Below are 61,916 nucleotides of genomic sequence, written 5' to 3'. Positions count from 1 at the left end.
TCCGCGACCTCAATTTACGTCCAAGAATGCTTGCTCCTGCCACGGAAAGGCCTGATTGTAATATAAAAGCCTGACTACATCAGGAACAGGACCCTCTAGAAGCTAAGGGAGAAGTCTTTTTCTGAAATCTTGTGTTGCATTTGCATTATGGAAATCGGCTAAATATTCTGCCATTACATTTCAAATCAACACTTTGCTAAGCTCTTTGTACTTCAACACATCTGATAACCTTGGCTTGACACCAGCTCTCAGCAACAAGTCACATGACTCAATAACAAACAGACCAGAGAAGCAAAATGTAGAACTAAACATTGTATTTCTCTTACTATAATGTTGTCTGACACTTATCGAGCGATTACATTGCAGACTGTTATTGTTAAAACATGTTGTCCCCATGAATACATATAAACATGGGGACACTGGGTCCAGGTTGGAAAGTAGAGAAGTTAAAAAGACAGGTGGTGGGATCCTGTTGTCATAAAGCCATAAATCAGCTCCTAATGTTGGGGGGAATATACTGGCCGCTATTAGCAGATAGTGAAACTATGACAGCCCTGTCACCATGGGTTCTTTATCCAGAGTAAACAAGCACACTTTGTAGTAACAATCACAAGACAATTGTACAAACTACATCCTGTGTTATGACTGACTGCAACTGCAAACACTTCCATGCTGAATGTATGTGTTTAACATTTCTGAAGGTATTGACATCACCATACTGGCAACTCCCCAGAATCTTCATTTCTGTATAAGTATTTATTTTGAATGTGCTTAAACAAGTTTCCTGCCCGACACCTATTAATAGTTTCTGCCTTAATTCTGCCCTATCACATCCAATCAAATTCAATGCTAAATCTGTGTTTGATCACTCGGAACCAATACACAACAGTCATCATTCATTGTATTCTGACTGCCCAAGATGTACGTACTCATCTCCAAATGACATTCAAGCCCATTAACCACCTGATTTGCACTAAACCTCAAGGCTTCACTTTGCATTCTGGAAGTTGTTAAGTCTATGCAGTGGAGCATCTGCCGACTCAAAGCAAGACCAGAGCAAGTCTGATGCACCTTTTACTCTTTTGTCTCCATTGGGTCTGCGTGTCAAGTCTGCACCAGAGTACTCAGACATGTCAACACAGAAATGTTTTTGAAACATATAATGTATTTTAAAAAAGACACTTTTTAATATAATACATTTTAGACGTGAGTGGGCTCCACCAACCACCTGAGGCCTCTGCATGTGACTTTGAGGAGCTCAGGAGAGCAGTCTGAGGGCTGCTACAGCACCAACCAACTACAAACACTGCTCAGTGCTGCTGGGGACTTATTTCTAAATGCAGTCAGCATTATAGCCTCTTTAGATAGTTGCTTTTAATTTAAACTCTGCTTTTATCGACCTTGTTTCCAGCAGCAGTTTCAGTGAAGAATTCTAATAAACCTACAAACAGCAGAGTCATTGAGAGCTGGTGACTAAAGAGGAGAATAAAGCAGATCCAGAGACAGATATGTTCTACAGGAGCTGGTGGAGACCAAAGCAGAGCTCAACGGATAGTGCGTATTGGAGTGTATCAAGTATATGATCAAGAGTATATGTCAGACATGTTTAGAGCTTACCAAAAAAAACAATGAATGCAGCTCCAAACACAGAGGTATTATTCATTCAGGTATGATGACTGACCTTAAACAATACAGAAGGTTGATTGGATATTTAAAAAATGAATTTGTTGAGATCACAGCTTTCAGATGCTACATTAAGTATTCAGCGTGGACGGATTTATACATGTTTTTTCCCTTCATGAATCTATTGATGCCTGCCAGGATGTGAGGTGCAGTCAGGCTCTGACACCATGACACCATGGGGGGCCTGTTGTGCAGGAGAAGAGCTGTCAGTGTGTCAGCCCCCCCCCCCCCCCAACTGCAGCACAGAACACAGTCATGAGAAACCCAAAGTTCACTTGTTGTAGCATAAACAGTTTCACCACTCAACGCCTCAGGAGAAGAAACAAAGCTCTGATTGAATGATGGTAAGTAGCTCTCATTTCTCATTTCTTTTGCATAAATGTAAACCTATAAAGTTTTTGGCGCAATTCATGAAAAATAATAACTGGATTTTTTTGGGAAGTTTTGTATTGCTTTAAATATTTTTGGAAGAAACTTAACATTAGACCTACAGCCTGCCCTGGGCGCCACTTGGTTAGAAAAAGTGGTGGGGACACTTTCACCACTACTGCATTAAGAGCCCGCAAACAAGACATTTATACATACATATGCTTACAATGCTTTTTTTGAGAAATAGTGCAGTAACTATGCTACGCTGCAGCAAAGCTATTCTCTATTCAATGATCACTAATATTAAATGTGTCTCAGGTCCAAACTGCACATTTTGGGTTACCAGAAGTACAGCCAGAATGTGAGAACAGTCCTCCAGACTCTACATGTTCTCTTGTCCAAATAAACCTCAAAGTGTACAATTCTCTGTGCAAACTATCTTCAGATCATTTTAACAAATGATCCTAATGCAAAGTGGTGGGGACGAAACTGGCCACTTCCAAAAGTGGAGGGGACATGTCCTCAGCGTCCCCAGTATAAATGACGCTTATGGCTGACACATTGTTCTGCGGCAGTAGGCTAAACGGAACAATGTCATCAGTCAGGTCAGCATGGATGAGGGGCTTTGAAGGCTTTTGTCTCTCCAACAGGGGGCGCTGCCGACACCTTTCTGTAACTGACTGAGGCTCTCCCTCAGGGCCGGTTTTTGGCCTAGGCGACATAGGTGGTCGCCTATGGGCGCCAGATCCAGGGGGCGCTGCGCTGGCAGTGCTGGGAGGGGAAAAAAAACATTTTTGACCGTTTGCGCTCATCCTAATTTTTGGCCTTGATGTAACAATATTCATAATTAAGTAAATGTAACAGCCTTTTCCCCCTGTTTACACGTTTCATTTGCCCTGTACGATGGGCGCTGTAAGTGATGAAAGTGGGGGGTGTTGGCTTATCAGGCGCCCGCAGCTCACAGCCAAAGTGGGCGTGGGAGCGAGCGAGAGAGATAAATACAATTTATGTAAACAAATATTTCCAGGGCACTCTTTTATAATTATTGGGATAAACAGGTTTGAAATAATTTCAATGTATACTATAGGACAGTACACCAGACATATCGTTTAAAACTTGATAAAAAAATATGCATAAATAAATGTTAACTAGGTAAAATAAGATATGAATGAACAACAAAAATAAAATAAGTTACATTTATTTGTTATTGGCTATGGTAGGTTATTGGTTATGTTCACATATTTGGTTATTAAAATGTAAACCGATATTTTTCATATGGGTGTTTAGAGTTGTACCCCCTAGATCTAGTCTCTAGTAATTGTCTGCTCAAAGTGCACCAGATTGAAGCATTTTACTTTAAAATGTTCAAACATTTTAAAGCATACCCCCGGACCCCCCCTAGAGGATGTGACATCCACACTCCAATTAAAACATGTTCATACAATACTGAATACATTTGAAGCCTTTTTGATGTATATTACCTACGTCCAGGGTTCGAGTTATGTGGGAGCCAATGGGAGCTGAGCTCCCATAAGGAGGGGTCTGAGCTCCCACGGACGCAGTGAAATCATACATCTGTGGGGGTCGCTAATACATTACCAACAACCATTATTTTAATCACAAATAATGCATGTGTCAATGTAAGTATTATTTACGTTAACGAGGTAAATAGGCAAAACATGTTTTCCAAAAGAACAACTTATCTCTTGAATGACAATATGCCTGCACTGCACATCCAAGGTGCGCAATACATTATTGCGCAATCTATGCCTGTGAGCGTGCTGCGCGAGCCGAGATGATGTGTGTGTGCGTAGTTGAACCTTTTCATATTTAAGTTTGTAGCAAGTAAAGGGCTGCTGGCAGGCCCGGACTGGCCATCGGGAGGACCCGTAGGTTTCCCCATTGTCTGGCGAACATTTTTTTTTTAATGTAGGCTATTGTGAACGCAACGTTGCGCAAATGTGGGTTTGCCTCACACAGGGGGACAGTCTGTCTACATGATGTGGCCTATGTTTCATATGGGTGTTTCCATAGATCTAGTCTCTTTATTTCCCCCTCAAAATGCACCAGATTAATGCATTTAACTCAAAAATTAAAAAAATATCTTACCGGGGGGCATGCCCCCGGACCCCCCTTGAGGATTTGAGGTCCACCCCCAAAATATGTTCACATGTATAGGTTCCCAAATACATGTGCACATTTTTTAAAATAGTAACCCCTGTCCATAGGTTTATTATTGGTGTGTGTTTGAGTTTGAGTGTTTCAAAGACCCCCATAGAGCTCAGTTTATAACTCGAACCCTGCCTATGTCAATACGTTTCTGTTTGTAGTGTATTGGTCTTTTGTAGAGATTTTTCATTTATTTTGTATCTATTCTATTGTGTATTCCTTGGATACTTTTATCTTTTCTACTGTACGATTTTCTGGCAGGGGGGGCGCCAGCTAAAATCTTGCCTAGGGCAGCAAATTGGTTAACCGGCCCTGCTCTCCCTCTTGCTGTGTGTGTGTGTGTGTGTGTGTGTGTGTGTGTGTGTGTGTGTGTGTGTGTGTGTGTGTGTGTGTGTGTCGTTGTGTGTTTTGGGCTCGAGACAGCTCCAGCCAGTCAGACGCCAGCAGAGTTGAGCCCCCCCCCCCCCCCCCCCCCCCCCCCCTTCTGTTCTGTGCTCCTCTAACGGCGGCTACACACGCTGCTGTGTTGCAGACAGGCAGGACATTACGGAGAGGACCAGAGACAGCTAGTGGACACATTCACTGTGATTATACCCGGAGACCGAGACCCCGGAGGCCGGTGGACCCGCGGAAGGACCGGGCTGAGTGACACAGGTCCCGGTGTTCACGTTGTACACACCGAGGCGCGATATTGGATCTTTCTTCAGGAAGGACCCTCAGCCTCGCACAGGGATGTTTATGTCCTGGGGCGGCATGTAGGGGATGTTATCATCTTGGAAAAGTAGAGGTTAGACAACTTTCTCTGTTTCTGGCCTCAGTTTGATAGAGTTGATAAACTCGCCATATCACTCTGTCGGCAGGGAGCCTATGCTGTCACTCATGACAGCTCATGACTTTTGAGATCAATTCTGGAACGAATCCAATTGGATTCCCCCCCAGTTGCATTGAAAACGTGTGTACAAAGCAGTGCCTGTGAGAGGAGCTTCAGAGCTGTTCAACATACCATATGTTATGAGTGTGACTGTAATTGGAATGATCATTTAGCTCCAGAGCTGCCAGCCACTGCTCTGTGTGTGATCCGAGCTATGCAGACTGACTGGAGCCACTCTCAGACAGCTCCTCTGCACACCCAGCTCTAAGGTGCTCTCACAGAGAGGAACTTTTACAGCTGAGGAAAGCTCCCTGCAAGCCTCGATCCAGAGGGACGACTGGTGCGGAGTAGCAGATGTTACACAGCTTTGTGTATTATGTGTGTATGTGCGGATTATTCAGATGCTGCTATGCAGACAGAGTGGAGCCACAGAAAATCTGCTTGTGAAGTTTGAGTAACTCTCCGGCTGTGCAGCCCCTGTCAGAGCACTCAGTTGAAGAAATGTGTTGCACTGTTGGCAGCTGAAGTTTTCTTTATGAGGGTTTTGTTGTTGCAGGATTGAAGTATTATTTAAAACAAAAACTCGTACAGGTTATGCATATTATGAATTGGTAACTTTCACATAGACTGAGACTAACAGTTGTGCCTGAAACACATGGGAAAATTCCCATCTGACTTTTTTTTACAGTAAAGAAGCAATGTTGTTCACTCCACTGTTGGTTACACTAATTGTCGGGAAATGAAGAACCCTCATTCGCTGAATAATACCTGGAATAGATCCATTAACAAAGACGAAGTACTAATGTCGGTGCCTGGCAGTAACAAGAAGTTCAAAAGAAAGTCTCAGGAGCCTAAAAAGCTTTATAGTGGCCCCGAGTCGGACAGGATGAAAACCCAAGCAGGGTCGGATGTGGACTCAGTGGATGACACCCTGCCTGAGGCATGTCACTTCAGCAGGTTGGCACCATTAAGGAGACAGCTGATCCTATCACAAGAAGGGATGGCTGGTTCTACAGCCCTTCTGTCAGGACTACCAGAGAGTGAAATGTCTCCAGCCCAGGGGGGTGCCATAGATATGAGAATTGGAACTAATGTGCCTGCCATCACTTCCAAACTGTCGCAGTTACCTGCCTCTCCATTCTCTCACTCTGAGATCTCCCAATGGCCCACATCCATATCCCAGCCTCTGTCCAACAGACTCAAACTGGGCCTTCGTCCCGCTTTCCTTCAGTCGACATCGACCTGCAGCAGCCCACCCCCCAGCCACCAGCCCGTCTCTCTGGAGCCCTGCCTGTCAGCTCAGGCTCTGTCTATGGAGACCCAGCTCCACTCACCTATGGTAAATATTTGGGATTCAGGAGAAATTCAAATATGCTCTGAAAAATATAGCCTTGGAGGAATAGCTATTATTAATTCTTAAATTATTAATAAATCAATAATCTGTCAGTCAATGAGCAATAATATTGAAAATGGATACTTCATTAAATCTTAATTTATTAAAGGAGCTCTATCCTTTTAGGGGTTTTCCCTTTCCTGTGTGTGTAATAATATAGGTTGTGCATGTAAATGGTCTGCTAAGGCTAAAATCCCTGTGTCTCCTCCAGAGGGAGTTTCTCTAACAATCCCCGCCTTCCTGAAACGCCTCTATTGGACTCCTTTGTTTACTTCCATACCATAGTGACATCACTTTGTAATAATCACGCTTCTATTGGCTAGCCCTCCAACACATTGTATGTAGGGATGGGTATCGTTTGAAATTTATCGATTCCGATTTCGATTCCGGTTCTGCTTATCGATTCCGGTTCTTATCGATTCCCCGTTTCGATTCCAAAATTGTAAAATAAAGAGGTCAAACGTTTAGATAACAAAAATATATTTATTCTTAAAAGCTTTAACTGAAATTGTTACTAAAAAATATACATGCAATACAAATGTATTGCACAATAGCTGTGCTTTATTTTAACTGAGCTATGCCTGTGGCAAGCTATTAACAGGCATTACACTTTGCCTTTTCTTTTTCTTTTTTAGTGTAGTGGAGCCTCACTTCAGAGTGTTTACCGCGACCTATCTTTGGTGTTATGAAGTGACTGAGCTCGTGAAATGTCTACGGGAGGGCGGGGGAGCATCGCTGCGGGGCAACTGTGGACCTCTGTCGCCTGTCAGCGCAATTTATATGATGCCGTTTAAAAAAATGAAGGGCGGTGCCGGCCGTCAGCGTACCGAGTCGGCCGTCAACGGCCCGCTGACGACCGGCCGTTCTGTGATTCTCCAGGTCCGCCCTGTATTCCACCGGGTCACCGCAGCACCGCGGTGCAGACGGACCCGCTGGAATACAGGGTCTACCGCGTTTAGGAACCGTTAAGCAGAACCGAAATTGTGTATTTTGTATGGGTACCCGGTACCCGGCATTTTCTTATCGGTTCTCATCTGGAACCGAGTTTCGGTTCCCAACCCTAATTGTATGTGATAAGCTAAGGCAGGGCTATTCAATTAGTTTGGAATGGGGCTGGTTGATGAAAATTATCCAAAGCAAGGGGCCGGGAAAAAGATGGCTTGAAATATGAGCAATCATATTAAGAGCTTCAGATACAGTAAATACTACAACAGCATAGTGGAGTGCATATATTGTCTTTAATTTTATCAAACAACATAGCCCCAAGGCCTTTAGAGATCTAAATGGCAAGTTCAGAACTCAGTAAGCCTACATGTGAAGCTAATTTAACCATCAACATCATTTCATTTGATTTAATTTAGGTGAAATGATCTAATCATTCACGCAGAGATGCAATAAATGAGAGGAGTTGTCACTACAGTAGCTAGTAGGTGGGTTTGAAACCCGAGCCCGCCGAAGTTTTCAGGCAATGTCTTCCCCTCTATGTCTCAATTTAACACCCTCTCTAATAAATAAAAGAATAAAGGCACTCTGGCCCAAAAAAATCTTTAAAAAAAGAAAGAAAATGTATTTGATGATTACTTTTTAACGTTATACTCAAAGGGCCAGTAAATATCACCCCGGGGCCGGATTTGGCCCGCGGGCCGCCAATTGTATAGCCCTGGTCTAAGGGGCTGGACATCTCTAGGCGGTTGACCAATCACAACAGATTCCAACTGTTAACCAATCAGAGCAGACTGGGCTCTGGTTTCAGACAGAGGGTGAAAAGAGGTGCTGCAGCACAGGCAGTATGAGAAAAATAAAGAGCTTTTTGAACATTAAAGCATGGAAACATGTCCCATTAGAGACACCACATACTGATATGACCTGAAAATGAGCTGACATTGAGTTGTTCAAGTTTCATCTAAGGACAAAAGCGGCCAATGTAAACATTGGCTGCTTTTGCATTAGAGGTAGAAGGGGGTTGTCTGTTAACATTATGATTGGTCTATCTGCTAAATATATTAGTGAGTGTCTACAATGAAAATAACAGCTTTTTTTCTCCTTGACCTTAACTGCCGTTGGTACAGTTAAGTGTGTGTTTAGTGGTGCTAAAGATAGCAATGACTGTGTTGGCTACATTTTGAATGAATGTAACGTTATTGGGCCTTTAGCTTTTCAGTGGTGGCGTGGAAATGTTGTTAATATGAGTGTTATGTTTTAAAAAGCATGTAGTTAAATAGTTCCCATCCTCAAAAAGATTGGAGTAAGAGAAGCAGTGTTCTCGGTCGTAAAATGCAATTTATACACCTCGCGTTATGTTCTTTATTCAATTACTGGTAAACTGCATATGAAAATGTAAAATAGTGGTCTCAGTACAACCTTAGAGAAGAGAAAATCTAGCACCCAATAAGATAGAAAAGGTATAGACTTGCATATCAATATTTACTTGAGAATCTGTAGGTCTAAAAATCCTGGTTCGAGGGAACTCTTATGAACTTCAGTATCAACCTTATTCATTGTTGCTGTTCACATTATAAAACTTTCCACTGATGGATTTTAAAGAAGATATTGGAATTACAATTTTTCTGTCACCAGAATTAGTAGAGCTTTATTAGTTGAGCTATTATTGAGCATAAAGAGATATGGACATTGTCTGCGCCATTTGGTCAGCAAATTACTTTCAAATATTGCAGGGAAAAAATAGGACCTAATAACTGAGCTTAGAAATGGTGGAGATCACTGTTTGTGACATGTGTGTCATCAAGTTAACCCTATGAGGGAATTGTGGGTGAACATCTCTGTTCTAAAGGTCATTTCAATTATATTGTGCTGTTATTTCGTCATTTGATTCAGAAAAACAAATATCCTTGTGCTTTCAGGATTCTCCCAGGAAACATATTGGGGGTCACCATGAGGTCAAAGCCGTCCAGCAGACCAGGAGGCTTCTAGCCAACGCCCGAGAGAGGACGCGCGTCCACACCATCAGTGCTGCGTTCGAGGCCCTGAGGAAGCAGGTCAGACTCTCAGACCACACTAAAACACACAAACAACAATTTATGTAAAAGCTTAAACAAAACGCTCAAACATTGCACAGAACCAAATACAAGACGGTTTGGCTTTCGGCAACAACACATATTTTAAAGGTGGCTTCAATAAGCAGATGCTCGCTCTACTCTGCAGGAAATAAGTCAAGAAAATATGTCACTGTCAAGAAAATATGTCACTATCCGAGTCTGTAACTGAAATGAAGCACAGTTTTCCTGAACACATGTTCACTGTACTGTATCATTCACTGGATAATATTCCTACAACAGGCCAACATCAGGCTCGCCCAGCAGTATGGACCAGAGATAAAGAGAGACTCCATTCAGATTAGATTTAAACAGTAATGTATGTGTGAAAAGAGCAAACATATTTTGCCACCATGCTATAACAGAAACACTCCCTACGCGCATTAAGCCCTCGTGACGGAATTTAAACTGTAATTATTTTTTTACTGCGGTCAGAATAATGTTATATTATAGGTCTATATATATATATATATACTATATATTAGGCTAGGCTACTGCCTGACTCACTGTCACTCACTGCTGCTTTGTCCTTCTGATCCCAGTCTCCCCATATTATAAGAGAGGGACACACCTTGAGAGGCAGAAGTGTGTTCTGTGTCTCGCTCACAAATGAATCCGGTCTCTGAGAAGATGAGCTCTGAAGATGTGGATGTGGAGGGCAAATATTTCCATGCAGAGTTTGCATGTCATCCCTGGGGTATTCCTTTGCTTGTTCCAAATGATTCCACCAACATCAGCCGTTAGCTGTTAGCACTCAAGCTCACAGCTCCTCATATCTGTTCAGAAACTAGACAAAAGTTAAACAAGCAAAAACCACAGACTGTCTGTGTCATGGCGAATACAGTCGCTGGTTTATTTATGTCTGTAGGCCGTTGTTGTGAGTGTGGACGGTCGGAGCATATACTGTGTTAGCTTAGCCGATCTCCATTCAGAAAACACGCATTTTAAACGGTTTTTTGCCTGCCGTCTGTCTGCAGACTTGTCAAAGCATTAATTCATGGTTTTTACTAACCGGTGTCAGTATGTTGTTACTTCGGCATCATTTTGAAACGTGTATTACAATTAAATCACGGTCAAATATGTTCATTTTGTTGTAGTTGTAGCCTCCTTGCCAGCGATTCTCTCTCTAGTTTAGCATACTCAGCCCGGTTGTTGGCCCGGAAAGAAACTGGATTTTGGAGTACCAGAAAACTGTGAAACAGTACCCGTTAGCTGGAACTACCCCTAGTGGAAACGCAACAAAAAACGGGCCGGGTTTGGCACGGCACGCTTAAACCGTGCTCCGCGCCGCAGTGGAAATGCGCCATTACATGCTACTTTGTTTTTATAGATGAAAGCAATGTTTGTAAATCACATCATCTGTGGAAATAAAAGTAATGTCAGAGCTCAAAAACGGGCAGTTAAATTGAATGATACATATTAGAAAACGTCCCCAACTGGAATCAAATATAGCAATCAGCTGTAATATTAACAATTTCAGAAATATCATCATACTTGTTAAAATTTAATTTATACAGATGAACCTAAATTGACAATGAAGCAGGGTTTCTGCGTACTCGTCCCTTCACTATGGTATAATGTAAGGTGTTGAGACATAATAAAATAAAAAAACGTTGGGACTATGATGGTTGCAAGAAAGGACAAATGTGGTGACATTTCACTTTTCTTGGACCTCTGCATTGACTGGTTTAATAATTTGTCTACGTCCTGAACAGCCTGGCTTTACAGTAAATCTCTAACTTACCTATTCAAAGTGTGAATAAAGAACTTCTGGCTCAGGCCTCTAGTTGTTCCAAGGGTTGAATTAACTGAAAAACCTTCTCGCTGTGCTGGGCATTTGATTTTTTGTGTGCTGTTTAAAGTATATCCCATTGTTTCTGTTACGGTGTGCAGGAAGCAGGACCCAAATGCAGATTTAAGTGACAAAAATAAATCCTTTATTTCAAGGCTACTATATACAGAGACAGAACAGAACACTCACCGCAGACCAAGTCATTACACAAGACAACCCGACAAAGAGAGACAGAAAACCCAGAACTTAAATACACCCAGGACTAATCACATAAACACGAGACAGGTGAGGAGGGAGGAGAAAACACAGAGGCACCAGGTGAACACAATCGGGTAATCAGGGAGGGAAACAGACAGAAAGCAAACAGGCAGGAAACGGGGGTGAACACTTTACAAAATAAAACAGGAAACCCAAAGATAGAAAAAGACAAGAAAAACACCAACTCAGACAGATCCTAACAGTTTCAGTTGCTTTTGTTTATGAATATGTTCTGTATGTGAGCTATATGTTTATATTTGCCAATCTCCTTAATTTCCTACTCTCTCCAGGTGCCATGTTACTCTTATGGGCAGAAGCTATCCAAGCTGGCAATTTTACGTATAGCCTGCAACTACATCCTGTCTCTGGCTCAGTTGGCAGAGCTGGACTACAGTTCAGACTGCGACAGTGTCAGCTTCTCTCAGTGTGTGGAGCAGTGCACCAGGACCCTGCAAGCCGAGGGGAGGAGCAAGAAGAGGAAGGTGAGGCTGCCTTCTCTATATAACATTCATTCTCTGCTTCTCAATCGTGGCTGGGGCGACTGCTACAGGAAGAAACCTATAAAGCACATGTTTTTTTCTGCTTTATATTTGATAAGATTATCGTAAGAAGCCTCCCTATGTTCTCTTTTAATTTGCTGAAACTTCTATCAATAAAAGTTATTTAATATAGTCAATAATATGGATATTTGGAGCATAATAACTGAACGCTGCTTCTCCATGTTTGGTTCTGACTCTGGGGACCGAAAACAGACCAGTCCCAGAAGACCTGAGAGTTCTGGATGGTTCATAATTTAGCAGGAGGTCAGAAATGTATTTTTGGCCTAAACCATTCAATGCTTTATAAACCAGCAGCAGTATTTGGAAATCAGTTATTTGACAGACAGGAAGCCAGTGTAAAGACTTCAGAACTGGACTGATCCACTTTCTTAGTGTTAGTGAGGAACCAGTGTAAAGACTTCAGATCTGGACTGATCCACTTTCTTAGTGTTAGTGAGGAACCAGTGTAAAGACTTCAGAACTGGACTGATCCACTTTCTTAGTGTTAGTGAGGAACCAGTTGTAAAGACTTCAGAACTGGACTGATCCACTTCTTAGTGTTAGTGAGGAACCAGTGTAAAGACTTCAGAACTGGACTGATCCACTTTCTTAGTGTTAGTGAGGAGCCAGTGTAAAGACTTCAGAACAGGACTGATCCACTTTTGCCTTAGTTGGGTTGGGGAGTAGAGGAACCAGTGTAAAGACTTCAGAACAGGACTGATCCACTTTCTTAGTGTCAGTGAGGAACCAGTGTAAAGACTTCAGAACTGGACTGATCCACTTTCTTAGTGTTAGTGAGAACCAGTGTAAAGACTTCAGAACTGGACTGATCCACTTTCTTAGTGTCAGTGAGGAACCAGTGTAAAGACTTCAGAACTGGACTGATCCACTTTCTTAGTGTTAGAGAGGAACCAGTGTAAAGACTTCAGAACAGGACTGATCCACTTTCTTAGTGTCAGTGAGGAACCAGTGTAAAGACTTCAGAACTGGACTGATCCACTTTCTTAGTGTTAGTGAGGAACCAGTGTAAAGACTTCAGAACTGGACTGATCCACTTTCTTAGTGTCAGTGAGGAACCAGTGTAAAGACTTCAGAACTGGACTGATCCACTTTCTTAGTGTTAGTGAGGAACCAGTGTAAAGACTTCAGAACAGGACTGATCCACTTTCTTAGTGTTAGTGAGGAACCAGTGTAAAGACTTCAGAACTGGACTGATCCACTTTCTTAGAGTTAGTGAGGAACCAGTGTAAAGACGTCAGAACTGGACTGATCCACTTTCTTAGTGTTAGTGAGGAACCAGTGTAAAGACTTCAGAACAGGACTGATCCACTTTCTTAGTGATAGTGAGGAACCAGTGTAAAGACTTCAGAACTGGACTGATCCACTTTCTTAGTGTTAGTGAGGAACCAGTGTACAGACTTCAGAACTGTACTGATCCACTTTCTTAGTGATAGTGAGGAACCAGTGTAAAGACTTCAGAACAGGACTGATCCACTTTCTTAGTGTTAGTGAGGAACCAGTGTAAAGACTTCAGAACTGGACTGATCCACTTTCTTAGTGTTAGTGAGGAACCAGTGTAAAGACTTCAGAACAGGACTGATCCACTTTCTTAGTGTTAGTGAGGAACCAGTGTAAAGACTTCAGAACTGGACTGATCCACTTTCTTAGAGTTAGTGAGGAACCAGTGTAAAGACGTCAGAACTGGACTGATCCACTTTCTTAGTGTTAGTGAGGAACCAGTGTAAAGACTTCAGAACAGGACTGATCCACTTTCTTAGTGATAGTGAGGAACCAGTGTAAAGACTTCAGAACTGGACTGATCCACTTTCTTAGTGTTAGTGAGGAACCAGTGTACAGACTTCAGAACTGGACTGATCCACTTTCTTAGTGATAGTGAGGAACCAGTGTAAAGACTTCAGAACAGGACTGATCCACTTTCTTAGTGTTAGTGAGGAACCAGTGTAAAGACTTCAGAACTGGACTGATCTACTTTTTTAGTGTTAGTGAAGACTCAAGCAGCGGCGTTCTGAATCAGCTGCAGCTTTCTAATAGATTTTTTAGTGAGACCTGTGAAGACACCATTACAGTAGTCCAGTCTACTGAAGATAAAAGCATGGACAACTTTTTCCAATTCCTGCTTTGACATTAGTCTTTTAATCCTAGATATATTCTTTAGGTGATAGTAGGCTGACTTAGTAATTGTCTTAATGTGACTGTTGAAATTAATTTCGGAAACTATGACTGCACCTAGATTTCTGCCGTTTTCTGTTGTTTTGAACATTGCAGACTGAAGCTCAGCGCTAACTTTTATCCGGTCCTCCGTTGCTCCAAAAACAATTACCTCAGTTCTATCTTTGTTTAATTGAAGAAAAAGTTCTGACACATCCAGTCATTGATTTGTTCAATGCATTTACTCAGTGTTTGAATTGTAACATCCAGTCTCCTGGTGAAATGGTTATGTAAATGTATCATCCGCATAGCTATGGTAACTTCTTTTGTTGTTCTTCATTATCTGAGCCAGTGGTAGCATGTAGATGTTAAAGGGAAGAGGCCCCAGGATGGAGCCTTGAGGAACCCCACATGTCATATCTGTCATAACTCAGATGTGTAGAAACAACATTTTTTCTGTCCTTTAAGTAGGATTCAAACCAATTTAGAACTATCAGAAAGTCCCACCCAGTTTTTTCAATGATTTTAGAAATCGAAGGTTTGATATGGGCCTGTAATTGTTCATTACTGAAGCATCTAGATTATACTTTTTTAAGAGCGGTTTAATGACTGCAGTTTTTAGGACTTGTTTGCTATATGAAGTAGATCTGAGGCCATGCAATGAAAAACCTTTTTTGAAAAAGCCTGTTGGTATAATATCAAGGCAGCATGAGGAGGATTTCAGATGTTGTATAATGTCCTCCAGGTCTTTGTTGTTGATCAGATGGCATGGTTTCATGGTGTTTGAATTGATTTTAAGTGGACACAGGGACAACACATTTCCTGCTTGTCATTCAGTGCAGGCCGTGGTGGATAGACGTTCAGAGGCTACTGACACTGGGGGGTTTGTTGTTGTATGCACATTAATTAGTGAGTCATCATTAGTGAGCCATCATAGTGAAAGTAATAGCAAGCCTTATTTATGCTTTTATTTGAGAATCCTTAAAAACTCTTAAGGACCCCCCCCCCCCCCTGTGCCTTATTATCCATTGATAATCAATTTCAAGTTTGTTTTGAACACACTTTCTCTGAGCCATGCTATATATCAAATGTACTTTATAATTGCTATGGGTTGTAATCGATGAAAGGAAATGTTTTATACTTGGAGTTGTTGATAAAATGAAAGTTAAGCCTAATTCTAGGTCTAACATTCTGCAGCTTGCCCTTTTTATTTTATGTTTGTGGACTAATGCACTCTTGTTGCTCTTTTAGATTCAAAGTAGCTGAGAGCTTTTCTCTTCCTTCTGGGCAGTTTCTCTCTGCTTTGTGTGTGTATGTGTGTGGAAGCACATTTATGCATGTATGAGTTCTAAAAGTTCCAGACACCAGATGTTTAGAGTGGAGGGGAAGTAGAGCTGGCGCCATGAAGGGCAGAGGGCAGGGAGAAGGCACGCGAACAGAAACCACACAAACACACACAAACACACACACACACACACACACCCACACACACACACACACACACACACACACACACACACACACACACACACACACACACACACACACACACACACACACACACACACACACACACACACACACACACACACACACACACACACACACACACACACACACACACACACACACACACACACACCACACACCCACACACACACACACACACACACACACACACACACACACACACACACACACACACTTGGCACATTCCCCAGCAGTCTCTCCAACACATTCCCCCACTCTGCTTCTCCAGGCCATCTGCTCCAACATACTTTAAAACAAGGAGGGGAAAAAACAGTCATCATCGGCCTGTCAGACACCGGCAGCTGGTGGAAAGACCGGGGGGGGGTGGGTGCGGGTGGAATGCGTGTAATAGTGTGAAGTGGGTGTGCTGGGGGGTCAAATACTTGTTTTTCTTTTCGCAGAGCCAAAGAGTCTATGTCAGCAGGAAAAAAAAACGTTTTACTTAATTGTGATTTTTATATTTTTCCACCCCTCCCTGAGGTATAACAAATGAGTGTTTGCTTTTTATATTAAATCATTGTTTTGAATGCAGAGTCTATTATTCGGCATACCTATTGGTATTATTATTGTTATGTGTGTGACTGGTGAAGCCACACAATTACTAATTGTAATCAATATTAATAGAACTATTAATATTCACAAAACCGTATATAGGCTAGAAAAACACTGGCTCTAAAGTTTAGTATGGGTGCAATGGCTATCAGAAAAAAATCATAATATCAAAATAATAATTATGATGTTTAATATAATTATTAATTATAGTAAGAATTGGTTGAAGGGTGTGGTAATTCCTAACTATAAAAGGTTGGCAGAACTCACGCTTTTGCAACATTAAACATTAAACATTAAACCAGCATATCAATTCGAAAAGCATTTAATAAAAATAACAAAGAACTTTCAGTCTTCATCCATGTATGTGTTGTTGCGTTCAAAAGGCAAATTCACAATGTGTGATCACAACGTGTATGGTAATGGTTCCAGGTTAAATGATGGTTAGTTTGTATTCGAGTCTGCGTTTTCACAAAATGAACATAAACTGGAATTAACCACATGTTAACAATACGCTCACTACAACAGATCACACAATCAAGCTCAGTAAATACAGCCAAACAGCACATGTACAATGCAGCTGCTACTTTGCTGATTAGCTGAAGAAAGGCGAGTGTGCTGTACTAATGGTTGCAGCGCGTTGTCGATTGTACGGACCTGTCTTTGGTGTTCAGGTCTATACGCTGTGCGCAGGACAGAGGAACCAGTTGCGTCGTTGTTTTCCTAGAATGCAGTGAGCTTGTTGCTAACTCGTTGCTGTTCTTTGGAAGTTAGCCATTTGTGGCTGACTCGTTGTGGTGGTTAGCAGTGCAAGTTACTGGATGGCTCTCAAGCAAGTTCTCGTGTCTGTGAGGTTAAAAGATGGGACCAGTGGGGCTATGGCCCATACGCCAAGGAGGCAAGGAGCAGGGTGAAGAGCTAAGACCGAGAGAAAAGAAGGCCGCTGCTGTTTTTAAATTAAGTTTTCACACCTATGTTTTACATGGTGAGGTCATAGGTCACAGCTATACTGACCAATGTCTGCTGGTTTGGGATTTTCACAATAAAAGAAGAACATGTGAATTAAGAATCTATGGCTCAATTGCCAAAATAAGTAGTCCCACATCCCCGCGATATGATAAAAAGATCTAGTTCAATACCGAAGACCTTAAGGGCAAATCCAAAAACAAACATTTCACAGGTCCTTAAAACAACTTGAAAGTTGTACAGTCCAAAAAAGAAACCACAGGGCTGTCAAGTTGAAACTTTATTAAAGAAAGTTCACTTTTCCATTCAATTCAACAACTATGCAATTAATTAACCAACTGGGCATTTGTTGATACTTCCTATCTTTGATATGCAAGAACAGTCTTAGAGTTACAAAAAAATGATAAATAATAATGGCATAGTATAACATTCCTAAACAGTTTTGTCATTTATTTATTCTGGTAATAAAGCTCGTTTTGCAGTTTATTCATTGAGCAGGCACGTGCAGAGGATGTCAGAGGGGAAGGGTCTCAAATGCATAAAAGGGCACACCGGTGATTTTATTAATTTAATAAATTATTATAAATATAAATTATATGTATTTAAAACAAATCCTGTTGTTATCTAGCCCCCACTCTAACCCACCTCTCTGACGGACAGAAGCTCTTTCTCAAGCCTCATATTCCTCTCACCACCTTCTCCATAAAGGCATCAGTGCTTCAGTGATGATTGGCATTAAGAAAATGCTGATATTGTATGTATGTGTTCATACATACATACAATATATTCCTTAGCAATATGCTGCGCCTCTCCCCATGTAGGGATGGGTACCGAGCCCCGGTATTAAACGGGCCCCGGGCAGGAATTATTAAAGACAGTGGTAACGTTAAGCTCCGACGTTATCGGTACTGGAGACATTTAAAAAATATATGTCATATGTATTATTGCTACATACACATTATATCGCAGTTTTAGTTTCACCAACTCCGTTTCTAATATGCAATAAGACTACAACATGTGTCTATGATGTATTTTCGAGTTTTCCAATCCAGACGAGATCTCTCTCTCCCGTCTGTGTGCGAGGGGGCGGGGCCGTTTGTAAAGGTCTCCTGACTGTGTTACAGACTGTCATCCTGGTTAGTGGTTACTCTGGGTTCTGTCTTCAGGACACAGTGTTGGATTTTTTTGTTAATTGGATGGGACTTGATTGGATTCAATATTAGAGTAATTTTCTCGTTTGTGTGTTTGTTATATATGTGGCCTGTGTTTATGTGATTGAATGATTTACTCAAATAAAAAGGTTGATGAATTATCATCTAATGATTTGTATGATATTTTATTTATGTTAAAAGTAACTTTGAATGATTTTAACTAATGATAATGTAGAAAAACTAACATTTTAAATTCGGGACGGTCCACATTAATTTCGGGATGGCTTAGATTGTATTTTGGGACGGTTCCGGGAGGATGGTGAAAAAAGTTAGTCGAGAGCACTGGGCCCAGTACGTGAACTCGCCTCGCAGGTGCACACGCCAGGATAGAGGACCAAGTCGGAGCGCCAATGTACAAGTCGAGTCCGAGTCATCGTGGGGGGAAAAATTCACGAGTCCGAGTCCAAGTCAGCGTACGCAATAATTCACGAGTCCAAGTCATCGTGTGCGAGAATTCACGAGTCCAAGTCCGAGTCGTGTCAATCAGTGCGCGAGTCCGAATCGAGTCACGAGTCCCGAAAATCGGCACTCGAGTCCGAGTCCAGGACTCGAGTACTCCATCTCTGGCAACAGGCGGACCGCGGTCCGGATCCGGAACCAGACGCCGACCTATACGGACCCGGACCTATAATCAATACATTAATAGGGGATTTCAATTTTGACGGGGCGATTCTATTTTAACCGCCGCCGACAGGGGGCGAAAGAGACGAGTGTGCGATACAGGGAGAGAAACACAGAAGAAGAGACGAGTGTGCGATACAGGGAGAGAAACACAGAAGAAGAGACGAGTGAGCGATACAGGGAGAGAAACACAGAAGAAGAGATGAGAGAGCGATACAGGGAGAGAAACACAGAAGAAGAGACGAGAGCGCGGCAGAGAGAAGCGGAGAGGAAAGTGAGTGAAGAGAATAATTAACGATACAGGGAGCGAAGACGGAGAGGAGAGTGAACAGGCGTGTTAGCGGCAGACAGGGAGAGACACATAATTACACATGGCGCTCTCCAAGAAGAGGAAAGTGGACAGTGAGAACAGAGCTTTTAACCCTGAGTGGACGGACTCTTCATATTCATCCTGCTCACTGGCAGCACAGAACCCGTGTGTCTCATTCAGAGACCGTGGCGCTCATTAAAAGTGCCAAAACGCCACGATGAGACAAAACACAAAGTGTTTGACCAAACATTCCCTCTCAAGTCAGAACTGAGGCCACAAAAAATAAGCAGTCTCAGAGCCCAATATGATCAGTCCACCAGGATCAAAATGAAAACTAAATATCGTTCCAGGGCAGGCTAACCGAGGCTAACCAATGAGCACCTGCATGTGTGTATGAGAATGGCCCTGACACCATTTCAGCCCAGATTTAAACTCCTGGCAGGACAATCTCCAGCTCAATTCTCACACTGAATTAAAAAAAAGTGAGTGAGGGACTGCAATATAAGAGGGAAAGATAGAGAAACTTTAAAACTGTTCAATTGTTATGATGTAAAGACTGATATTGTTCTATAATCATCTGAAACTGTTAAGTCATGATGTGAAACGGTTAACAAAGAAAAAGGGAAACTCAAGCTGCTGCGACACTTTATTTTATTTATCTAAAACTAAGCACTTTCAAGATGCACATATTTTCAAAAGCTATTTTATTTATTTTCTCTATTTTATTTTGAAATGCAGCCCGAGAGGAACATTACACATATCCACAGCATTTACTGTATATCTGTATAGTTCAATGTTAATTCACAATACATATTGTTGTTTTTGAATTGTACTTTCTTTATTTGATTGGCAGTCAGTTGTTGATTACATGCAGACGTTGATAAAGCTACAGGCTACTTCAATATATATCACACTAATTCATGAAGCAAGTTAGACATTTTGATGTTCCGGACCTTTGCATGGGATAATTTTCTCTAACTGGACCTCGTTGAATTTTATTTGAATACCCCTGCCCTATACGATCATTTCCTGATAACGATGAAGCCATAGCCCCACCTCTCCCCACCTCTGCTGCTCACTGCTGTAGCATGGTCAGTAGCTTGTCAGTAGCTACTGCTACTGACCATGCAACAGATGTTAGTGCAAAATCTACAGCTCCTCTACCACAACCATCAGCAACAAGTGGACATGGAGAATTACATGAACTATATGTTGCTAAATCCACCGCGGGGCATAAACAGAAGGACAACCATGGCAACCATGCTCGGTGTATTTTGTGGCGAAAGTACAGCGCCACTTACAGGCCCGGCATATGTACTACAGCTAGTGATGGCAGTTTGACACTGAAGCTTCGAACGGAGCTTCAACCCTGGACTTCCTATTCCATAGAAGCAGTGCTTCGAAGCTTGCTTCAAATCACGTGACATATGACGTCCGAAGCAGCAACTGCTTCAAATCACGTGACATGTGACGTCCGAAGCAGCAACTGCACTGCCTCGTCCCGATTCTGACAGGTGACAGGTTGAAACAGTTTCAAATGTGAGCGCTTCAACACTTTATGACCGCTCTAAACAATGCGCAATGTGTGGGTTGTTGTCGTAGTTTGCGTTGTAGCTGTTCAGTTGTTGTTGGTATTGCATTTGAATTGTAGTATTCTTTCACACACAGTGACGTCACGAGCTACCCACAATGCAACGCGCGCCATATATATATATATATATATAAATACGCCATTTTTTCTGGAGGTGCAAAAATCCTGGAGGTGCTAATATAAACAGCTAGCTAACGTAGCCAGGCAGAGCGCACTAGGTTTTTTTTCTGAATTAACGACCGAAGAAATCGCTGCATGTCTTCGGGTTACATCTCTGGACTTGAGGGGTGTGCTCTAGGTCGTTACCAGCGTAAACTAGAGCTGTGTGGGTTGTCGGATTGCCCTTATGGAATTACGACCCTGGAAAGTGGCCTTCGGTCGATTTTGGCAGCATCTACGTCTATCTTCTGGAAACACCAGGTGAATACCCCACTTGTCACAATAATATTATCATGCCAATGCATATATGCGGTATTTTAGAGTTGACTATATTGATTAAGGCAATAGACTATGATATTCTGCTTGCACCTCGTGTGAAATGGCGGATACCGGAAGTACGGTGTCGCCCTCGGCCCAAAACCCGTATGTGTGTGTGAAAGAATCATTATAGAGCAAGCCAGGAAGAAAGATAGGTCGTTCTGGCTCGGGAAACACTTCGAAATGTGGAGAAGTTGTGAACAAAAGGACAATTATCAATAATATAAAAACAGTTCAATATTTTAAGGAATAGATAGCCCAGTGGATTGAGCCGGCGGCTCGAATGCGGCGATGTTCTCCGCGCAGCTGGTTCAAAGCCCGGAATGGATGTATTTTAATCATTGCTTTTCAACTTTAATAACTGATAAAAGGCCCTCTCCGCCCAAAAACATGTCTAGCACTCTCTAGTCTCTTCTCAATAACCCAATACACACAATTATCAATCTTTAATTGCAAATAGAACATGATATTCAGTCTTAGTGTGTGTGTGCATCGAATATTTTTCAAGGCAAAGATACGTTATACCCACTGCAGCCTTGCACTTCGCCAGGAGAGGTCGCTGTAACTGAAGCTTCGAGAAATGAACCTATTTCCGACACAATTGTCCAAGTGGTTCGATGCTTCATTCAAAGCTTCATTTTGCCATCACTAACTACAGCGTCTCCAGCGCTCCCGAGCGGTCTCGTGTGAACGGAATACTTTTTTGATATCGTATTCGGTTCGTTTGCGTTTCGTATGCGTGTAAATGGGGTCTTAGCTAACTTCCAGTGTTTTAATTTTTGCGTTCTTCTATTTTGATACCTTGGAGAAAAAAGATTCTAGAACAATATACAAAACAAAAATATATTCCTATCAAAGAATCCTCCAACTGAAGATATTTTCCAAGATTACCATTACTTAAAATACAACTTTACATTTGTACCATTGAACAATCACCATTATGTAGATTCTGTGATGAACAAGATGCATTTGTTTTTCCATTGTCTTTATGTTGCAAGTATGTGGTCCAAGATTAAAAAAACAACTTTAATTTTACATTTACACCTTTCAACATTTTATTTGGGCTTCAGAATGAAAATAGTCCACAGATTATAAATACAATTATTCTCCTGGGTAAAGTACTTGTTTTAAAAATCAATCAAGAAGTGATCTGAATTCATGGTGTATAAAAATGTATTACAAAAACTATTTATTTTGGAAAAAACTATTGCCACAAACAATCAAAAGGCCAACATCAGGACAATCAGCTCGAAGGACAAGTGGGATGGAATAATAGATGTGCTCGGCCTGTCGTGTGTTTGGGTTGTTGGATGTAGGGGGTGTTAACCTAGTGATCTGAAACGTTGACGGTATCCTCTTGGCTGTTTTTGTTGTCTTTTTATTTTATTTGTGTATCTTTTTGTAAGATCGGAACTCCATCTCACCAACACTGTTGTGTCCCTATCTGTGTCTGCTGCCCTGTACACAAATATATCCTTTGTCCAACTGACCCACATTTCCCAATAATAACAGGGGTCCTTCCCAAGGGACACCTACTGTTTAATGAACGAACCACTATTGGCAACAGTAAAATGCTGTTAATTGATGGCACCGTGCGTTAACAAACTCATTCTACAGATTTCGTTCAATCGGCTTCATATTAATCTGTATGTTTATTTTCTTTGGTTTGAGTATATCATATTTGAATTGGCTCATTTTCAGGTTCATATCAGTATGTAGTGTCTCTACTGTGACATGTCTCCATGCTTTATTGTTCAAAAAGCTCTTTATTTTTCTCATACTGCCTGTGCTGCAGCACCTCTTTTCACCCTCTGTCTGAAACCAGAGCCCAGTCTGCTCTGATTGGTTAGCTGGCCGGCTCTGTTGTGATTGGTCAACTGCTTAGAGACTTGTCGGAAATGTCTCTCCACTTTCTGAGTCCATTCATACAGTATCAATAGGTCACATAGCTATTTCAATTTCACTGCAAATATGTAACCTGTAGGTAACATTAATATTGTGTGACGCTGGAGCTCCTCAGGTTATTCAGTATGTAAACATGTACTAATCACACACGTAAACACATGTGTAATGTGAACATTTCTGAATTCCTGTAAAACTTCAGCTGAGACTGTTTTGATGGACTCTTTCCTCTCTGTGTTTCAGGAGTGAAGCTGAAACAAATGGAAGGCCCCAGGACGCAGAACACTGGCATCCCAAACGACCAGATGGAGAGGATAATGAAAGAGTGATGCGGATGAATTATACTTTGTTTCATGAATAGCTCTCCCCACTCATTACTTAATAATATTTATCTGAACAGAATTGTAAAGGCTCTGTTCATCAAGGCCCACAAACAAACTGAGAATAAAACAGATGTAAAGTGACGTAGGGACTGAAATACTGAACTGTAGCTGTATGCTACATCCATTACTGTGCTCCAATTCTGTGTCGAGCCGTGGCTGCCTTGTCAATACCATCAAAGTATAAGTATGCATTTCCTCACGCGACACTCCCTTTCAGCTGACACACTTATGACAAGCACGAAGCTTGTCTGGTCACAGATGTGTGTAAAGTTGAATGAGAATCCAATCTGACTTCAAACTGAGGACATTACTGCAGTCGACGCAGCTCATTCATGAGGCAGTCTTTTTTTTTTACAATAGATTTAACTATAGTAGACCATAATATGCCTACTATTAAAAATAAATTAAAATATTTTAAAAATATATTACCCCGCTGTAATTTTCTTACAAACACATAGCTGCACCAGACTGACTAAACATTGTAAGAACAAATAATCAAAGTCCACAATTAACTTTTATAATAAAACAAATATTGAAGGGCCACTAGAGTGATTTAGTATCCCACATATTTAAAGGTAGGGAACTTTTGAGAGACAGATTTTATAAGAAATGTTGCACAGTAAAAGGTGAGATATATTGACGTTCAGGATACATCCTCACTTGTCGTGTCCATTTTTAAAAGCAACCGTCAACTGCGCTTATGCCTAGCTTCCACACTGCTCTAAGTTTAACAACCCCTGAAACCGAACATTTGAGAAAGATCCTGACTCTGTTTTAGCCGAGGTTTTAGAAAAAGAGACGGCGCTAATTTTCCAAAAGGACAAATCAGGATGAAGTTGAAGGTGTTTTAGACTATTCTGCCTGTATCAGCAACACACTGTTGTGAGATTTGGCAACACATTAACATAAGTCTAATTTTTCAGTAATATTTGTAATGCTAAACCTTTATATATACAGTCTATGTGCTAAACATGTTTGTTAGCTGTGTACATATCTAGTTTTGGCTAAATAAACAAGGTTTTTAAGCCCTACCTGTTTGAAGGCACACGTGTTGACCCAGTTTCTTTGTCCTTAATGAAGTAAAACTTTGATTGTAACTGTACACTTTTAAAAGATTGTTGTTGGTGAGAGGAAAGATTGAGAAAGATGTAGGCTATGTTTAGCAGCCTTGTAACTGCACTTGAACATTAAACCATTTTTCCATGGTTTTTACCCACTAAATATATCGTAATTTGTGTGAGTTGAATGTAATTGGTGAGGAGTGTAACCCCGGGATTCCACCGGGTCCGTCTGCGCCGCGGTTTTGTTCCGATCTTCTACAGCGTCAAAACCCACCGGGATCGTTTCAGAAGCGGAGCGTCTTGCGTGCCCGCTCGCAGTTTTTGTTGATTTGGGAATATTTCCTGGACAGGCTACTTTGTACAGGCAAAGTTAATAATAATTGCAATAGTCCAGTTATAAACGACATGAATCGAAAATAGCCTATGTTGCTGTATTTTAGCGATAAAAAAATGCATTCATCATCATAATTATTCTATAAATATAATTTACACAGTGCCTGTAAACCGGAGGAGAACGCTGGCATTTATTCTCCTACTTGAAAGACTACGGAGGGATAGGGTCTGCAAAATTAGTTTATTTTGGGGATTGACTGGATGCTCTGACCGGTCCACTTCCTGCCCGGCGCTATGCAACGCCTCGCGTCTAAAATAAACCAGCCGCCTATTTTTAGCGGAGCCCAGCGCCGAGACGTTTCTGGGACGCTCCTGAGCCGTAACGCGGCACGTCTGGTGGAATAACGGCCCTTCCACACGGCGGCGTGCGTTGAAGCTTCAACGTTTCTGCCCATTCACTTTGAATGGGGTGACGTCACGCTTTGCCGAACTGCATTGTGGTTCCGTCGCTTCGCTTTGCTCGCTTCAAAAGTTGAGCAATGTTCAACTTTTGAAGCTTCAACGGAGTTTCAGATACGCCCACCGGCAAGCTTCAACGCATGCCGCCGTGTGGACGCTGTGTAACACCCATTGACTACAGTGGCCGCGATTGCTGTGAACGCCGCGGCGCAGCCGTAACACGGCGCAGACGGACCCGGTGGAATCCCGTGGTTAGTATGGACAGAGCTCATTTCCTCACAGCACTTACACTAATGGGTCCATAATATGAAAAGACTGGAGTATATTAATAAAGTATATTTCATAAGAACATCCCTGCCTGATGATTATGGCCGTGGAAGACCTAGGCTGAAAATAAACTTTGGCATAGAAACACGAGTAATGTGAACGTTCTGCATTCAATCTTTATGCTAAGTTAAACACATTGTGGATGTCTCCTCACAGACTGCTCTGGGATCAGGGTAACTGATGTCATATGTCCTATCTGACAGGAGGTAATAACCAAAAAATCAAATCTCCCAAAATGTGAAATTGATCAGGCCATTTTACACAATGTTATGGTTAAAGCAAATGTTTACCAGTGTCATGTCCTAACTCTAAATAATGACTTCTTATTGATAGCAGGGAGTAAGCAGGTACAAGTTCAGTGTGATGTTCTGTACACTACTGTACACCTCCACATTATTAAAGAGCAAAGTGTCTCTTTGGATCTGTATTCAGGTGTTGTCAGTTGACCACACATATGTCCAGTATGCAGAACTTGGCTCTACAGGTGGGGCAGGGCACTCGGCTGGAGAGCCAGGTCTCAGGTCTCTGCTGGTCCTGTCGGCTGGCGAACCATCGGCCCAGACAGGACAGACACCACATGGGTCTGCAGAAACACTGCTGGCACTCTGACTCCGTATCAGCTCCTAGAACACACAGCGGTCACAGAGGAAGAGTCACAATCACAGGATATAAACTTAAAACTAACAAGAACATAAGAGCTGGATGAGTCAGGGCAGGGAAGAAACGGAACTATGTGCAAAGGGCATGGGGACATTACACAAACTCATCCTTTAAACCGGGCAATGCACTTATATACCACTGTTTGTATTGTAATATACACAATATATTCTTTGATCTTTTTTTCTTCTTTAATATAAATGTATATGTTTATAAAATGTTTTCTATGTACAAATAAACTTCTTATCTTATATATGAATAACTTTGAAGGATATTTTTACTTAACTTTTCACGTTAAATATTTGTATTTCTCTTTGATTTCATTAGGTAACTGAAACCCAATTTCCCAAGATAAACAAAGCGTTGTGATTGTCCCCTCACCTTCTGCGTGGCAGAGTCTGAGCAGCTTGGTGCCTGCTGGTGCCTGCATACAGCCGATACAGGGCTCCACCTCCTATAGAGACAGTACTCTTGTGAATAATGGTGCATTGATACTGTGATCAGGATAGGACAGGATGTTAGCAGTAGCATACACACACAAACAGTAGTGTACCTGTCCACTGGGGAGTGTGTACGGGCGATTGAGATCCACCTGAGCTCTAAAGGTTTCCAAGAAGAGTTCAGTGATGGTTTGGTGGATCACTACATTGGCAGCGTTTCTGATGGGAGCGTGAAGCTTCTCCCTGAGCTCTGCATACTCTGTAGAGATTAGCCTGGAAACAGTGGAAAAGTGACTTTTACTGACACAGACACGCACATGCGCACGCACAAACGCACACACACCCACCTGATATCAAAGGGTCTAACAGCCGGGTTGATGCTGCCCACGGTCAGGGTGAGGATCTGAGCCGGGGAGGTGGAGTCTGGAGTCAGCTGGTGCTGTCGAGACTCTGTCACGGTCACATGACAGTCCGTCTGTAAGGCCATGTAGACATGGTAGGTGGTCACCTGGAGAAGGACAAAGAAGATCAACCATGTGGATAAAATATCTTTTTTATAATGTTTTTTTTGTTGCAAGAATTTCAACAATACTTTGTTGTTGTTGATTTGCATAAAGGTGTTGATTTGCATAACCTAAACATACCATAAGCTAAAGTGTAGCATGAGCCTGAAAGTGCTTACATAGTCTAAATAGTCGACTAAACATTAGTCGACTATTTAGTCTTCATTCATCTTTATGTCACAGGAAGAAAAAGACAAATCGCTCTATCGGGGCGCTGCGTTTTCTTTGTCATCCAGAAAACCAGACTATGAGCTGGCAAACAGACTACAAGTAGAAGAAGGTCTCAAATGTAATCTTAACGATGCTATAACCTATTTTCCTGTCCACTTTGAAGCGGTACAACAAGCTGTAGAACAACATCAGAGATAGCATAACGTGTTCATGGCAGACTTGTAATCAGGCAGAGAGCAACATTAACATTTCAGTTGTGTTCTGTCCCCTGATACTGTCAGTCCAACTGAAGAGTTTGGTGATAATGAATGGGCTCTAAACAGCATTGCTTGCTGCTGGAGCCCTGCTGGTTTTGTTCCCTTTATTCTTCTGTTGCTTCTTCTTTCCTATTATTTTTCTATGCCAGCTGTTTTCACGTCCTGAACATCAATTTGTTTAAATATTGTAACTGTTGCCTGATATGGTTATACAAATAGGTAAAGCTGTATCAAAAGCCATTTTGGCACAGTGCACTCGAGTGATTCAAAGGTCTAGGGTTCCATTCTCTAGGTGACCAATTCCTATGATTTCACCAAAATCTTTGAAACGACATCTGAGAAACACCATTCACACGCTTGGACAACACGGACCAACGCTGAAAAGAATGAGACGATGGAATGTTTGACTATTCTGTGTGGTACAGTGGTTCTGGTGGTCTCTTTTATTTTGCATCTTGTTTCGTAGTGTGTTGGTCCTTCTGCCTCATTACCACCAGAGGGCAGGGTTGAGAAAGAACCACATTCTCCACAAGAATCCCCTCCCACTCAAAGCCATTTGTAATTAGTTTGATAATGTCTTTGTATTCCTTTATCAACAAACAGCCTTGTTTTCCATTAGTTCAAGGTTTCTATGTTCCTTGTTAGAGATGTCTCTTTTGTCTGCTGATACATTATTTGGATGTGTAGTTTATCTTGCCTTGTTATTATTTGTCCTCCCATCTGGGATGCCACTTTTATGTTGATGTTAGTCTTCAAGTTGCTTGGGTGCTGGTCGGGCCTGACAATTTGAATATTTAGAGTATGGTCAAAGCCTACAAAGGGTACATGTAACAAAAATAATAAGTATAAATCACATGTCCCCTTTAACACATTGCAATCATTCTCATTCAAACCTAGTTAAAGCCACACCCCTAAACAAATCAGAATAAATGCAACAAAAGAATAAACTGAACGTTCTGTTATAAGTTAGTCTGCTGTGGGTGAAAGTGTGAATTCATTGAACAGATTCTGCCCAAATTATCCAAAAGTATAATCCGCAGAACTCTAGATTTCAGGAGTTCACTCCCAACCAAAGTGAATATTCCCAAATAATGTTTTTTAGATAAATTCAATAAAAACAAACAAAAACACCCACCTTAAATTAGCTTTGGCAAATGTATTTGCAGATCTTAAAAGGTCTCCTATTATACTATGTTTTAACAATATATAACAGGTCTTAGATATATACAGAACATGTCTCTGAAGTGTTTGGCTGAAACACCAAACTGATCATTGCAGCATCCCATAATCCCCTCTGTTTCAGCCCTGTTTCAAAAGTGCTGATTCTCTGTCTGTGACTTTAGATGAAAATAAGGAGCCACTCCCCACGCCCCTCTGGGAGATATTTGGTTAAAAATAACACAATAGCCGCTTTCACACCAAGTACTTTGCCGTACTTAGTGCCGGCACTTAGTACCCCAGGGCACTAATGGCGCATTTCCACTGCAGCGGGTAGCCCCGTTTAAGCGCCCTTAACCGTCCTCAAGCGGCCAGGCCGGTTTTTGGTGGCCTTTCCATATAGCCTAGTACCGGCTAGCGGGTACTTTTCCCCTCTTTTTCCGGCCCCATAAAATCGTGGTTCTATCAGACCAGGGCCAGGGCTGAACTAGTGACGTCAACACTCTCGACTGCTGATTGGCCAGAGAGAATCGTCACAAGATCGCGCGCGAGTTCATCCCTAGCGTCGCATATATATTTAGAAGCAAGCTTGCAGCATTTTTATAAACAGCATTTTGTAAACGGAGGAGCTACAAAAATGGCTATGTCTAATAAGAAAAGCACACCGTGGTCGACCGAGGAGGTGACGACGTTCCTACATCTCATTGGGGATGATCAAATCCAGCGGGAGCTCGACGGAACAACTCGAAATGTGAACAAAAACAAAGCCGATCGCCCCGCCTACACTGCGTTGCTACCCCAGGTCCTAAACTGTAATGGAAATGCGCCACGGCCTCGGACGGCCAGCGAGGCAGCCCGAGGCCTGAGCGAGGACGCTTAAACAGGGGCTACCCCGTTGCAGTGGAAATGCGCCATAAGTACCCCAGGGCACTAAGTACCAATCGCGTTCACACCGGAATAAATTCCCTGAGGGAAGAATACGCAAATGAGCCGCTGACGTCACTTCGTCGTCTTCTGCTTTGGGTTTACTGGCAGGCTGTAAACCACTTCACGGCGTATACTGCCACCCGAAGTCCCCGGCTGGAAGTCCTCGGAGTTGGGGACTGGCTTCAGTAGAAGCTGCTGGGACTCCCAGCAGCTTCTACTGAAGCCTTCCGAGTAAATCGCCAGAACGCCGACACCTCCTCATCTCCACCGCTCCCATGTTTTGTTTTGTGTTGCAATCAATCAATGTTTATTTATATAGCCCAATATCACAAATGTTACATTTGTCTCAGTGGTCTTCACAGTTTGTACAGAATATCAGTATGACAATACGACACCCTCTGTCCTTAGACCCTCACATCGTACAAGGAAACACTTCCAGAGAAAACCCACAGTTTAAAGGGAAAAATGGGAGAAACCTCAGGGAGAGCAACAGAGGAGGGATCCCTCTCCCAGGACGGACAGACGTGCAATAGATGCCGTGTGTAAATCGAAAAAATAATAGATTTACAACATAGGTAGTCCAAATGTTTGGAAATGCATGTGTCTAAAATAAGAAAATGAATCCACGAGGATGTCAGCAATCTTGTGGGAGCCATCAGGGAAGTAGTATGATGAGAGTCAGGCAGGACCACATATAAGTCATAAGTCATTCTCTCTCCGTTGGTGCGCGGGGCTAATGCTAATGCTAATGCCACAAATACAATGGCGGCTTCACAAAACTTTGCAGAGTTTTACGGGGCGTGGTTTGCAATTCTCCCAGCCAATAGAAATTGGTACTTTTTTGGTACCACCTCTCTAGCAGGCACTAACAATGCAGTGTTTTCCCTACCATTGTCTTGGCGGGGCGCTGCGCTGCGCCCAACCTAAGGAGCCCTGCGCCCCGCCTGAAATTCAAGGTGTTTTTTTTAATTAAAAAAAAATATATACAGTGGGGCAAAAAAGTATTTAGTCAGCCAGCAATTGTGCAAGTTCTCCCACTTAAAAAGATGAGAGGCCTGTAATTTTCATCCTAGGTACACTTCAACTATGAGAGACAGAATCGGGGGAAAGAATCCAGGAAATCACATTGTAGGATTTTTAACGAATTAATTGGTAAATTCCTCGGTAAAATAAGTATTTGGTCACCTACAAACAAACAAGATTTCTGGCTCTCACAGACCAACTTCTTCTTTAAGAGCCTCCTCTGTCCTCCACTCGTTAACTGTATTAATGGCACCTGTTTGAACTCGTTATCAGTATATAAGACACCTGTTCACAACCTCAAACAGTCACACTCCAAACTCTACTATGACCAAGACCAAAGAGCTGTCAAAGGACACCAGAAACAAAATTGTAGACCTGCACCAGGCTGGGAAGACTGAATCTGCAATAGGTAAGCAGCTTGGTGTGAAGAAATGAACTGTGGGAGCAATTATTAGAAAATGGAAGACATACAAGACCACTGATAATCTCCCTCGATCTGGGGCTCCACGCAAGATCTCACCCTGTGGGGTCAAAATGATCACAAGAACGGTGAGCAAAAATCCCAGAAACACACGGGGGGACCGAGTCAATGACCTGCAGAGAGCTGGGACCAAAGTAACTAAGGCTACCATCAGTAACACACTACGCCGCGAGGGACTCAAATCCTGCAGTGTCAGACGTGTCCCCCTGCTTAAGCCAGTACATGTCCAGGCCCGTCTGAAGTTTGCTAGAGCATTTAGATGACCCAGAAGAGGATTGGGAGAATGTCATATGGTCAGATGAAACCAAAATAGAACTTTTTGGTAAAAACTCAACTAGACGTGTTTGGAGGAGAAAGAATGCTGAGTTGCATCCAAAGAACACCATACCTACTGTGAAACATGGGGGTGGAAACATCATGCTTTGGGGCTGTTTTTTCTGCAAAGGGACCAGGACGACTGATCCGTGTAAAGGAAAGAATGAATGGGGCCATGTATCGTGAGATTTTGAGTGACAACCTCCTTCCATCAGCAAGGGCATTGAAGATGAAACGTGGCTGGGTCTTTCAGCATGACAATGATCCCAAACACACCGCCCGGGCAACGAAGGAGTGGCTTCGTAAGAAGCATTTCAAGGTCCTGGAGTGGCCTAGCCAGTCTCCAGATCTCAACCCCATAGAAAATCTTTGGAGGGAGTTGAAAGTCCGTGTTGCCCAGCGACAGCCCCAAAACATCACTGCTCTAGAGGAGATCTGCATGGAGGAATGGGCCAAAATACCAGCAAGAGTGTGTGAAAACCTTGTGAAGACTTACAGAAAACGTTTGACCTCTGTCATTGCCAACAAAGGGTATATAACAAAGTATTGAGATGAACTTTTGTTATTGACCAAATACTTATTTTCCACCATAATTTGCAAGTAAATTCTTTAAAAATCAGACTTTCTGGATTTTTTTTTCTCATTCTGTCTCTCATAGTTGAGGTATACCTAGGATGAAAATGACAGGCCTCTCTCATCTTTTTAAGTGGGAGAACTTGCACAATTGGTGGCTGACTAAATACTTTTTTGCCCCACTGTATATAGCACCAAATTGGAACTGAAGTAATCTATCTACGGTCACTTTTCACATTGAACATGTGCTCTTTTATTAAATAAACTAAACGCCTATGTTATTTATCCAATGTATGTGCATGTTTCAGTGTCCACTGCTTTGCGTATTCACATTCTCCCTCCGCTTTTGTTCCTGAAACTTTCAGAATCTCTTAACACAGAGGGTGACACATGTTGATGTATGAAATACATAAAGTGGATTTTGCATAATAGGGGACCTTTAAATAATAGTGTATTGAAACGAGCTCGCAGGGCAGCCGATGATCGAGCTTTTCATGGCACTCGGTATTCTCTGGGGGATAAGTCAACTCTCTCAGACGCACAGCCATTTTTGTGAGATGGGTTTTTAAAAGTTGTCACAGGACGGGCTTGTTCTAACCAGTTTACCCTACTGTAAATCTTACACTATAAACAGATGTGTTTTAATTCATACCAGCTGTGTCCAAACTTTTCATGTGCCAAATGGACTCAAATGTGTATCGCCATGGGCATGAGATTTTCATGTAAGGGTCAACCTTAATGATAGACTTTAAGAACAGCTGATGAAGCATTATTGATCAGATGAGATCAAATGACATCACCCAGTATTCACTCACCTTTAACACCCAGCTGTCAGTCACTATCACTCGGGCTCCAGGGGCCCCTGTAGCAAACTTGTCGATGCGTCTGAACTCATCGTTGACGCTGGTTGCCACGGAGCCCCAGCTGGAGTGAGGAGGCTGTATGTGGGACTGCAGGGCGCGGCTGATTGGATGGTTGTGCCAGCGACGACGGGACCAGTAGATGACGAGCGTCCAGCTGGTCAACTGGAGGCAGAGGGAGAGCAGGAGGAAGGCTCTCCAGCTGTCACTCACCTGTTCAAACACAACACATCTGAGACCAAGGTTGCGGTCGGATAATCCAGAAATCTGCTCCTATTGTCTATCCCCATCTCCTATTCCTTGACCTCTGAGTGCAACGTCACGGGGCTAAGGAATAGTGGATAGGAGAATTCAAAAGGACTTAGGAGAAGAGACTGCGGTACTTTAGAGAATCCGAATGCACTTTCACTATCCAACGTGTTTATGATGCGCCAGCGGACGTCATGAATGTGCGTCTGCTGCTGTGGGGAAACTATGGAAACTACAGTTTTCTATACAGCGGACTACAACATGGATGTTCAATAAGAACGAGGGACTACTGTAAACTCATCTAGAGACTCTGCACCGTGCTCTGATGCTGTTGCTTTGCTTTATGAACGTGGACAACAGAGAAACATATTCTTCATGACCAAAGTTGGAATTGAAATAAAAAAGGAAAGTGAAACTTATGCTCGTCACCCTCTCCCTCCGGTCCACATTAATACAAATGATCCCAATACGTATGATTGTATGAACTATGAAAAGATCTTAAAATAAATACAAATGTATTTATTATAAACGTTAGTCCTTAACATCTATCACTGTGTATATCACCATTCAAACATCTTTTAAAAGTTGAACAAACCCCCCACAGCTCAGTGAAATGTTGACTTTATTTGATATTTCAGTAAAAACTAACGTTCATATTTCTCTTTTTGATTATAATACTGATGAACGTTCAAAACAAAGCACTTTGGCAACTTACCACATACGTTTTAAAATGCTTAATAAGCACCGTAACTTTCATGATATAATTTCTCCGTCATAATCGGTTGTTTCCGTGAACGGCCGACTGTTGTGTGATGGTAAATGCTGCGGCTGCAAGGCATTATGGGGCAGCATTTTCTCCTCTCCTTTCGTAAAGGGAGGTCCAGTGGTTCCTAAGCTAAAGGAGGTTATAAAGGACACTGCAACCCAAGCTCTAACAGAGAGGAAGTCTGGAGAGCATCCACAGGACAGCAGGAGCAGGACTTATGCAGGTAAAGATTGCACATTGAATAGCTGAGGCAGAAACAAAAAGATCTCTCAAAGCATTGTTTCATAAAATCCCTAACTTTTGTTATTACCAGCTAAACATACAATTATGAAATATCAAAAGTATTGCTACAAAGGAATATCATTAAATAAATACAAATGTCTTAATGAATAATACAAATGTAATAGGGGTGTCAAAGTAATAACACTAATCATCTGAATCTGTAGAGTAACTAAAAGCTGTCAGATACAAATAAAAAAGATTGGCATCTAAGATAATAGCGAGTAGAAGTTGAACATAGCATTAAATTAAAATACTAACTAAGTACCTCAAGATTTTACTGTGTGTAATACTCAATACTTAAGTGCAAGTTAATGCACACACTTTGTGACTACAGATTGCATGCCGATTACCTTAAAGTAAATCAATCTTTGTTTGGAATTGTTGCAATTATGATAATAATTTTGTATAAAGTAATTATATTGTCCACTCCCATGTTGATAAAAGTATAAAAAAAACTTGAAAAATATCTGTTTTTGAACAGATTAAACATTTGCGATTGATTGCGAGTCAACTATAGAAATCATGCCATTAATTGCGATTAACATCCTAATTGATTGACAGCCCTAAAATGTTAATATTCATAAAGAATATCATTTATGTTTGATGGAGTATTACTAATAATTACATCTACAAGCAGTGATGGAAGGCACCTCACACATGGACACGTGTTGGTGATACTGGAGGGCCGCCGGTTTCACGGTGAACATTTCTTATTGCATGAAGTGTGATTTGCTTGAAATACCATAGATATTGGTAATATTGCACCACTTCCTGTGTCCACTATGTAGCATTAGAAAAAGGCGCTTAATTTATGTTAATGTCGCTCTAAATCATGTGTAGACCAAACCCTGTCCTGTTCATGTAAATTGGATGTTGTTCATATAAGGCTGACTTCCTGTTTTCACCTGGCCACACCAAAGAACACTAGCCAGTCATTTAAGGGGAGAGACTTGACTCAATGCTTTGATGACTTTTCATTTTTGTCACAAGTCCACTCATATGACGGCTGAAACTAAGATCAACCATTACTCTGAATATTGGGATATTAAACAGTTGGTCAAAGTGTAATGCTTGTTTTTCGACTGATACAAGTGTGTTCTGCAGACAGACATTAGAGGGACAGGCTGACCTGGTGAATGGATCCCAGGTTTTTTTCTGGAGCAGCGATGCACATCCCCAAATAGTAACCTGCAGAGATGAAACCCATTAGTTCCAGTGACACACACACACACACTATTTGCAGCCTGTGACGACACAGTTCTGTTAGTTGTATCTAAGCATATTGGTTTTAAAATGTAATGATGACGGTGTCTACAAGGTGCTAAACGTTCCACTGCTGACACATAAAGCAATCAGGTTCTGTTTTTAGTTTGTAAATAACCGTGGCCAAAGTATAACATGGAACTTAATTTAAACCACACCAACCAACAAGTTAATTCATTTTGATATATTCCGATATACAGCTGCAGGTAAACTGTGTGACTCCTTCAGTATTTATCAGCAACGCAACATTAAATGAAATGTTGAGAACCCCAAAGTTGTGTTAGAAATGTCCCCAGCACATAGAAACTGTATTATCCAGGAAGTGGCCATATTTGTACTCTCGGTGGGCTGATTTTGACTATCATGAGAAGCGTTGTGATGATTGGATACAGAGAGCACAAGATGAAAATGATTACCTCTACTTTGAACAATTATTTTTCAAATAAATAGACAATTTGTCCAATCCAAATGATCCCCTACATCTTCCAAATTGATCTAAAATGTATCAGCCCACAGAGAGTACATACAACTGACATTTTGTGTTAAAAAAATGTCAGAAATGGACTTATCAATAACCCCCACACATTCTCAAATTCTCCAAATGGGCCAAGCCATTTTTTTAACTATTGTTTACATAGGCTATAATGCCATTTATTTTTAATAACACAACACATAATTGTCCAACATATGCAGGTTAGCATCCATCAGTTTCTATGTGCTGAGGACCCTACTATACATTCCTTACATAGGACTTTGGGGTACTCAACAGTTCCGGGTTCAGGACTCTATGAGCTGGCAGTCAGACTGACACCTGTCCTGCAGGTACACTGTGGGTGAACTCCTCCAGTATTTGTCAGTAATCGACTCGCTCATTTCCCCCTCATGTTATGTCTCTAAACACATTTAGAGACATAACATAACTTAGATATTACCTAAGGGCAGTGCAGAGTGGACCAGCAGGGTAATGCTGGTCCTCCGGACGTGGTACTGGATGAAGCCCACGTCCTCGCTGCCCAGCCAGGACGAGAAGAGGTTCTGGACGGTCAGCCCGGCCGAGCGGAACTCGTTGGGCGTGAACACGAAGCAGAGGGAGAACACGAAGTAAGCCAGAGTGAAACTTAACTCCGGACTCTCCATTCTTCAGGTAGGTCAACCGATATCACATCGAGAGTTATGTTTGCTTTTTCTCCGTCTTCTTCTTCTTGTTATGCTCCTGCTGCTGCTGCTTCTTCTTCTTTAACGGCTTTATGAAGGCTGGTAACCAGCGTTAAAGGTGCATTACCGCCACCTACTGTATTGGAGTTTGGACCAGAACTGTGTAGGCTGCGGCCCCACGCCCCCTAAAATCTCGTCATAATATGGAGCTAATTTCCTGCCATAACTCCACAAACAAACTAAACAAATTTTACAAATGCCTTATGATTCACTAACAAACACAGTGTGGTTTGCAAATACAAAACACCATCTACAAACTAATGCATTTAGTTTTGCAAAGAAAAAACGTATCTATCAAACAAACCAACACACTCTCACTCCCTAAGCGTCCAGGAGCGACGTTTGGTCAGTGTCCGTGGCGTCCAGTTGTGACGCTCCTAGGCTCCTTCAGCGTCATAAAGGGACGCAAATAGCTTTCAACTGATTGCAATGTATTCCCATCTGCGGCGGGATTTGACGCTCATGGAAGCACGGCATTCGTTTGTGTCGGCTGCCCTTAAAGGCAATGTGAGCGTCCATTCCCATTGGATAACGGAGAATTGTACGCCCGGAAGTAAGTATTCCTCTTACTGTCGATTGATTTTACAGTGATGTGTGCACTACTCATCGACTAAAAAACACCAGATTATCCTTGTTAATTACACAACATTGATTGGTTTAAATTGTGTGCAATGCTTTTGTATTTTTCCCCTTCGATTCGGAGAAACAAATATTTTTTCGGAGTAAAGGATGGCAGAAGACACTACACTACCCAGAATCCCCAGCTATCGTTTGGACTACACCATGTGCTCTGTTTGACAAACCCTGTGATAGTCCTCAAGCTCTGTGATTGGAGAGTGTGCTCCGAGGGTTACGCCTATTCTCGAACAGCACTTGAAATGGGATGGAACCAAGGCATTGATTGATTGATTGATTGATTGATTGATTGATTGATTGATTGATTAATTGATTGATTGATTGAAAAGTGTATTAACAGCTTGTATATTGGGTACAGTACAGTACAGCTCAAAACATACAATTGTTAAGGGGATGCAGACCAGAGAAAGACTTTCGTCTTGTTTACATCAGGGGTCCCCCATTTCCAATTCATCATGTCATTTAAGACATATAAGACATATTTGACATACAGATGGCTTATTTACAATTTACATACAGTTGTTTTTTTTACATACAGATTGCTTGTTTACAATTTTCATTTTAGATTTGGTTCTAATACATCCTAACCGGACATTTAAGACATACCAAGTCTACAGATATACAGTTAGTAACAGAGTCTAAAATGCGAGTATATACATAGATGGGGGGGGGGGAAGCTGTCCATTGAACGACAGGTTGAGATTTGTACCATTACCGGGGCCAGTTTTGCAATGCTCTCCCCCGAAGGTGCTCTTTAAGAGAGGTTTTGAAGGTAAGTATAGTTTTACTTTCCTTTACAGTTGTGGGAAGAGCGTTCCACCTTGATGTGGCATAATTGCGAAACGTGTATTCCCCCTTTTTTGTGCCAAATCTGGGTTTCACATGATTTGTGGAGCTCCCTCTGGTGTTATGATCATGGTATTCCTTGACCTTTGGGAATAATTTTGACATGTACATGGGTACCATAGAGGTGTAGTGGATCTTGTAGACCAGGCCCATTGCAAGTAGCTGTACTCTGTCGTCTACTCTAAGCCATCCTAGGTTGTCAAAGTGGGCAGAGGTGAGGTGGGTTCTAGATGAAAGGTCAAGCAGTAGTCTGACCAGTTTATTTTGCGATGTTTGAAGTTTTGCAGACTATCCAAAACTGGATTTGAACGGGTCCACCGCATCCCCCCCTCCCCCACCCCGTCCCCAGAACTACACATGCTGGCTATTCTGTTTCGCAACATGTTAGGCTTGTTTGAGACAAGCAAGACCTGCGCAGACCTGCGCAGTTGCGATCAACGTCTTGCTAGTGCGTTGCATGATGGTTAGTCATTTTGTCCGACTTGCTCTGGAGGCCCGCCCACATGAGACTTTGAAATTTCGCGGGACAAAGACGCCCGCAGCCTTGAGAGCGAGGCGAGGCGAGTTGGCGCAGTTGCTCTCCACGGGCTGCGGAAGCGAAATGCTTCATGGGAAACGGCTCGCTGGTATCTCGAGCTGAGCGCTCATTGGTGGTTTTTACCACGTGCTGCTGATGAAACTCTCCAATTGGCTGGCAAAAGTTTGTTGTTGTTTTGTGTCAGTTTTACGTCGCCACATCCATTCCCATTTTTCATCATTGTTCCACAATATTTATCATCATGAAATTAATATCTATATATTTTATACTATACTTGCACTGCTTACCGTTTTCATACTTTATATATCTTAGCATATTCATACACACTGTTCATACTGCTCACAGGCTGATATCTAGTGTATTCATACCCCACTGTTTATTCATCATTCAATTCATTCTATATGTTATTCTGTAGATTGTGTACATTACTTTCCACTTCACTGCTTGTTGCACCTGGTTAGAAGCTAAACTGCATTTAGTTGTCTCAGTACCTGTAATATGTGCAATAACAATAAAGTTTCTCTTTAAGTTAAACCAAATCATTAAAATAAAATCTAATGTAATGTAATGATTTGGTTTAACCTTATTTATTGAATACATCATTTCAAATGGCAAGATTAAATCAAATTACATCCATGTTGTACACATCATAAAGCTTAAAGTGGCAGCTAAAGAATTAACACAGCAGCAGGTCTGTTCAATTGATGCTCATTAAGCTTCATGTGTGCGGATCTGAAGGGACTGATCATTTGTAGCCTGTCCACCTATCAGTTTTGCAAACATTAAGAGGGAGGAGCATTTCTAATTATGGAACCCAGTCACTGGTGTGGTTCATCATCATGACTGAATTAACAAACCTATATAAAGAAATGGAGATCACCTTTGTCTACAGTGGGTAAAATGGAATTTGTGGTGCTTACACTGTGTGACGAACAGGGAGACATCACTGCAAGAGTCTCACAAGACATTTCCCAAAGACTACAAAATGGTGAGTAAACAACTAAATTGCATTCCAACAATCTGGATATGATTTTAAATGATGTAAATTATTTTTCAGATAACAGTTTAGCAGCTGCACTTATGCAGCAAGCAAGGGCTGCAACAAATGCACAAGGTAATCAATAATTTAAATCAAAAATGGTATTGTCTTTTAATGCAAATCAAACAAATGACATATTCATGTTTATTGTAAACAAATATTTAATTTTCTCTCAATCACAGTCCCTTTAGATCTGTCTTCAGATGCTAGGCCTGCTCCTGAAAGGCCTGCTCCTGATGAAAGACCTGCTCCTGACGAAAGGCCTGCTCCTGATGAAAGACCTGCTCCTGACGAAAGGCCTGCTCCTGATGAAAGGCCTGCTCCTGTAAGGCCTGCTCCTGTAAAGCCTGCTAGATCCCAAGCTGGCACTCCTCACCTGGCATCCCCCTCCAGCCGGTCAGAACACCTTGAGGCAACACAAGGTACAGTAACTAAAATGAGGATCTAAACAGCAAATGCTATTTGTTTGAGTTACTAACACTTGTGTCTTAACAGATTTCACACACACACACACACACACACACACACACACACACACACACACACACACACACACACACACACACACACACAACACCATACTGCTGCTTTTGGACCTGACAAAAACACACCAACAGGTGTACTATCACTCCAAACCCGGTTTTTACAAAATTCTACAACGGCAGTTCAGCAAGGAGGGATACAGTTTCTCCTCAGACAAAATCCGGAAAAAAACTCAACAACCTTTTGACCACCTACAAAAGGGCCAAGGACCGTTGTACCTCAACAGGAGAGGGGAACATAACGTGGGAATATTATGGGGTAAGAAGTTTGTTCTTGCACATCTAGTTGGTAAAAGCAACATTTCCATTTGAACAATTCTGCAATTCCACAGATAATGGACAACCTGTTTGGGAGGTGCGGTGTTGGGAGCGCACCACCAGGCACTCTTGTTTCCACCCCTCTATTACCCACTGCCTCACAACCATCCACCACACTGATGTGTGCCTCTGAGGCCCAGCCTGGTCCCTCCATGACCCTGCCCACCACACTGCCGTGTGCCTCTGAGGCCCAGCCTGGTCCCTCCATGACCCTGCCCACCACACTGCCGTGTGCCTCTGAGGGCCAGCCTGGTCCCTCCATGACCCTGCCCACCACACTGCCGTGTGCCTCTGAGGGCCAGCCTGGTCCCTCCATGACCCTGCCCACCACTCAGCCGAGATCAATCCGGTCTCGAGTCTCCCATCCCTCCATCTACGACCTGTATGAGGCCCACTCGGAGAGGAGGACCAGTGCACTGGAGACACTGGTGCGGCCAGAACAGGAGCGCCGGAGAAGGCTGAAGGAGAGAAATAGGAGGAGGTTTGAAGCTAAAATGTTGACTGCGATGGGAGAAGTTGTTTCCCAGTTAAAGTCCATTGGGAGCCAACAAGAGCGCATCATTGAGCTTTTGCAGGACAAGCCCAATATGCCATAATTTCCCCCACACTGGGTATTCCCTGAATTAATTTGTTTATAAAGAACACCACCTCAGTTTGTTTATGGAAGTAATATTGTTTAGATTAGTTATTTATTTTCCTCGTTATGCAGTTGAGTTATTATTTCATCCCTGGCAATTGCCTTGTAATATTTGTATTTGTATACACTAAGTGTTCACAATGTTTATATGCAATTATTATTTATTTGCCAAGTACATGTGTACATATGTATATATAGTTATTTCATTTTCAAAGAAGATAGTCAACTGCTATTGACATGTGCAGAAAATGACCATATCTAGTTTTCATATATATGCATTTATTGTTTACTTGCCCAATCATTTTGGATGACATTACATGTTACTTGTTAGGCGCTTTAATCCAAAGCGACTTACATACTCAATACTGTGATAAAAGGAAAGGAAATACAAAACAAATGTCTTCCACAAAGAATATGACAGTGGTTATTTGTGGGGGGTCGGGGGTGGGGGGGTGGGGTGTGTGTGTGAGCTCTTTAAAAAAGGTCACAAATCTGATTTCTGTGCAACACTGCATCTTGGTTCTGGGGATGCGGTGCCCTGTTATCTGCTGCTTCAACCTGCTCATCAACTTCAATTGCTTCCCCTTCCTCCAAGCACATGTTGTGAAGTATGCAACAGGCAGTGACTGCTGTGCTAATGTTTGCAATGTTTTTCATGTACAAACATTTGAGCCTCCTGAACTTCGTTTTCAGTAGGCCAAAGGTATGCTCAATGACCACGCGTGCAACATTTAATTTTTGATTGAAACGACACTGCCGAGCAGTTAAATGGCCATTGTCCCTGTATGGCCTCATAAGCTGAGGCAATAGTGGGTAGGCAGAGTCCCCAATGATGTGCATTCCCTCAGGCACCAGGGACTGGGGATCTTCATCAAGCAGCCTTCCAACAGCAGACAACCGGAATGCCCGTGCATCATGCCAGCTACCAGGGTGGCCCACATTAACATGACAGAATCTCCGTTTACTGTCACAGAACCCAGTAAGTACAACAGAATAAAACTGTTTTCTGTTGATGTATGCTACTGGGTTCTCACAGTGTGGTTTCACAATAGGAATGTGGCATCCATCTACCGCACAGACAGTGTTGGGAAATCCTGCTGCACGAAATCCTAACTCAGAATTATGTAGGGCTTGCCCTGTGGGCCAGGAAATGTGGTGAGATAAATATGTGGTGACAAGACTACAGAATTCATGGAGATGCAGGCAGACAGTGGATTTGGTGATATTGAAACGATCAGCAACCCCCCTATAGGACTCCTGGTTTGATAGAGTCCACAGACAGGCAAGAACACTGTTTTGAAGCGGCACTTTACTGTGCTGTCTGTTCCAGTAGAACGGGCCAATAGTCGTCATCACATCCTGTTTGGTAGAAAGGAATAAATGGCTTTTAATATCACCAGTCCAGATAATACATATTTGATGTTATTTATATATATATATATATACACACACACATACTTCCACATGTCCCCTGGACAATCGGAAATGACTTTTGAAGTCTGAAGGACTGTACTGTGGGACCACTTCTTCCACAAATTGTTGGACCTTTGGAACGGATCTAAGGAAGGCAGACACAGGAGCAAATGATGACCATAAATCATTAGACCTATTCAACATTCTTTATATATATATAACTGCTGCTGCTGCTGTAGGCCTATATTATCTTCACTTGATTTCAGTTGTATTCTTGTTTATTTATTGTATCTTTGTACTACTATCTTGCTTGCTTTCTATATCTTTAGTAAAGTAGCTTTTATCTTATCCCATTGGACTAAAAAAGACTAATAGTGTCATAATTTTGCACAATTTGTGATCTGTAGAGTAAAGTAATCAGTCCGGATAATCGATCATACTTTTTAATTTAGACTGATGCAACAATATATTTTGTCTTTTTACTTGTGTATTGTATTGTGTATCTGTTTTTGTTACCTGCCTAGGTAGCCTACTACGGATGTAAATTAGCACGTTTGCTCAAACACATTTATACTTCTTGTATTTTATACTGATATACACATGCTCTGTCCCTATCAAATTAAAAAATAAAAAGATACGTAATTACCTCCGCAGACGGTGTTCATCATGCCATTCTCCATACAATACATGTGGGATTTCTATTGCATCCACTTCATCTGCAACGAAAAACGCCAACGCAATTTCCGCCATTGCAAACCCAGCCAGTCAAGCCGACTCCGACTCCGAGCTGTCCGACTTAAGACGAGCTTTTTGACACCTCCCCCGGCTGCGATCGGCTACTCTCGTCTACTTTCGAGGCGAGCCGCAATGTGTCTCAAACAAGCCTGTTCTCTATCTATGGCACGTCTCTACTGGGAGTTGTAGTTTTAAAAGACGTTTTCGTATTTCCCATAATAAGAAGTTGCCAGTATTAAACTGTACATCCATGGAGGTTTAGGGGATAGGAAACACTCAAATTTAAAACATATAATTAATAAATGGGTGAAAATTGCTTGTGCCCATAATGGGCAGCATTAATATATATATATACACACATGCCAGCTACGGTCAGAAGAGCTTTATTTAACAGCTGGTCTTATGTTTGTGACCCCTGTTGTTAATTGATAACATTACATTACATTACATTAATTGATAAGCCTGAAACATGCACTTGTCAAGGTTCAGAGGCAAATTTTGCAAATATGGCAGTAGCCATCGATCAGCTTAAGATAAGATATACTTTATTGATCCCAAGTTGGAAACATTTGCGTTACATCAGTATGTGTAACAGTTGTAAATATGCAGTGGTGTTTATTTGTAAATCATTTAGTATAATCACACAAATTCTGTGTTTTATATTTAACAATTCTTTGTTCTTTATTTATAGATTGTTCAATACCTGACAAGGCCGGAGATGAAATATCTACATACATCTTATAAGAGTATAATACATTATGTATAATATCAGTTAAAATAAGTGCTTCAACATAGTTAACATTGCTGGAGGTATGCACAAATATCGATAATGTCTTGTAATGCACTATTGAGGAACCTGCGACCCAAGTTTTTCATTCAATGCAGAACTACACCATAGTTGTGTAGGCCTATATGATATGTCAATAAACCTTAGAAAATCTTGAAATCTTGAAAGGGATGTGCAAAATAGTCATTATATACAGTCTTTAATGAACTATTAGTAGAGAATAACGAGTAATGAATACTTTATAGGGATCCTATTAATATCTAATAATAAAAATAATGAAATTCAATAACATGCTTTAACCACTAGGTGTCCCTTTATATCAGCTGTGCGCCTTTATGGTGTAAATACAGCCTATCTACCAATTGGATCAAATATAAAAGTCAGCCGAATTAGTGTTGATACTGCAAGGAGACGTATTGTGTGAAAATAAATGTAAGATGTTGTTTAATGGCTGATATATTTATGATCCACGTCACGTTTTCAGTTCCTCATGTTTGTCTAGAAGTCTTCTCATCAGGGCTTTATAAATACAGAACTACGGCAGATATGTAATATTTAATGCAGCCGAACCGTGTATTACAATGCCGTTATGTGATGACTTTTAAAGAGAAAAGCAAGAACACTCGGAATAAAGTATTATTTTATTATTTTTAAATGTTTTCGGTCTGTTTCCGGTATTTGTTAATGACGATGTGCTGTGAGATGTGAGACTGGAATTGCACAGGGGAAAATAACGTAGGCTATATTTAGATGCGGATTTTGTTAAACTAATATGTTTGCGTTGTGGACCAACACTATACATTGACGGGGAAGGGGGTAGCAATAAAGATAACACCATTAAACAGTTACACAACATAACAGAAATAATATCGATAGCAGCGTCCCTAGCAACCACCTTGGTAACAATGAAAACGTCGCGATTTCCTGAAGTAATCTTCGTAATAACTAGCAAACTAAAGATCATGTACATCCACTGCACACATAATCTGAAATAACAACTCATATTTCTCGCATCAAATGACATCAAAACGCATTTTAATGGCCAAACTAACTTTAAAATAGGCATTTTCCACCGAGAATAAAACGAAGTTCGGCCATGTTTTTTTTTTCTGCAGGGAGAAATTTGAAGATCACGTGACATAGACGCCAGCCATTGGAATGAATGGTGAAAAAAAACGGGGTTTGTCAAACAGAGCACATGGTGTAGTCCAAACGATAGCTGGGGATTCTGGGTAGTGTAGTGTCTTCTGCCATCCTTTACTCCGAAAAAATATTTGTTTCTCCGAATCGAAGGGGAAAAATACAAAAGCATTGCACACAATTTAAACCAATCAATGTTGTGTAATTAACAAGGACAATCTGGTGTTTTTTAGTCGATGAGTAGTGCAGATATCACAGTAAAATCAATCGACAGTAAGAGGAATACTTACTTCCGGGTGTACAATTCTCCGTTATCCAATGGGAATGGACGCTCACATTGCCTTTAAGGGCAGTCGACACAAACGAACGCCGTGCTTCCATGAGCGTCAAATCCCGCCGCAGATGGGAATACATTGCAATCAGTTGAAAGCTATTTGCGTCCCTTTATGACGCTGAAGGAGCCTAGGAGCGTCACAACTGGACGCCACGGACACTGACCAAACGTCGCTCCTGGACGCTTAGGGAGTGAGAGTGTGTTGAGCAAACACATAACATTTTTTTAATAAATCATGTTTCAGAGACTAATTCAGCATAGGTTTTACAAGTACAACACTTTTTTTTTACAAGTACAAAACTTTTTCTTCTCACGGCGGAATATTACTGCCAAAAGTCAGGTGACTCACTCCCGTGACTTTTGGCAGTAATATTCCGCCGTGGTTGTTTTCATACCATCAGGGCCGGCCCTGACCAATTGCTGCCCTAGGCAAGATTTTAGCTTGCGCCCCCCCCCCCCCCCAAATGCAGACACTCACTATGACTCGCGCATGCATGCACGTGCACGGTTGTGGCATGACCACCAAAACAGAAATATATGGACACAAGATGTGTGCAAATTAATTTAGTTTCCTATCCATTTGAACATGATTTAAGTGGGGGGGGACATAACATCCTCTAGGCATGCTCCCCGGGGAAGATAATTTTTTCTTAATATTGAAGTTAAAAGCATCAATCTGGTTGGTGCACTTTGAGAGCAACATTAAGAGTCACCAGACCCTCCTTCCACCAACACACTTACCTCCTTTTCCCCTCTCTCTCCAAGTGAGGTTCTTACCCTCATTACCTCTGCCCGCCCTACCACCTGTCCTCTGGACCCTATCCCTTCAAACCTCCTTCAGACTATCGCTCCTGATATTCTACCGTTTCTCACCCATTTCATCAACACTTCTCTAACTTCTGGTCACTTTCCAAACAGTCTCAAGGAGGCAAGAGTAAACCCTCTCCTAAAGAAACCCACTCTCAACCCGTCTGATGTTATAAACTACAGGCCTGTCTCTCTCCTCCCGTTCCTGTCTAAATCACTTGAACGCGCTGTCTTTAAACAACTCTCCTGTTATCTCAATCAGAACAACCTTCTGGATCCGCACCAGTCTGGTTTCAAGGCAGGTCACTCCACAGAAACTGCTCTCATTGCTGTCACGGAGGAACTGCACACTGCCAAAACTGCATCCCTCTCCTCTGTCATCATCCTATTGGACCTGTCTGCTGCATTCAACACGGTGAATCATCAGATCCTCCTTCGCACTCTCCAAAAACTTGGAGTTTCAGGCTCTGCACTTTCCCTCCTCACCTCATACCTGAAAGACCGTACCTACAGGGTGACTTGGAGAGGGTCTGAGTCCGACCCTTGTCAATTAACTACGGGGGTCCCTCAGGGCTCTGTTCTTGGTCCCCTCCTCTTCTCCCTGTACACAAACTCGCTCGGATCAGTCATTAGCCCGCATGGTTTTTCTTACCACTGCTACGCTGATGACACCCAATTAATTCTGTCCTTTCCCCGCTCAGAGACCCAGGTCGTTGCACGCATCTCTGCTTGTCTAGCTGACATCTCTCAGTGGATGTCTGCTCACCACCTCAAGCTCAACCTTGACAAGACTGAGCTGCTCTTCCTCCCGGGAAAAGATTGTCCCACTCTTGACCTAACAATCAACATCGGCACCTCAGTTGTTTCCCCGACTCAGACTGCAAGGAATCTGGGTGTGACCCTAGATAACAACCTGTCCTTCACTGCAAACATCGCTGCTACAACCCGTTGCTGCAGATACACGCTTTACAACATCAGGAAGATACGTCCCCAGCTGACTCAGAAAGCGACTCAGGTTCTGGTCCAGGCTCTCGTCATCTCACGCCTAGACTACTGCAACTCCCTCCTGGCTGGTCTACCTGCATGTGCCATCCGACCTCTGCAGCTCATCCAGAATGCAGCGGCTCGTCTGGTCTTCAACCTTCCTAAATTCTCCCACACCACTCCGCTCCTCCGCTCCCTTCACTGGCTTCCGGTAACTGCTAGAATCCACTTCAAGACACTGGTACTTGCTTACCATGCTGCGAATGGATCTGGCCCTTCCTACATCCAGGACATGGTTAAACCGTACACCCCAGCGCGTGCACCACGCTCTGCATCAGCCAAACGACTCGTTGCGCCCTCGCTGTGAGGGGGACCCAAGTTCCCATCGGCGAAAACACGTGGGTTTGCTGTCCTGGCTCCAAGATGGTGGAATGAGCTCCCCATTGACATCAGGACGGCAGATAGCTTGCACATCTTCCGGCGCAAACTGAAAACTCATCTCTTTCGACTCCACTTCGAGCGTTAGAACTATTAACGAAGCACTTTTATACTAATAAAGGACTGGCTTACCTAAAGCCAGTTGAGTAGCACTTGAAATGTTTGGCTCTATGAAACCTGATGTACTTATATGATTCTGTTTTCTTCAAGGTTGTGTCTTCCTGGTCGAATGTACTTATTGTAAGTCGCTTTGGATAAAAGCGTCAGCTAAATGCAATGTAATGTAATGTAATGTAATGTAATGTAATGTAAAAGAGATCTATGGATACATCTCTCAACGCCCATATGAAACAGAACTGTAAGCAGATTTTCTTTTTCTTTATGGATACTTTACAAATCACTCCCGTTTTAAACTGTATTCTTGTTTATTAATAACAACTTTTTTTACTGTCATATAGTATTTTATACCTGTTTTTCATCTGTTCTCTTATTTTTTATAACTATAAGGATCATATAAAGATGTGCCTTTACCTCACTGAGCTGAGGTTATCTGAGTCGCTCAGTCATTCAGGAGAGAGCTCTCTAAAGCTCTCCCCCCCACGGCCGATTACACAGTAAATTCCAATGTTAATAAAAGCACACAGAAGCTGTACTGTAAACGTTTTTTTGGGAGTTTGATTTATTTTAACACTAGAACCGCCAAACGGGTACATTTTACCCGCAGCTGTTATTTGCTTGTATGTAACTTTTTTTCGATAACATATTAAAGTCTCCCAGTCCGTGACTTTTCCTGAAAGTGTGTTATATAGCACCCTCTGTTGTTAAAAATTGTCAATAGGAAGTCAGATTGAAAAAATCGCCCAAAAAATTTCCATCTATACCCATATCCGCCAGCGGGTAATGTTTACCTCATAGAAATGCAACGTAAACATGACGCGTTGCTATAGAAACACCTTTTGTCTACTGCGGTTCCTTTATAGATAGAGAGAGAGAGAGAGAGAGAGAGAGAGAGATAGATATATTGATAGATAGAGAGAGAGAGAGAGAGAGAGAGAGAGAGAGAGAGAGAGAGACAGAGAGACAGAGAGGCTGTATCATCATGAGCTCCTGAAGATTTCAACTTTTCTGTTTTTAAAATGAGGTAAACTTAAACTTTTCTGACAAAATTAGAAGAAGAAACACTTGTTGAACGGATTGACCTACCTGGAAACAAAAAAAGAAAGATATACGGCAAGAAACGGCAAGAAACCTGGTAAAATACGGTTCAACTGAAGAACCCAGCAGAGAAGCTAACCAACTGCCAACCAACTGCCAACCAACTGCCAAACTGACGGTTAGTTCACTGCCAAACTGACGGTTTGCCTAACTAGTAGAGGAACAAACCCCCAAAAAAGGCTTTAGTTATCGAGATACCCCTACCCGAGGTAGAACAAAGCACAACCATGTTTTTTCATTACTTTAATATCTGTAATATATGAAACGATTGTTGTATAAAAATATTTTAATGCAAAATAAAAAAATTTGGTTGATGTATGGAACCTTCCCATAACCGAAAATAGTGAAAATGTAGGTTCCTCTGAAGGGGGCCATGTCAACCTTATCACGTGTATATCTGGAAATAAGGATCAGAATGTCACCAACTTTGGTTGATATGTTCAGGGTGAGGCAAAGCATACACTAAAGCACATTTTGTACCAATACCTTTGTCCATCTTTGTAAAATATACAATCAAACACTGATACAATTTAGGCGGAAATGAAATTTGAAAGGAAAAATCCAAAAGGTATGTTTATACTTTTCTGTCATTATCAAAGTTAGGAGACCAATCCCCAAAAAACCTTATTTATATGTACCAAAGAGTGTTATCTTATGATAAAAGTTGGTTATTTGACTATTAGGGGCTGGTAACCTCTTCTGTCACCAGCCCCTAACAGGTTGCTAGTGCAGCAAGGTCTTCCAACTGACAAATAGAATGGGCCCTATAGGTGTAAATGGATGAACGAAAGGACACAGACCATAGATTAAGGCAAAAAACAAGATTTAATATAATTATTTTTATATAATATATATAATAATAAACCCATCTTTATCATTCTTAATGCATTTATCTTTATATTTAGTTCATCTTTGAATTAACATGGCGATAGGCCTACTGTGAGCCAACAGGCTTACATTTAAACCAGGTATATCAGGGAAAGACATTTAGCCTATAGCAGGGGTGCCCACACTTTTTTGGCGGGTGAGCTACTTTTGAAATGACCAGCTCACCGAGGACTACCAACCAAAAATAAAATCCCAAATTGCAAGGGTTGCTGAATAACACGTTTTATTTATACATGGGATAACTACAATAGGGCTGCAACAAACACATTTCATAATCGATTAATCTATCGATTAATGAAACGATTAATCGACTATTCGGACTATTACTGTGCCTTGCACAATTTCTCAAACGCTCTTATTTAGCCATCAACTTTTAGATTTTGCTTGAGGTTGTTTTAGGCATGTGGAAACTAACAATGAAGACAATAAAGATGAATACTTGATTCAAAAATACATACAGTATATGGGTCAGGGACATTTTATATTTTCAAAATGGCAAAAAAATAAAAATGAAACAGCAAGTCAGTTTCAACATTTTCTGAGTAAATTCAAATATGTATTTTTCATTTTTGCATGTGCCCACTGAAAAAGATAACACTATAAGGCATTTTTATGCATTTCATTGTATACACCCCTTGAAAATGTCATTCGGCAATGACAATGACAAATTAAATATTTTGTCTTTTAAGGCAATAGCTTTTCATCCGTCAACATTTTTTTCCTACATTATTCCAGTACAGGTAAAAATGCTTTCAAATCATATGAAACCTCTTATTATAATTACATTCCCTTCATTAATTTCATTGTTTATGTCAAGTAACACACTATTTTATATATTTGTTGTAAAATTCATTGTTTTACTGTATGACGTCTTTCGTTTTACTGAATGACATACTGCAATATGCCATTGCACATAGATCCAATAACTGGATGTAGTCCTAAATAAAATAAAAAGGATACCAAAGACTTTATAATTGAACTTTACATTTATTGACATAAAAAAACAGACTCAGTCTCATAACATCATTCTCCATTCTCTTAACACAATAATGATACCAGTAAGTATCTGATTAAAGTTTATTTTTCATCACTACAACAGAATAATAACAATATCAACCAATGTTTTTATTTCAGCTGCTATCAACAGGTAAGTGAACAGGCAACAATAACGGCAATTCTGTTTTTCTTATTGCATATGAAATATATAATTTAACATTGTTTTATTGCCATTTATACTTTACTAAATAACAAACTCATTAGTGTTAAGAAATACACAGTACCACTGAAGGCTGGTCAGTGTTATTTACTGACTGTTTCAGACTGATAGGAACTTATCCCAGTCCTCAGCTGACAATTTGGAGCTTCTACTAGAAGATGGCTCTGGTTCTGAGATAAGCGTTTTCACATCTGATTGAAAGTAATAGATGACATCGGGATTTTGGGGCCATGCAAAGCAATTCTTTCTGCCAGACTGTTGCATACAGGACACCTCGACGTCATCACCAACTACCTTCAGGACTTGCCCTACAAATAGCTTTTTGTCATAAGACACTATTACCATCTTTCCAACCATGTCATCAGATTCTGAAAGGGTGGTGGAGGGTGTAGCTGTTTTGGCATGAAAGTCTACCTCAGAGGGTGATTCACATTCACAGGTAAGTCCCATTCGATGGCAAAAACAGGACACATCTCTAAACATGATCTTCCCTGGGGTGTTTGCAGTTACCTGGTGAATATTCAAGGTGCCTTTAACAACCGGCACGTCATTCGGCAAAGCCTCATCCACTCTGGTGATGTCATCTTCGGATACCCAGTAGAATTTGACATTTGAATTCGATTTTTCCAGAAAGGAAAACAAATCTTGAGGCTGCTGAATATCACTTCCTTGCAACACAAATGCATCAGCACCTCTCTTGACTGAACCACCAATACCGTCTGGTGCACCCTTTCCATGGGCCTTCACTGAGAAGTTCCATGTTATCTCTTTAATGCCTCTAAGGAAAGGCATGGTACACATCAAGTAGAAATTATTTCGGTTTCTGTACTGGGTGAGTGGGCCGTCACTCATGAAGTGCACTGTAGTTATCCCTGTATTGGATAGGACCTCATCCAACACAGGTTTCAGATGTCCCCATACTGCCCGTTCGTCATGTCGGAGGGAGTCGGAAATGGTGGCATAGGCTTGAGATTTCCCAGCTGTGTAGACCATGCATGTGTGAACTGTTGCCTGTTTTCTACTACCCCCAAAATGAAAAGACTGAATTTCAACATTCAGCTTACAGGCATAATTTTCAGAAAAGTCCATATGGACTACAGCCTCATGGTCTTGGAGGCTGTTCTTGAGGGCCCTGCACTGTTCCACTTGATGGATCCATATGTACTGGTGCTTTGCCAGTGCGTCCAGCTTTTCATTAAAGCTTTTCAGGAGATCCTCCCATGTTCCTGTTACAGCTTTCTTCACAAAATGGGAATAGGTTTTCCCCTCTGAGCAGACCCTCTCTCTCTGCCATTGGTGCCATGTAATCTGCTCAGTGTTTTGGGAGATGGCTGATTCAATGTCGGAGTAGCAACACTTTGCACACTGCCTGAACATGCATTTTTTGTTTTTCAAATTACACACAATTTGAGAGTGTCTCCGAAATGCTTTTGCTTCCTAAAATGCCAATTTGATGTAATATGTCAATGAGAATCTTGACATTCTCATGATCAATGCACGCACAGGTGTTGCAGTCACTTGCCTTTGGCTCTGTGACATGAAATGAACGCAGACGGACAAACTGCCTGTAGGATATGGAATGTGACACTCCTACCTCAGTTTTGTACTCTGAGTGAAGCTCTCTAAGAGACTTGGTAAGAACACGCCGCTGTCCCTTGACCTTATTTTTAGTGAGTGTCCTTCTTTCCTGGTAAAAGACGACTGTTTTCATCACGTGTGAGAAATTCAATCACACTTCTTCTTTCTGGACCTTTTCTGAACACTTTTGGTCGATTCTTTTCATTCACTGTTTTATGTTTTGCTCTATTCAGTCTCTGTACTTTCTTGCGGAATGCATCTGCTCTTCTTTTTTCTCTTAAAAGTTGCTTTCTTAACTCTTCTATTTCCTCTCTCAGTTTCCTGGTACGGTTTTCACTTCGATGGCTGGAGTTTTTTTTCTTGCTTCCACATGAAGCCTTATCAGGTGTTGAGGATGAGAGTGGTCCCTCCCAAGGTGAGGATGGCTGAGCAGAAACAGATGGCCTAGGAAGTGAGGATGGCTGAGATGGTCCAGGAGGTGAAGATGGCTGAGATGGTTCAGGACGGGCAATTTGTGGAGGTTCCTCAAAAGAGTCCTCAGACAGAGGTGTGAGGTTCATCACAGCTTCCACCTGCCTCTTTCTTTCTCTACGTCGCCTCTGATTGAGCCTCCACTGTTCCCTCTTCTTTTCAGCAGCAGATGCTGTCAGTTCTGTGACGGACGGATGATCATGCTGTCCAGCTTGCGTCCTCTGTTTATACCTACAAAGTATTTATTAATTTAGTCATGTATTTATTTATTAGATATTCATTTGTTTATTCTTTTTAATTAAGATTTAAGCCAAGTTAACTGCCAAATGCACTTTGTAGTGGTACTGTAGATATGGAAAACAAATTCAGTCTTATAGACAATGCATCCTCTACTGTTTACTGCCAATTCAATTCAATTCAAAACCTTTATTTATCCAGGTAAAATCCCATTGAGATCAATGATCTCTTTTTCAAGGGAGACCTGCAGCAGTAGGTTCCACAAGAAGACATAAAAACATAAACAGAACAACAAAAGGACATCATACAGCAAAATGTACAGGGATTACAATTTACATATTTAACCACATGTACAGGTACCAACAACATCTGATTTTGTAGCATCCAACCGAGCTTTAAAAACATGTAGTGGTACTAGCTTGGTAATACTGCTCTCATACACCTTCACAGTTATACCTGTCCCTTCTCTTTGCTAGTCTCTCCTCCCTAGCAGCAGGATCTGTCCTTATCCTTGCACGGAAGCGTGCACCCCTCTCCTTGTTGGACACAGGCATCTGATAAAATGTTTTTTTTAATAATAATAAAAATTAAAAAAATTAAATAAAATTAATTCAGTTATACAAACTCTATAGCATGTTGAAACAATCAATAAAGAAAGAAAGAAATCAGTTAAATCCACTGTGTCATTCGGGATAACAGATGTCATTCAGACAAACGGTTTTACTGAATGACTAATTCTGTTTTAGCAACAATGACCTTGACCTCAATTTGTAAACTTCAAATTTCATCTATAACTTTATGTTATATAAACACTTTATAAACACTTTTTTGACGTTTCACAGAATGACATTCAAATCTGTGACATATGGTACCACACATGGAAAGGTGTAATCATCTCAAATGTAGGAGCAAAATTTAAACTTACCTTCAACTTGGGCGGTCTTCAGGGGTCCTCTGAGTGATGTCATCACATGTGGCCTGACTAAAGTCATATGACTATAGTTCAAAATGGTCTCTGAACTTTGTTTTACCGAATGACATTCAGGAAAATGTTTCTTTGCGGAACAAAGTTTTTTAGATATTTCTTTATGTTTTTAAAGGTGCATCTTATCAAAACTTTTAAATGTTCATCAAGAGACTTGAAAAAATATGCCGCATAGAATAGTTCATGATTTTAAATTATTTTCATCATTTTACAAACAATTGTCTTCATTGACTTTAAGTGAGAACCGTTTTACCGAATGACATCTTACCACTTTAATACTAGAAAAATCACCCAATTTAGTATTATTTACACTATTTACGAATAGTGGTCCTGGCTCCAAGATGGTGGAATGAGCTCCCCATTGACATCAGGACGGCAGATAGCTTGCACATCTTCCGGCGCAAACTGAAAACTCATCTCTTTCGACTCCACTTCGAGCGATAGAACTATTAATGAAGCACTTTTATACTAATAAAGGACTGGCTTTTCTAAAGCCAGTTGAGTAGCACTTGAAATGTTTTTGCTCTATGAAACCTGATGTACTTATATGATTCTGTTTTCTTCAAGTTTGTATTTTGTTGGTCGAACGCACTTATTGTAAGTCGCTTTGGATAAAAGCGTCAGCTAAATGCAATGTAATGTAATGTAATGTAATGGTCAATAAAGTGATGTGAGATGAACGCCTTCATACAATATTTAACTATTTTTATAAAACAATATAAAGTTAAAATGTTTGTGGAAACAGATATCTAGGCGTCACGTCACTGACCCATATTATTAAATTAACTTAACAAATTGCACGAGTTGTAGTTGGAGCTCATTTTGAACAATGAGCTAACTAATTATTAATTTCATAATGGTTTAATGTGCTGACTATTTTCTACATTAATAGATTAAGGTCTGGTTTGTTCAAAGTCTCAAAATAGTAGGACATGCTGTCATAATTACCCAGAGTCCGAAGTGACACCTTTACAATGTTAAAGCTGTTAGATAAATGTAGTGATGTAAAAACTAAAGTATTCAAGATAGTGTAGTGGAAAAGAGATAATGTTTTTTTTTAAACGTTACCAAAACAAAATCTCTTGTTTTGGACTGACAGTAATAATTCAAGAAATAGTAGATAAATAAATACACACACATCAATTTGTTGTGGATGGAACACAACAAATGGTGCTCTTACCTGTGATGCCTCCTCCAAACATTATAACCAGAAAGTATCATTAAAACTATAAGTAACAGTTCTAGCTACTTGACTTCAGACAAACAATTCAAAAGACAAAATCAACACAATTTATTGAAAGACCAATCTTTATTGCTCTCCTTTTGTTTGTGTTATTAAACCCTGTCAATCTAAAAAACTGAGCAACTCAACAGTTAACTTTATATTTCTTATCGTCCAAAGCATCTATTACACTATTTGTTCCCCTCTCATATTCACAGGATGGATGATTAGAGACTTTGGGGGAGACCTCAGCTTTATGAACGTCCTGTCTGTTGCTTTGGCCGGAGAGGGCTGAGGGTCTTTCCCTCCTCGCAGGGAAAGACCCTGCAGGCCTGAGGGAGGAGGACCAGACCTGATGGAGGAGGACCTGCACCAGCTGCACCTACAGAACTTAGCCCATGCTGGGCATAGCTGTTACCACCTGCACAGGCCTAGCCTGTCAATTAACAGATTAACATTGAGTGTAACTTATATATATTATTTAAAAAAAAAATGGTGATGGTTCATGCTTGATAACTTTTAGTTCACATTTCAATAAATTGTATTTGCACTCCTTTTGTCCGTTATTCTTACTGAAAATGTTAGATTACACATTCACATCTGACTGAAGATTGGCCCCATTTATTTATGACGTTGCAAACTCGGCGGTACAAGGCACAAGTATTGTGAAGCTCATAAAGTGAGGCGAATGCATTTGATCAGCTGACTTTTATCACATCAGCTTCTCCTTTCCCTCTTGGATGTTCTTCTGGACCCTCAGAGAAAGAGAACATGTTGAAGCAGTCCTGTCTCTCAGGCATGTCCTTTCCTAACAGAAATATCAAAAAACATATTATTGCAGAGCAAGTGTGTTATTTAAGAAAGAGGTGTGTTTGTTCATAAATATAATGATTTTTTTATTTGAATGTGTTTTTTAAATCCAACAGTGTACTACAAAGATAATCAGATTATGAATAAACCGTTCGAAATTCATCAACATTGAAATAAATGTATTATTAAAATAATATTTAACTGTTATCAAAACTTAGTGCAACTGTAGAAGCTTGCTCCGTCCGGTTGTCTCACTGAAAGACAAAGGGTCGCAGCTCTCACTATGTTCAATAATATTTGCCTTAAATACATTGAAATGTGAAAGTTGAACAAAAAAGTGATGTTGCTTGGTAAAATGTAAATGTAACCTTTTTCTAAGAAAGTACACTCAACATCACTGATGTGTAGGTGATCTAGTATTCAGTCATGTTTAATGGCATGTATATCAGTGTATTAGAGTCATTACTTTATGCATTATTTTTAAAGTATGAAAAAGGTGTACCTTGGAATCCGTGCTGAAGTTCTCTGCTGCTAGGACTCCAGATCTGTCTCTCCTCCTTTGGTCCAGCCTGTCTGCATCACCTTGAGGACCCTTTGAACAAACAGATGTAAAGTTACATGCATGGGTTACAGACTTCTTTACATGCAAACTACTTTTTATCTTCTTTTAAAAACAGGTCATAATCTTATTGTTATACTTCAGAAATGGCTGGATATCACAGTCCTTATACTGTATCAGTTTGATTGAGTATTATTGTATAGGTCCTTTTTATTTTACTGTTACTTTGGATGAGGTTTTCATGAGTCAGTCAAATTAATTTGTTTTCATATGCCATATTCATATGCATCACACACATAGGGGTAAGACACACACCTATTGAACAAATGCAATGCAATGGATAAGCTTAATTTCCACTGAAGTCACAGACAACGTCATATCTACTATTTAAACATAATTTCCTTGTCACTAAAGCATTGACTACGCTATTCATCGTCCTTAAATGCAGGCATTAAGTTACATGTTCCGTTGTACAGCCACGATAAGGCTGTTTCTCAAGTGTGATGATAATACAATTAAAAGAGGCATTGGTAATAATCAGTGCTTGAATTGGAATGAAAAAGGTGCCAGTACTCTAAAATCAGCAACTTTTTCAAGTCAATTTTATATATACAGCCCACAAACAAGAATTTGGCTACTATAATGCTGGTGGGTTTGTCTCTTTACTACTGTATATTTTAGAAAGGTTCACTGTACTTAACATTTTTTATGATAGGCAGCGGATATGGCTAAAGCTCAGTAAGGTCAATATTAACTGAAAATATAGCAATCAAAGTCTAGATCTTCTGCTGAAGACACATGAAGCAGAGACCTTTCAGGTGAGAGCCCCTCTGGTGGTGTTCAACATTAATGACAAGGAAACAAAGCTCTGGTCAGAAGCATTTTTTATAAAAAGCTTTAACAAAATTAAGTATTTCTGTACATTTTGAATGCAATCTAACTTTCCAACTCAGAAAACGAAAAAGTGCCAAAAGTCTTCTCACATGGCTGAGCTGCTTTGCAATATACTTCACCACTGAAGAATACAAATATGTATAAAGTAAACTATGATGCAATCTAACTTTCCAACTCAGAAAAATGATAAAGAGCATGAACAAAGAACATGTAAAAACAAATGCAAAATTTGCACAATCTAAAATGAGAAACTGTAACTGCAAGTAACAAAGTCTGAGCCATGGTAAAGAGTTACATTGAACACCAAGCTGATCAGATAACTCCCTGGTTGGTCTGAAGTCCTTCTATCTCCAGGATCTGTACAAATCGGCACATTATGCCAAAAGTCTTCTCACTGGGTGAGCTGCTTTGCAATATACTTCACATTGTTAGAAAAGGCTCCAGAAGGCCTTGGGGACATCAGTATCAGGGGCTGGAGCTGGACAGGCTCTTTCATCAGCACTTCTCCTTCCCTTTGCCAGCCAGGACCTCACATACTGTTCCGGATTGAACTGTCCTAGTGATGGTCCATTACATTTAATGAAAACCAGGCTGGACAGTCGGCTGACAGAGAGAGCATTCCTTTTTGCAGTAAGGATATCGTTCATGCAGCTGAATGCCCGCTCACACTCACTAGTGGAGACAGCGATGGTTCGGATTGCTTTCAGTAGAGGCTCCATGGCAGCAGGTGTACGGGATGCCCTGGTTTCCTTGTATTCGCGAAAGCCCTGAACAGTCTCTCTTCTGTCCACTTTCAGCACTTCGCACAAACGTAGCACCTCTACGTCCCCATACTGTACGTCTAACTCCTCTTCAGGCCAACTTCCAGGATGGATAACTTTCATGTCCTGGATTAGCTGATTGTCCCGGGCCTCCCGGCCATGTAATGGGATTTCTCTTGTGCTGACATGAGAGGAGGTTGTGGAAGTCATTCTGTGTCTCAGATTCTCTACCATACTGCGGAAAAACTGACCTGCATTAATCTGTACAAGCCTGCCATTCTCACGCAGGGCAACACCCTTGAAGGACTTCTCAGCTAGAGCTGTATGAACTGTAGTCATGTGTGGGCCAGGCATGGTGACCATGGATTCAAAAACTCGTATTTCTCGAGTTAAGAGCCTATCTGCTGTAGGCAGTGACATCTCTCTTTTTTGGAGTTGCCGAGAGAGGTCGCTGAGCTCTGTGAGCGCATCGTACATCAGTCCCAGATTGCTGACAAACGTTGCAGATGTGAGCACATCATCCAGGCCCTTGTACTTTGCTCTGTCTCTGGAATCCCTGCTCGTGTCGTTTGCAGCATTTGTGAAGTGATCATGAAGCACTCGGTAGTTTTCCCAGACTGCTCTGACGCTCCTTTCACTTGAAGCCACCCAGCGGATGGACAAAACACGCCCTATCACCAGGAGACGCTGTCCGACTGCTTGCGCACACTGCGCTAACTGCCTCTGATTTTTGGGGGAGGCATGGAACAAGGAATAGAGTTTGTCAAAAAAGATCTGGAAATGATTGAGCCCTGAGACCTCCTTGACCACATCCCCAACTGCCAGCTCTAGACGATGATTGGAGCAGTGCCACACAAACAGGCTTGGGAATTTACTACACAACTGGGTAGCAACGCCTGTTCTCTTCCCTAGCATGACTGAAGCCCCATCACATGCAAAAGAAACGAAACACTGACCTAAAAAGTCCTCGTTAAAATCTCTTCCAAGACACTCCATTAACGCCTTTGTGATGTCATCAGCCGTTGTTCCATCCAACTCGATCAGCTCCCAAAAAAACGTTTCGGGCTCAGCATCAGCTAATGCTGAGCGTAGACACACAACAAGCACCGTTTTACCACTAATAGTGGTAGATTCATCGACCAAAACACAGTTTTCTTTGGTTTTCTGTAATGTCTTTTGCCATTTTTTTCTTCAGCTCATGAGCTATGTGGTCGATGATTTCGCCACAGGTTTTATTGGAGTGCAAAACCCTGCCCACGTTCAGCCCATTCAGTTTCTGTACATTCAAATCAATTGGCATGTCTGTGAATGGCCGGCTATGTTTGCCAATTTTATATGCCGTTCGAAAAACTCTGATAGTGGTGTCTAATTCAGATTTATGCATAGACTGCACTTGATGTTGAATAGTTTCACGTGAAGCAGATGTAAGGATGTCAGCAGCTTTTACATGGGCTTGTGATTCTTTATGTTCTTTGATTTTTTTTCTCAGGCTAGCTTGTTGTTTGCCCTTGTCAACACCGAAATGAGACACTGCACACTCACCCCATTCAGTTGACAGTTTCAGTCCTTGTCCAGTGTGTATTCCCAAAGATTTGACATCTCTGCATATCCGACATCCTAGCTTCTTATCTTTAAGAAGGAGCCATGCATTGGTCTTGCAAAAATATTGCACCTGGTCCCAGGGTCGGCTCCAGAACAAATCGAATGGGGGGGCAATCATTTACCAAGGGGGGACACACACTGCCGTCAACAACCAACACACAAACACCAACGCAACTTCAATTTAAAAAAACATGCTGTAAAGTCTATTGTCTTTCACACACATTGCAGGAGTGTAGTGCTATTGTATAGAGCACCTATGACCTGTGCAGACATGCACGGTTGTGGCACGACCACCAAAACAGAAACATATAAGGACAGAGGGTGTCGTTTTCTCATACTGATATTCTGCACAAACTGTGCTGTTGTATTTGTTGTAAAGTGTCTTTACTGTAGGGTATTTTTTATTATATGTACAGCACTTTGGCTCGACCAAAAATCGTTGAAAAATGTGCTATATAAATAAGATTTGATTTGATATGGACATAGGCCACCATATAAAAAGTATGCAAATGTATTTAGTATCCTATCCATGTGAACATGTTTTAGGTGGGAGTGGACCTAACCTCTAGGAGGGTCTGGGGGCATGCTCCCCCGGGAAGATTATTTTTAAAATATTGAAGTTAAATGCATCAATCTGGTGCACTTTGAGAGCAAAATGAAGAGATCTATGGATAGCCTACACCTCTCAGCATCCATATGAAACACAACTGTACACAGATTTACTTTTTCTTTATGGATATTTTACTAATCATTCCCCTTTAAAACTGTATTCTTGTGTTACTGTCCAATAGTATTTCATACCCGTTTTTCATGTATTCTCTCTTTAACAACTATAATGATCATATAAAGGTATTCCTCGAAAATACTTACATAAATGGTGACCAAACCGTTTGAGACCCACTGAGATAATTTACACTAAAGTGAACTATCTAAACACTGAGAGAGTCCTTACCTCACTGAGCTGACGTTATAAGATCCTCTCAGTCTGACAGGAGAGGACTCTCCTCCACCTTGGTGTAGAAACAGCACTTTATATCCGTTAGCATAGCTAGCTAACCAGATGCTAAC

General features: G+C 41.3%; 3 protein-coding genes across 5 annotated transcripts; 1 reads left to right on the top strand and 2 right to left on the bottom strand.

Annotated features, from left to right (window-relative positions):
* The first annotated feature begins 4,718 nt into the window (after nt 1-4,718).
* atoh8 (atonal bHLH transcription factor 8) lies at nt 4,719-24,881 on the top strand. The gene is made up of 4 exons (XM_034240051.1): nt 4,719-6,431; nt 9,347-9,481; nt 11,879-12,070; nt 23,697-24,881. The coding sequence occupies exons 1-4, from the start codon at nt 5,832-5,834 to the stop codon at nt 23,700-23,702; spliced, it is 933 nt and encodes a 310-aa protein (XP_034095942.1). The 5' UTR covers nt 4,719-5,831; the 3' UTR covers nt 23,703-24,881.
* A 1,226-nt stretch (nt 24,882-26,107) lies between these two features.
* On the bottom strand, nt 26,108-37,253 carry tmem129 (transmembrane protein 129, E3 ubiquitin protein ligase). Its single transcript, XM_034240050.1, has 7 exons — nt 36,934-37,253; nt 35,868-35,926; nt 33,397-33,654; nt 27,461-27,621; nt 27,227-27,386; nt 27,055-27,127; nt 26,108-26,639 (listed from the first exon to the last, which is right to left on the bottom strand). Exons 1-7 carry the CDS (start codon nt 37,136-37,138, stop codon nt 26,455-26,457), a joined length of 1,101 nt encoding a protein of 366 aa, XP_034095941.1. The 5' UTR covers nt 37,139-37,253; the 3' UTR covers nt 26,108-26,454.
* A 3,165-nt stretch (nt 37,254-40,418) lies between these two features.
* Nucleotides 40,419-44,063, bottom strand: LOC117562198 (putative nuclease HARBI1). 3 transcript variants are annotated; one of them, XM_034240045.1, is made up of 4 exons: nt 43,832-44,063; nt 43,231-43,330; nt 43,086-43,131; nt 40,419-40,681 (listed from the first exon to the last, which is right to left on the bottom strand). In XM_034240045.1, the coding sequence occupies exons 1-4, from the start codon at nt 43,933-43,935 to the stop codon at nt 40,626-40,628; spliced, it is 306 nt and encodes a 101-aa protein (XP_034095936.1). In that variant the 5' UTR covers nt 43,936-44,063; the 3' UTR covers nt 40,419-40,625. The 3 variants fall into 3 exon arrangements, with proteins under 3 accessions (XP_034095936.1, XP_034095935.1, XP_034095934.1); XM_034240044.1 differs by lacking the exon at nt 40,419-40,681 and having other exon boundaries at nt 42,223-43,131; nt 43,227-43,330; XM_034240043.1 differs by lacking the exon at nt 40,419-40,681 and having other exon boundaries at nt 42,223-43,131.
* Nucleotides 44,064-61,916: the final 17,853 nt, after the last annotated feature.

This window comes from Gymnodraco acuticeps, unplaced genomic scaffold, assembly GCF_902827175.1.
Source record: "Gymnodraco acuticeps unplaced genomic scaffold, fGymAcu1.1, whole genome shotgun sequence".
Lineage (NCBI taxonomy): Eukaryota > Metazoa > Chordata > Actinopteri > Perciformes > Bathydraconidae > Gymnodraco > Gymnodraco acuticeps.
Note: the sequence above shows the minus strand (reverse complement) of the source record. Positions and strands in the feature narration are given on the sequence as shown.

Excerpts from the sequence above, each read along its gene's own strand:
- atoh8 (XM_034240051.1), top strand. The coding sequence starts at position 5,832 with ATGAAGAACCCTCATTCGCTGAATAATACCTGGAATAGATCCATTAAC. Across the intron at positions 6,432-9,346 it reads CCCAGCTCCACTCACCTATG|GATTCTCCCAGGAAACATAT; the intron begins GTAAATATTTGG and ends TTGTGCTTTCAG. Across the intron at positions 9,482-11,878 it reads TCGAGGCCCTGAGGAAGCAG|GTGCCATGTTACTCTTATGG; the intron begins GTCAGACTCTCA and ends TACTCTCTCCAG.
- LOC117562198 (XM_034240043.1), bottom strand. The coding sequence starts at position 43,935 with ATGGCGGAAATTGCGTTGGCGTTTTTCGTTGCAGATGAAGTGGATGCA. Across the intron at positions 43,331-43,831 it reads GATGAACACCGTCTGCGGAG|ATCCGTTCCAAAGGTCCAAC; the intron begins GTAATTACGTAT and ends TGCCTTCCTTAG. Across the intron at positions 43,132-43,230 it reads TGTCCAGGGGACATGTGGAA|GATGTGATGACGACTATTGG; the intron begins GTATGTGTGTGT and ends TCTACCAAACAG.
- tmem129 (XM_034240050.1), bottom strand. The coding sequence starts at position 37,138 with ATGGAGAGTCCGGAGTTAAGTTTCACTCTGGCTTACTTCGTGTTCTCC. Across the intron at positions 35,927-36,933 it reads CCACTCTGCACTGCCCTTAG|GTTACTATTTGGGGATGTGC; the intron begins GTAATATCTAAG and ends TCATCTCTGCAG. Across the intron at positions 26,640-27,054 it reads CAGACTCTGCCACGCAGAAG|GAGCTGATACGGAGTCAGAG; the intron begins GTGAGGGGACAA and ends TGTGTGTTCTAG.